At 42.8% G+C, this 72089-nt stretch overlaps 3 long non-coding RNA genes across 3 annotated transcripts; all 3 read left to right on the forward strand.

The window, feature by feature from the left end:
* The first annotated feature begins 41682 nt into the window (after positions 1-41682).
* LOC145430821 (uncharacterized) lies at positions 41683-42950 on the forward strand. The gene is made up of 2 exons (XR_013911147.1): positions 41683-42108; positions 42702-42950. It is a non-coding gene; the product is annotated as an uncharacterized LOC145430821 (long non-coding RNA).
* A 9457-nt stretch (positions 42951-52407) lies between these two features.
* On the forward strand, positions 52408-53118 carry LOC145420487 (uncharacterized). Its single transcript, XR_013901807.1, has 2 exons — positions 52408-52813; positions 52895-53118. It is a non-coding gene; the product is annotated as an uncharacterized LOC145420487 (long non-coding RNA).
* Positions 53119-57227: 4109 nt separating this feature from the next.
* LOC145430827 (uncharacterized) lies at positions 57228-57975 on the forward strand. The gene is made up of 2 exons (XR_013911153.1): positions 57228-57669; positions 57751-57975. It is a non-coding gene; the product is annotated as an uncharacterized LOC145430827 (long non-coding RNA).
* Positions 57976-72089: the final 14114 nt, after the last annotated feature.

Genomic DNA, 72089 nt, shown 5'->3' on the forward strand with positions numbered 1-72089 from the left:
GCAAACACGAGTTGGTGAATGATTGAAATTGGGTTTGATTCAAGTCTTCACTTTGTCTGCAAAGACGACTTTTCACCTTTCACTTCTCAACAAAAATATGTTTTTGAAGGGTTTGAATGATCATCATGGCTTATCCCACAAAACACCTGTGGATCCCTGACACCTGGGGGGGGGGGGGGGTTGTTATGTTTTCATATTATTGGTTTTCCTAATTAATTAGCTTCATAAATAAAAAGCATAAAAATAGGGTGCCCATGTTTTTCCATGCATCTTTTTTCTTCCTATCCTACGTTTTACATAAGAGAACAGCCAACTGATGGCAGTTTACCATTTCTTTGCCAACAGACAGTAATGACAAGCTATTAAATGCCCCAACAATAACTTGAGTGGGGGACTGTGTACAATAGGTTTGCTTTGCTGAGTATGTAGGCACAGCTATAATATTTAAAACTAAACTTCTTCTACTTTAAAGGCACTGTTGGTTTGACGTCTGCCATGTTCATGAGCGTCTATCTGGAGTAAACATTCATATCTATATTATATAAAAAGACATTAGGCAGAACAGAAAACAAGGCCACTTGGGAGTTCTAACCATACACGATTAAAAACCAAGACAGGAAGAGACTCCCACTGAGTGAATCATATCATTAGTTCAGGCAGTCAAGGCCACATGAATCTGGCACAACTGATGTCCATCTACACAGTCATTACACAAAGGAGGATGTTATTTCAGCTGTTTTAGTCAAGCTGCAACACGTTTTCTGCTAGCTGTGGAAAAAGCTTCCACATGTTGGCTTGGCGGGTCAACATATTGCCAAATGGGAATTAAATGGAAATGCATATGGAATAACTGCCTTATTTTGACCAAGTGTAGTTGGTATCCTGTGTTGGCCAGAGGGGCCAATGGCGCGATATGGCAGCCTCGCCTCTGTCAGTCTGCCCCAGGGCAGCTGTGGCTACAACCGTAGCTTGCCTCCACCAGTGTGTGTGAATGCGAGAGTGAATGAATAGTGGCATTGTAAAACGCTTTGGGTGCCTTGAAAAGCGCTATATAAATCCAATCCATTATTATTATTATTATAAGAACTAGAGAGATGGGTTCTCAGCCATTTATCCTCCAGTTAGTTTGTTTTTTCAACAGCCAACCAAAAATAAAAACCTCATGAAAAAAACACTCAAACTCGACACTTTCCAGCAACTCCACACAAGATACAGTTACAAACAAGGCCAAAGTTGATCAGCGAGATCTCAGTAGAGACAAGGATTTGGTGCCTCATGGATTTTTTTTTTTCAACATTCACAAGACTTCTTATGTAACTATATAAAAACTAAATAAACCAGAATTTTAATATCACATAAATTACATCTCAGTCTCTGAAAGTTCATTATCTGAGTATTGAGTCTGACCTGGTTTATGTGCATCATTTTGCTGGTAGTTTTTATTTGGCCCATTAAGTTTTAAAATCAGTCGGTTATTGTGCCGAGCTTTTATATATTCTCTTTTGCCCAACAAGCACTGGGGCTCTTGACAGCACACACACATTATGTGTGTTTCTGATGGCAGAGGCCATACTTTCCAGCTGTGCTTGGATGTAGTGGGCTTTGTGTGAAGTGGATTGGGGGCTGATGTGTCTACACCTGCAGGTGGGACCCTTCTAACTGCCAGCTGTAACAGCAGGGCCTCCCTAAAAGCTCTGTCTGTTTGGCTTTGGCCATGTAAGTGTGCAGAGTCTGAAGCTTTTACAGCACTGAAATAAAATGAGAAAAGAGAAAATGTTAATGACAGCTTAACAGAAATGTTTTACCATAAATAATCAGAGTAAAGCAAATGTGTCTATAAATACCTATGGCTTAACGGGATTAGAGAGCACCACGTGTTCATTCACTTCACAACCACCTTCTTCCTGATGCAACAAGAAGAACCTCTGGAAGTGTTTCTTGGGGCGATCGTGGCTCAAGAGTTGGGAGTTCGCCTTGTAATCGGAAGGTTGCCAGTTCGAGCCCCGGCTTGGTCAGTCTCGGTCGTTGTGTCCTTGGGCAAGACACTTTACCCGTTGCCTGCTGGTGGTGGTCAGAGGGCCCGGTGGCGCCAGTGTCCGGCAGCCTCGCCTCTGTCGGTGCGCCCCAGGGTGGCTGTGGCTGCAATGTAGCTTGCCATCACCAGTGTGTGAATGGGTGGATGACTGGATATGTAAAGCGCTTTGGGTCCTTAGGGACTAGTAAAGCGCTATATAAATACAGGCCATTTCTCTGCTTGATGCTGAGTGCTGCCTTTAAGAAACCAAAGCTGTTAGAGCGAAAGCTTCCAAACAGCTTTCTAGTTAGTCCCCACAAGCATTCGCTAGGACAAACAATTTATATCCTTACCCTTTATTAGCTTCTTAATGAGGTTTGCGAGAATCCATATCTAACTTTGGATGGTAATAGTTGTGCAATAAAATTAGACTTGTATTGGATTTGTACTGGCGATGATGAATATAGCATGCTTTCATTTCCTTCTCTGATGACATTATCAGCTCTCAGTAGATCCAGAGACTTCCTTCCTGACGTGATTTTGGTGGACAGTGCCAGGAAGTACAGTTCACATCTCTTCCAGTGCTCCAATAGTTTGCAATTACACTTTACCAAGGCCACACAAAACGCACTCTTCGCAACACAGCAAAACACATTTCATTGCAGAATGTAGCTAAAGACATGTGCTTCTTCAACATAGTGTACTCATGGCAGGTTATCTTGATACCTCTGCTGTTAATGATGGAGTAAACCAACCATATATGTAGATATTTACTCACCAATCAAATCTAAAAATACCTGATGTTGCTGTCATCATTATTCTATATCACAAATTCAATGAGAAACAGCAAATTTAATCCTCAGTGATGGCTATGCTGAAGTAAACAATCCAGCCTTACCCGCACTGAAAACTGAACCACACCTGTTTGGTATTTAAAGGCACTGTTGGTTTGACGTCTGCCATGTTCATGAGCGTCTATCTGGAGTAAACATTCATATCTATATTATATAAAAAGACATTAGGCAGAACAGAAAACAAGGCCACTTGGGAGTTCTAACCATACACGATTAAAAACCAAGACAGGAAGAGACTCCCACTGAGTGAATCATATCATTAGTTCAGGCAGTCAAGGCCACATGAATCTGGCACAACTGATGTCCATCTACACAGTCATCACACAAAGGAGGATGTTATTTCAGCTGTTTTAGTCAAGCTGCAACACGTTTTCTGCTAGCTGTGGAAAAAGCTTCCACATGTTGGCTTGGCGGGTCAACATATTGCCAAATGGGAATTAAATGGAAATGCATATGGAATAACTGCCTTATTTTGACCAAGTGTAGTTGGTATCCTGTGTTGGCCAGAGGGGCCAATGGCGCGATATGGCAGCCTCGCCTCTGTCAGTCTGCCCCAGGGCAGCTGTGGCTACAACCGTAGCTTGCCTCCACCAGTGTGTGTGAATGCGAGAGTGAATGAATAGTGGCATTGTAAAACGCTTTGGGTGCCTTGAAAAGCGCTATATAAATCCAATCCATTATTATTATTATTATAAGAACTAGAGAGATGGGTTCTCAGCCATTTATCCTCCAGTTAGTTTGTTTTTTCAACAGCCAACCAAAAATAAAAACCTCATGAAAAAAACACTCAAACTCGACACTTTCCAGCAACTCCACACAAGATACAGTTACAAACAAGGCCAAAGTTGATCAGCGAGATCTCAGTAGAGACAAGGATTTGGTGCCTCATGGATTTTTTTTTTTCAACATTCACAAGACTTCTTATGTAACTATATAAAAACTAAATAAACCAGAATTTTAATATCACATAAATTACATCTCAGTCTCTGAAAGTTCATTATCTGAGTATTGAGTCTGACCTGGTTTATGTGCATCATTTTGCTGGTAGTTTTTATTTGGCCCATTAAGTTTTAAAATCAGTCGGTTATTGTGCCGAGCTTTTATATATTCTCTTTTGCCCAACAAGCACTGGGGCTCTTGACAGCACACACACATTATGTGTGTTTCTGATGGCAGAGGCCATACTTTCCAGCTGTGCTTGGATGTAGTGGGCTTTGTGTGAAGTGGATTGGGGGCTGATGTGTCTACACCTGCAGGTGGGACCCTTCTAACTTGGTATGAACTGAACGGGCAAAAACCCAGGTTTGACTGTTTGTTCAAAACAACCCACACAGAATATGATTGTTTAATGTTTACATCTGCAACTAGACGAACCCAGAGAAGACTAATAGACTACCAGTCAAACGTTTTAGGATGTCTCTTGCACTCTGAAATGAAGGCACAGTACAAATAACCAGCTGGAGTTCAAAAATAAATCATGGAATCAGTTTATAGACCAAATGTGTTCTAAACTTTGACTCAGAGTCGCCTCCTTTGGCAGATATAACACATACATAACAGCTGAACACAGTTGTGGCTTCTTTCTCCAACAGAAATCAAATCTTCTCCCATATCTGTAGCAGAAGTTCCCATAAATGTGGACTTTGTAGGTTGCTTTGTTTTCACTCTTCAGTCCAGTTCATCCCAAACCAGCTTGATGGGGTTTAAGTCTGGAGACTGTGCTGGACACTCCATGTTTTCAAGCTCACCATCTTGTTCTTTTTCCTGAGGTAGTTGTGGCACAGCTTGGACAGTTTGGGGTCATTATCCTGCTGTAGGATGAAGCCCTGACCAACTAGCCTCATACCAGAGGGTCCTGCATGGAGCTGCAGAGTGCTGTGGTAGCTGTTCTGGTTCAGGGAGCCTCTCACTCTGTACAAGTCACCGACCCTGGATCCAGCAAACAGCCCCAGACCATCACACTTCCTCCTCCATGTTGATGCCACACACTGTGGAACCATCCTTTCACCTACTCCACAGCGTACAAAGATCCTGAGTGATGAAACGAAGAGACCAAATGTTGATCCATCAGTCAATGATACCTTCTTCCAGTCTTCAGCAGTGCAATGGTGGTGTTTCATGGCCCAGACAAGCCTCTTTGTCTTATTCTGACGTCTGGCTTTCTTGCTGCAACTCGTCCTGTCAAACCTGCAGCTCAAAGCCTTCTCTTTACACCTGAAACTGAGACTTTCTCACTACGACCACTATTAAGCTGCTTGAAGCTGTTGTCCTGTGAGTCGCCTATATCACAGCTGTTAACTCTCAGGAACGTGTCCTCTGATTCAGTCGTGTCTTTGGGTCTGCAGACCTCTTCCTGTCACAGTTTGTTTCTGAGCCTTTGGATGCTGAAGGAAACTGGACTCACTGACACTTTGACTTTCTTTGCAGTTTCTCTGTCGGACAGACCGACATTTATGTGTTATGATGGTCTGTGTCTCTTCCACTGTTATTCTCACCATGTTTGTATCAACACACTACAGTGCAGTACTGTTCAGCTGATGCCCATGAGGGTATGGTACCACAGTGTGCTCCAACACTGCTTCATGCAGACAGAGGGGGACGGAATCCAGACAAGTTGGAACACCTGTAGGAATTAGTAGCACCAACTTTCAAGGCTGATCAACCTCCAATACTGCAGAACAGCTTTGAATTGTTAACTCATGTTGTGTTCCCTGAAAAAGGCCTTTCTGTATAATTCTGATGTGTACTTTACTTTTCATCTTGGGTAACCTTACCTTTTTTTAACCTTTGGCAGTTTACCACTTACCTTTGTACCATTTCAACCCATTCACTGGACTTGAAACACATGAATTGTGATAAATAACTGGAAAAACTGGGGTGTTTTTGACCAGTATTGAAACTAAATGAATAAGTACAGGTTTTGCCACAAAAGGATGTCCTTTACAGACAATTAACATTTACTATGTATACATTATACATTACTTAATTTAAATAATTATGTTCAGAACAGCACATTTAAAGGGTCACAGTCTTTTGACCAAAATTGCCAAATAGGTGTTCAAATGTTTATCTCTCCTTTGAACAGTAGCTGAACTGCCATCCACATGGTTATCATCAAATTCAAGGTCTAAACTGCCCCCAAAGAATAATGAAGTTTTGGAAAGCTTTTTCTATGGATCTGTTACCATTAACCATTATTTAGAAATATAAAAAGACCCTGAAAGACTTAGAAGTGAAGTATTAAAATAAATAAACAGGTAGTAATTTATGATTTCAAGCTGTTTAACCACTGTCTTTTTGCTTTTTGCTTATGTACCTATTTTTACTTAGTTACATAGTTTGAGGTGTGTGCTCGTCTTGTTTGTGACAAGGATCAACTGGTGCTGCTGAAGCTGCACCTGGAAACAAAAAGCATCTGCATAAAAATCGAAGGCGAATACATTAAGACAGGAAAGGGACCGGTGAAAAGGATATAGCGCTGCGTCTCCCTCCTGTTGTCATTGGCAGTGTGAGATTGCTGGGCCATAAGATGGATGGGTTAGAAGTTCTTGTAAATAATGGAGCGTACTTTAAACAAGTGTCGTTTTATTGACTTCAGAAAGAAGTGGCTACAGCAGAAATATTCTTTTGTTAGACCGGACGGCTTTTAAATAGTTCAGTGAACAGAAATAAACATGAGAGCTGCACGAAGAAAAAACTCTAGTGCTTCCTACTTTGATATGGCACATATGGTAGTGACAGGATGTTTGACTCTCCTTTACTGGTGGCCTTGAAGGCTTTCTCTGACATCTAACTATATTATGTTATTATGTTATTATGTTTACTTCTGCAGCAGGTCAACAATCTGAGCTGTAGGGAAAACATTAGACACTTATTTTACGGAATGAACCAAATATTTTAAAATGGTAAATGGCCTATATTTATATAGCGCTTTACTAGTCTCTAAGGACCCCAAAGCGCTTTACATATCCAGTCATCCACCCATTCACACACACATTCACACACTGGTGATGGCAAGCTACATTGTAGCCACAGCCACCCTGGGGCGCACTGACAATGCTCCCAGTGGGTGGACAGCCTCAGAATTAAAAGGGATAACACAACCTGTAAAGATCTGCTTTACATCCAAGATCTGCACCTCGTCTCGGTAGGCTGTCTAATCCCTCTCAGTCATAAGGCCCATGAAAGTAGTACGGTTGGCATATTATAGAAGTTGGTGTAGTGACAGTGCTGTCATGAGTAGAAAACAAGTTCAGCACACAGCCGTGTGTACGGTAGCATCAGGGTGGAGGAGCTTGTGCTACCAGTTTTTACACTCTAGACGGTGTGAAGGGAAATCTTTTATCCAGGCAAAGACTCGTAACCGAGTCCAAGGAAGCCATTTCATTTACAGGGGTGTCCAGGATGATTGCACTGAAAGCAGAGCTGTAGTCCACGGAGAGCATTGTGACTCCAGTCTGTGGGAGCTCTAAGTGGCTTAGAGTGGTATGGAAGGCTATAGAAAGGCCATCATCAGTGGATCTGTTTGCTCTGTATGGAAACTGATGGGGATCCAAGTCAGGATGGAGGCAGACTTTGATGTGTTGTGTCCAAGCTTCTTGAAACACTTTGGCATTAGTACAATGAGCCTGTAGTCACTCAAATGGCTGTTGTGTAAGTTTTTGTGGCATGGGGATTAGACCAGGTACTTCACCTCACAACTTTTTACAGAGGCACCACTGAAAAAATCCTGACACAAAGTTTTACATCTTGGTTTGTCAGCTGCAAGTCCTGTGAGAACCTTCCACTCAATAGGATTGTTAAGACTGCCAGGAGTATTGCCAGGAGTTGCTGCCCCTCTCTCATCTCTGGAGGAGAACTACACACAGCGCTGCATACGCAGAGCTGTCTCCATCATCAGAGACCCCCACCACCCCTCTCACGGTCTGTTCTCTCTCCTGCCGTCTGGCAAGAGGTACAGGAGCATCAGCTGCAGAACCAGGATCAGAAACCAGGATGCTGGAAGGGTTCTTTGCACCATGAGAGTGATAAACGGACTGTGCCCCCTCCCCACCCACACAGCTATTCACACGGCTACACTAAGATCAACAAGCAGGTTGTGTTGCCCCATTTACACACACACTAAATATACTCCCCAGATACACACACTACCTAATTTAACCATCCCCTTCTTTGAAAGGATTGCTGCCATCTACCTGAATGAGCATGACTTGAGCTTGTTTTAGAACTTAGATTTTATGTTATTTATCCATACCTATTGTTGCAATTTATTACTGCCTTTATAAACTTATTCTTTTTAAACTGTTGTTTATTGCACTGTAGAGGCTGGTGAGAAACAGTATTTAGTTTCAGGCTGGGTAACACCATAAAGTTCTTGAGGTACGCCGGCGGGTTGATGGGGCTTTGTCTCATGATCTGAAGGCAGAGTTGTGGACTGTCAGATGTAAATTTCACCTGTCATTCATGGTTAACATGGATGTGCTCGTCAACTATGACGCTGTCATGACCTGACGTATGAAAGTGCAGCGTGATTGCTCTCCTGAGGGGGGAGTATAGGCTTGGATGAGCACAAGTAAAACCATCCAGTAAGCTTCAGGACGGAACAGACTGGCTCCAGTGTTTCACTTCCTCTGGTGGAAAGTTTGACGAGGACGGTTTTTAAGTCATCAGCAGTTATCAGAGCTGGGTTTGCTCTAGTTTTTGGACAGTGTCATGTTGGTGAGCAGGAACAACATTGACTATGATAATGTAGCATCTGTGATGATTTTAGCTCCATCTTTCACAGCATTTAAATCACACCAAGAGTGTTTCAGAAGTTGGCCTGCAGCAGCTCTTATATTCTGAAACATCGACAAGCTTCCCTGTGCTCTGTATCTGACCTCTTTCACTCCTTATCTGCTCTGTGCAGCTGTAGTTGATGCAACTTGCAGAAAAAAGTAAATAAATAAAATTGGTTTAATTTTAGTAACAGGATATGTATTGGACTTGCAAGCAGCTGTGTCAGATATGAAACACAATGAGATGAAACACAACATAGCTGCACCTGTTACCTGTGGAGCTGCGTCCACCCCAGGGAGTTCAATGACATCTTTTGTGCCGTTTAAATTCTTCTCTCTGCCATCAAGACAATGTCATGCAGATATTTACCATATATAATCAAGTCCTTCTCTGTCTGATGCATTAGCTATATACTCTTGCAGGTGACAAAGTTTTCAAGTGAAGTCATTTTTTCCATTCAAGAATAAAACCAGAATATTCAGTCACTCCATATTCAAGTTGGCCCAAGCAGCTCAATCACCTGCTTATGAGCTCCTGGAGCAAATCAATGTGCCAGGCTAGGGGAGAGTGGTTAAGGTGTTTTAATGTATGTAGGAGTGTTTGAAGTTTATATGTTATTGAGTTATTTATAGGACTTGTTACAAATCTGAATATGTCTATGATGTGTTTTATTGTGGTTGATGTTTTCATTTGGTTTGCTGACCCCCAGACTTGGGCTATTCCAGATGCTCACCTGAATCAGGCTGAGTATAAAAGGAAGCCTTTTGCTTTCACAGGGGTTGGATTCTTTGCTGTGTGTTGGTCTGGCAACATGTGTTCTCGTTAATAAAGTTTTCCATTTGATGGATACATTTTACCCCAGTCTTGTGCCATTTTTGTGGAAGTGACCCATGAGTGCTGGCCAAACTGATATACTCTGATGAGTACTGTGGGCAAAAAGACAGGCTGGTTGAAGGAAGACTTCATTGTACTCCCTGCACTCTTGTCCATCACAGACACTGACAAAGCTTTAGGGAATAAAACCAAGACAAATGTAAATGCATTCTAAGAAGGGCAGAGGCTGAACACTAACTCAAACTGTTTTGTGACTCCATAGAGAATTAATATCCACACAATAAAAAAGCTAATCATCTAATAAAGCAACAGACCAGCGTTTGATTTATTGGTTCAATAAAATGCTCAAACTGTGCAGTAAACAAAGTAAACACATTGTGTATAAATGGCTGTGAGCTCGTTGTACTGGTGATGTACTGTTTCTCTGTGTTGGATACATAAACCGTGATCAGTTTTTTTAAAATACAGACTGCAGCTTCTCTTCCAGCCATTACAGAGTGACCTTTTTAAAAAACAAATATGGTTGGATAATAACAGGTCAATGATGAGTTATCTCTTCAGTCACAACACTGCTCTTTTCATAACACAAATGAGTCAGCTACAATGGTGAAATGACTTAAAGATAAATGATTCATATTCTGATGATGTATGTTTGGGGGTGTTTGCAGACACAGTAGATGTGAAGTTATATCTATTAAGATTATGTGTTTTAATGAGCCCGGGTCCCTGGTTGACAAAGTCTATCTTTCATTTTGATGCCAGGGCTGGTTTCACTGAAGCTGGACTGCAAACAGACGGCAGCTCGATACAAGATTAAAGTGAATTCCCAAGTTATTATGGCAAAACTAGTTTCCAGCACTAATGGCTGCGTTCTGCCTCCAAAGTGCCCTTGAGTTCTTTGATCAATGGAAATCACAAACGCAGCTGATTAATGGTCTGAAATGACCATTTTCCCCAATAATATTCTCCCACAGCTTTTATCAAAGGAAAAAATAAGGATATGTTTATTTGCATGTAGTTAAATTATATGATGATAGGCTACGATGGATGCTTTGGGTCTCATGAGTTGTGGGCTGGGACCACCATAGACTAGTTGGGACTGGGTGAGTGTGGAAGCTGGGACAGAGTGCATTGTGCTGCTAAGTGGAACCCTCAGGGGATGCCTGATGGTTTGAGTGCAAAGTAATCAGCAAACGCTCGTAAGTTTGTTTAGCGATCTTCATTCATGACAGGACGATTGCAAAGCACAGGCAGAAATATTTGGTAATCAGTACTAATTCAATACATCAGTTGAATTTCACTCATGACAGCAGGAACCCAAACTTGTTGCAGTGTCTGTAACATACAGTAGGTGTGTCACACATGTCACCCCAAAAGCCACCAACAGCACAAACACACTGAAAAGCTCCAGTTCAGTGAGTCGAATTAGCCGAGGTGAGGGTGAGGTGCTGTGAACACAAGCAGTGATGCCACTGACTATGACAGGGGTGGGCAACTCCAGGCCTTGAGGGCTGGTGTCCTGCAGGTTTGAGATGATGATCCAACACAGCTGATTTAAATGGCTAAATCACCTCCTCAACATGTGTTGAAGTTCTCCAGAGGCCTGGTAATGAACTAATCATGTGATTCAGCTGTGCTGACCCAGGGTGAGATCTAAACCTGCAGGACACAGGTCCTCGAGGCCTGGAGTTCGACATCCCTGGACTATGAGATCTAAAGGAAAAATCACCCTCAGCATAGCATTAGGCTAACAGTCTTGATAACTGAAACCCCAAAACACGCCTGCCCTTACTGCAGCTGTGGCTCTCACTGACTCAATTTCAGGCCATTGCTGAAGCTGAAGCAAGCATGGTGGTCTTAGTTAATTAAGAGACTCTTGAGTTCAAGCTGTGGCTGTTGCAGCTTGGTTTGCATCCAGTAGTGTAACACTTACAGCAGACAGATTTTACTGCTATGCTGTATTTAAAATGAATTCCAAAGGTTTTCAATGATATCAAATATGGCATGGGAGCTAAGAGCAATATGTAGATAACAAATGACTGAAGGCATCTTAATCTGGCTGTGCCATGGCAAAACACTGCCTCAGGTCTGTGCATATCTCTCAGTGTGCACATGCCAAGGCACAAATGAAGCATTAGAATTCACAGACTGAAAATACACCCATGACAGTGACACTGATTGGGTTGTTTACTTCACTTTGAAGCCTTCTAATGGTAAAATCAAGTCCATCTCGATATGAAACTGTTCCAGTACAGGCTTGCTAAAATTCCGTTCACTTCACACACAAATGTGGGAAGCTTGTCACCACTTCCTGATACTCCACTCATTCTTAATAGTTTACATAACTGTCTGCAACTGGTGCAGTGCTCCTCCAGGGTTCACAAAATCCACCTTGCACCTCCTAGACACTCGAAACTTCCAGGAGGTTCTTTAAGTGGGCACTTTGTCAAACCTGCAGAAGTATTAAAAGGATTGTTGTGTGCTGTGAAATATGCAGCTCTGCAGATTCTCTCACACATACATTTTTGTCTGTACAAGTTTGTTAAAAAATACACATTTGTGTTCAACAGGTCATGGGCAAACAGGTGGATGTTTACAGGTTAACAAAGTCCTCGTCGTTGTTTTTGCAGCTTCAGTTTGAGATTTACTTTGAACATAAGTCATGTAAAAGTCATTACTGCTGCAGCTCTCAACTTCTTTTCAGTTGCATTAAATCTAAGAGCAGATCAGGTTGATGTCTGATGGATGAGGGACCCACTAGTATAACACAAAGTATATTCCCAGCTAGACACACACAGCTGGTGGCTATTTGCTTGTGTGCTCACATACACCAATAAACAAGTCCTCGAGGGGAGAGCATCTAAATTGCTTCGTAGAACAGATGGCATAGAAGCCTGAGATTGTTTTGCTACTTTTCAACATATCTGTCCTCTCGCCTCCATCTTTTACTTCTTTACTCTCTCAATCAACTTTAGGCTTTCATCTTTTCATTGCTTTCTCTTTCGCACACCGTTAGTTCCCTCCGTTCCCCAAGCAGCAAATGATCTGACATAATTATTGAAGGCATTTCCTTAAGAGAGAAGAGAACTGAGTGGAGCTTGGGGATATTTGTTTTCAAAAGGCATCACTTTCATACGACAGGGAAAATGAAGAGGAGGGAGAGAAGGATGAAGACAGAGATTGTGCAAGTGATAGAGGAAAGGTGCAAGTATATTAAAGTCAGGGAGACAAGGAGAACATGAAGATGGACATGATAATTAGCTAAAAGCAATGTCAGAGTCTCTGTAGAAGGAAGTGTGCACGCTGAGATGTTTGTTTTCTAAAGTTTACCTCTGAGCTTTAGGGAAGCAGGAGGGGAGGAGCAGTGAGGGGAAAAGTGAGGATGAGTTAACGAAGAGGACAGCCTGATGCATACTTCAAAGTCACTGCAGAAATGGTGTGGGGTCAAATTTATGAAGCGTTTCAGAGCCCTGCAGTGGAAGTTGATATAAGAGTAAATCTTAATAGCGCAGACTGACTTCAGACTTGCTTCTGAATGTTACTGTCGGTCAAAATTAACAGGACATATTGTGGTTTTCTGGGTGTTTGTGGCTTGAACCCAGTTCCAAAAACGTTGGGAAACTTGTACCATATGGATAAAAACAGAACACACTGATGTTCAAATCTCATAAACACACATTTTAGTCACAATGCAAAACAGAAAACATGTCAAAGGTTTAAAATTTGTTTGAAGCAACATCTGTCAAAAAAGATGCTGAAAAAGTAAGTGGGGCTAATAAGATAAGGAACAGGCTAATTGGGAACAGGCCAGTAACGTGACTGGGTGTAAAAAGCACATCTTTGAGAGGCAGAGGCAGAGTTTCTACGAGGGAACGATGAATCTGGAGACATATGTATCTGCAAGGGACCGTCCCAAAGTATTGGACCCCTTTGATAAGCAGACACTCAGGGAGCTCGACATAAAAACAAGGACGATTGTGTCATGGAAATCAGTGCATGGGCTCAGGAGCACAGCTCACACAGCTCACCATGCCATCTACAAATGCAGGTTAATGCAGGTTGATCCAGAAACACTGCTTGAGTTCATTTAAAATATCCAGAGAAGATAATAAAGTGTAAAACTGTTCTGTGGTATCACAAATCAAAATCTGAAATTCTTTTTGGAAAACATGGATCCTGGATCCTCTGGACTCCGGCCCACCCGGTTTGCTGACGTGTTAAGAGTTTCACTTGAACTTTATTACCTGAAAAACAACCCCACTCCACATCCCTTCATCCACCTAATTTAACACTTGGCACAGTGCAGTCACACAAGTACTGTTCTCCGAGCAACTTGCAAACCCAGACTTGACTACAAGGTTTAGCTGTCCCGTTTTAGTATTTCATGAAATTGATTATCGCTCCGTCATGGCACCTGTTAGTGGGTGGGATATATTAGGGAGCCAGTGAACGTTTTATCCTGATAGTTGTTAGAAAGAAGGGAAAATGGGCAAGTGTAAGGATTTGAGTGACTTTGACAGGGCAAGACTGTGATGGCTACATGATAGTGAACCTACATATTTACTCCCCAGTGAGGCTCAACAGAGAAAGACTTAAGACGGCCTAAAGACTTTGAGCTCTGTGTACTGATATTAAGAGGCTCTAAAGGGATTTCCAAGCATTCTGACATCATTTCCCAGAGAACCAAATGGTCAACAGGAGGTGGTTTTGTTTTCTAAAACTACCCTCGCAATATTCTCCAATAAGAAGTGACGCACTTTTGAAAACCAAGAGTTAACCCTGGAGTTGCCTTGCTAAGTGTCAGGTACAGGCCTTAGTACAGCAGATCGTAGGAGACAGGAAACAAGGAGAGAGTAATAAACCACTGAAGGACTATCTGATAAACTGAATAAGCACAAGATTGTTCTTTATCTGTTTCATTCTGAAGGCAACAAGAAGCTTCAGTGTATTTCAAAAACCTCGCTTATCCCCAAATTCAGTAACAGCTGCAAAACTGTAGGACATGAAGGAACAATCATGCTTTCTATGGATATTTTCTCAGGCAGATTCACAACAGCTCCAGGGGTTTGTCAATAAAAATCTGTCTTCCTGGCAGAAACTCCAAATAGGTTACAAAATCTCTGAATGTCGTGCAAATGACAGGATATCCTGGAGCAGAAAATATAAAGAATAAAATGCCTTCACCAGCTTAACATTTAGCCACAATTCTTACCAGTGTGAGCACATGTATATTCTAGCATATGTGTTCAAAGGTGTTCGTTTAAAACTGGCAAACCTGCACTGTCCTAAAACAACTCCTGAAAAATATTTTTCATGCTTGATTTCTTTCTTTCACTAAATCTGTTTATTTCCTCCACTCAACAGATGGAAAAGTACCTAAATTGCAGTTTACTTTGTGACATTTTAAATGTTTTCAATTTACATGAGCTGGGTTGGAAACTCGGCAACAATAGAGATCTGGGGAAAGACAGCGTGGGAGTGATGCTCAAACACACACATACACACAGGTTGGTGATGAGGCATTTTTACATGCTCATGTTCCCCGAAATAAGGATTTATAAGAGGGCAATATCCTCCTCTTTGCCCTGCCTTGTATTTCATCTCTCCTCAGCAAGCTGGATTTATAGCTCCAGCAAAAACTTGCAATAAAATAAATATTACACTCTATCTAATGAAAGTGGTGTGGGGGGCTGGGTGGGGTGGAGAGCTGTAGACTCCAGCTAGCGGCTGATTTACAGCTCCAATACAGCTGTAATGCGGTAAAATCTAGCGTCTGTCTGTGGAAGGCATCTCATTGATGGTTTAACTGATTCCACTGCAGACTGTGAAGAGAGACGGAGATAAAACTTCCAAAATAATTGTTTCTGAATAGCTCATTATCAACGCTGCTTCATACAATAGAAATCAGCGTATGGAGTAGAAACACTGAGGTGACACGTCTAATGGTATCTAACTCCTCTAGCACCTTTGCCTTCTCCACTCCTCATATGGTAAAGAAATACTAGTCATTCTGACTGTAATCAGCAAACGTTCTCAGATGTCTTTGGATGGATCGTGAGTGTTCAGATGAATTCAGCTCTACAGTCTCAAACCTTTTCTGCTCCACGGACAGTGTAATGTCAGACAATATTTACACGGGCCGGCCTTTAAGGTGTGGCAGATAAATACAACCAAATAAAATGATCCGACCGAGACACAAACTGTGGTATTTTGTAAATATAATAATAAACGTGATTTCACTGTGTAATTGTGTAACTTTATTAACAGCGTCCTCCTGAAATGCACCAACAACATTGAGAGTAACATCCTCCTCTCTGCCTCTTAATGCTCTCTGGTCGCTATGGTAACACATAAATATTTCTTTCACAATAAGACACACAACTACAACACGGGAAAAGACCCAGGGAAACCGAGTTAACGATCAAAACCCTGAAAACCATGAATTTCAGACCCGAGCCTCAACTCTTGCGGCCCGGTACCAAACTGGTCCATGACCCGGGGGTTCACGATACAAAGCCAAGTGCGCATTAATTATTACAGTCTTACACAGTTGGGTAAGACTGCCTTTATTCTGAACAAGTACTTGGAAATTGCACTTTCATATTGAGATGGTACAATTAAAGCTGTCAGACTGAGCCTCTTGGGCTTCTCTGATTAGAACCTGTCATTGGAAATGTTGAGCAGAACGCCTTCTAAACTAATAAAAGTAATTCTCTGACTTGTACAATAATCTTCCCATGACATAATAACCTTCCAGTACACATCCCTGCATCCTGATCAGTGACTTGACTTGAGAGTGCAGGCTGTCAGCAGCAGGAGGGCATGTCTTCCAGACAATGGGATGAAATTGGGCATTCTTGTCAGGAGAGGCTTCACTCTTTTGTCTGATGATCCCGTCACAAACAACGTGATGTGAAGCTGAATTAAATAACTTCAACATATTGACAAGGCCACCTTCTGTCTGCACTTGGGTTATAAAGCATGTACAGACAATACTGATCTGAGGGATTTTTAGATTAATTAATCATCAGTGACTTGATGTTTAGCATCCTCTGGATGCCAACTACAGCAAAACAAGCTCTAAGAACTGTGGCGTTGCTGAAGTCCGTTACTGCTGTCACATCTCTCTGAATGAAACTAAAGTTTATGCCCTGTGTGCAGTCAGGACCTGTCATCCATCACTGTGTTATACACAGTGATGGATGACAGTTCTTTCAACATTAAAACTTAAAAAGATACATGTTGTGCTTTTATATAATGTCAGTGGTATGTTGCACCATCAACATATTTAAAAAAGTCAAATTAAAGTGAGATTGTAGCTCTACCTTCACAAAACTTCGTCTTCTTTTGGCTGCTCCCTTTAGGGGTCAAACATCTGTCTTCATCACACTCTAGCTCGAGCATCCTCTTCTGTCACACCGACCCTTAATGTTCTCCTTCACTACATCCACGACTCTTCTCTGTCTGCCACTTGTCCTTCTGCTTAGCAGCTGCATATACAGCATCATATAGTTTCAGACGTATCTATCTGAAATGAAGACTAGACTAAGGCTGTAATTGGAGATCTTTTTGTTGTGATTAGATGGTAAGCAACAGTTAATGTCTTCTTTATGGTTTTTACTGCAGTGTGTTTTTGTATAAAATCTCATAGCGGCGATGTTCATACAAATATTAAATTAAATGTTTTTTTTTAATTGTGTTGTTTCTTTATGATACGGCAGCAAACTGGACTTTTAAAGAACTAACACATATAATTATTCATTTACCTTTAATTGCAACCATTTAAACCCAGTAATACAAAATAGACCAAGAAGGTTTTGACAATTAAAACTTAAAGCCTAATGAAAAAAGACAAGGTTAACTCTGCTAACTGTAACATCAAGTTAAAAATGCTCCATTACTGACAAAGAATAAGCTCTTTAAGAAGCCTCACAGTCTACTGAATAATCACTCAGGCTGAAACACACTTAATCAGGACTGTCTCAGTCTCTGCTCTCACACAAATCAGGCCTCGTTCCAGAAAGCAGCCTTTAACAAACTGTGACCCTGCCCATTTCAAACTACAGCAATGCTGATAATGTTCAACTGATGAAAATAAACAATAAAAAGCAACAATATCCTGACAGTTTTTCTATTTAGCTGAGTGAAATGCAGAGTAGCGTGTCTTTACAGTGAAAAAGTATTTGTCCCTATCACTACACTACATAAAGGCTCATTTAAACCATGGAGGCCGTGCTCTCAAAAACTGTAACAGATCGAACTTCGTCTGTGCAGCTGGATTTAAGAAATAAGTGCTTAGAGTTAAATGGTGCCATCTTCTGTCAGTACAGAACGATACGTCACCGGGTTATGGTCGATAGATTTACATTAGACTTTGTTAGCTAACTAGTAACAGAACCAATAATTCAGTGGAAAGTAAGTACACTAAAATAAAACTCAGTCCAAGGGGATCACTTTGGTACTGCCCCTGGCTGTAACACTGAGTTTCATGTCACCATGGACATGCTGTCCACTTTTACTCTCAGTCTTAAGCAGTAAGAGGTCCTTGTTGTTTGGCTAGCAGCACAATCAGCTGATGCTATCAGCGACAGCAGTGGTTCTGTGCAGTAACATAATCTTTTTCAAAGCACATCTAAACAGTCTTACTACATGCAGTAACACCACAAACATACGTGTTTGACCAAAGCACGATCGGGAGGAAAAAAAGGCGGATAAGTATGATGGCAGAAAAAAAGCCTGCAGGCTCCAGAGAGAGGCCACACTCACAGGTCCAATTACTTCATTTTAGAAGTGAGAAAAAGCAAAACGCCTAAATATAAGTGAAGTCTAATGAGCTTGTCGGTTGGGTGACTCTCCTCTACAGAGTCCATTTTTTAAAGTGCTTTGCAATCCCAAACATTATGGCTAACAGATCGATTTTCCCATTACATTGCTGCTAGCCAAACAATGAGGAGCCACTTACTGTAAAAGTATACAGGCAGTGAAAGTAGACAGTATATTCTTGGTATCTTAACATCTTTTTCATTGTTGCAGCACAACTGTGATCCTAATGTGAACTAATGTAGGTCTATTAACCCAACCAACATACCAACCCGACGACGTGACATTTGTGCTGACAGAAGATAAGATAGAACTTTATTAATCCCTCGGGTGGGTTCCTCTGGGAAATTTGGTTTCCAAAAGCACAGCACTGACAGAAGTTACAGTTACAGAATGTTATATATATATATATATACATACACACACACACACACACACACACACACACACACACACACACACATATATATAAATACAGAGACAAATAAAAATAAAAATAAAATATACGAAGGGGATAAATAGAATAAATAGGAATAAAAAATAAAAATACAAGTGAATTGCACATTTCAAGTATTGAGGTCTATTTGCACCATTGACTATTTACAAAAGTATTGCACAAAGGTATTGCACAGTGAGGTGAAGAGGCACTACAGCTTAGTTGTTCCCCCCTCCTTTGTCCTCCTGTTTCCCCTCCCTCTCCCCTCCAGAGAGGAGTTAAACAGTCTGATGGCGTGTGGGACAAAGGAGTTTTTAAGTCTGTTAGTTCTTGACTTGGGGAGAAGCAACCTGTCACTGAACAGACTCTTCTGGTTGTTAATGGCCGTGTGCAGAGGATGCCCAGCATTGTTCATAATGTCCCTCAGTTTCTTTAGTGTCCTTTTCTCTGCCACTGTCACCAGAGTGTCCAGCTTCATGCCGACCACAGAGCTAGCCTTCCTGATCAGTTTCTCCAGCCTGCATGAGTCCTTCTTTGCTGTGCTGCTCGCCCAGCACACCACAGCATAGAAAAGTACTCCAGCAACCACTGACTGGTAAAACATCCTCAGGTAAAACATGATTATGATAAACATGATTAAAAACTTTAAGCACGTGTTTCTGAAATCCAGCTTCACAGACAGAGTTACATCCATGTCGGTTTTCGAGACCAGGGCTCAATGGTGTTAATTTCTGTTTATACATGCAGTGTTTCATGTCCCCTTTAAGCCTTCCAGTTTATGGTTTAAGGCATCCAGAACAGTATGGAGGACAGCTAGAAGTGCCACTGGTAAACTGCAGGTTTGGCTGTCAGTCCTGCTGCCAAACAGGACAAATCTGAGAACTCAAAATGAAACAGCAGCAGCGAACGACAGAGCGTTGCACCAAACCACAGCACATGTTAACTTGTCATTCAGGTGACTACATCTGAAAACCAACTGTGCAGCCACTGTAGCAGAACAGTCTGGCCCACTGCACACTCTTGTTACAGCTCCCTCCAATGTTCCCACCCAACCGCTCCTATTAGTCTCACAGACTTTTTAATAATGTCACAAAAACATTAATAACAACATGAATTCTAGGTGCTTTTAAAAGGCTACAGTTTGACAGACTTTTAAAATTGCAGATTCTTTAAATATGAGAAAAATTTTTTTGATGTGCAGGAGAATTTGCAATAATGTCAGTGACCAGAAAATGACACGAAGACATAGAAGCCAAGCGGCTCTTTTTTTTGCCATCAAATGGTGCAGTCAGGTCCAAGTACACTGGTGTCCACAATGACCTCCTCACCCTAAACCAGTTGATCTTGGTGACTAAACCAGCATCCAAACCACAGTCTCCTGGATTGTAAAGCAGTGACTTATGAAATCAGCTAATGAAAATATGTTTAAGTGTAAAATATGTGGTTATATGTTCAGCTCTGCTGCTAAGGACTTTGTTATTGCTGATTTTAAAGTGCTACACAAATAGAAATATTTAGTGTCAACGGCCTGTCATAGTGGTGCTCAGACAGCTGTTAGGATCTCTACAATCAGAGATAATGACAAACCCTGAGCTTACGGAGGCTTTAACATCATTGCTGAATTAGACCCCAGAGAAGGAACCGAGTACACTTAACACACCCCCATATGCCCTCGTCTACCATGACACCTATTCTTTTCCTGTTGCAGCGCTAATATATGACACCTGGCTCATTTATATGCAAAACAGTCATCATATTCCTCCCTGCTACCTTCCAGCCATGTCTCACTCCTACCTTTTTAACTCTGCTCCCATCATTCATTTAACCCCTGTCCTTCTATTTAGTATCTCCAACACCCACTCCCCCTCTTTCTGTCCCTCTTTTTTCTGTCTCTTGATTCATTTTCACCCATCAGCTTTGATCATTTATCTCCATTTGAAATGGCAGGAAGTTTAGCCCCACCCCACCACCCCGCCACCAAAGAAGGAGAAAAATGTAATCGACTCCGTGTGCATCCCTTTCTTCTTCTAGTCAGTCCCTCAGCATTTTTCACCTGTCTTCCCATCAGTGCTATCACTCAGTCTGTTTCCTCCATTTATGCTTCTCTTACTCCTCCACTGTGTCCCGTGTGCTGCCGCAGTACACCCAAGAGGCAAAGCTTAGCAAATAAATCAACTTGCTAATACAGAATCCAGAAATTAATGGGTTGAAGTATGAACTGTTTGTGGGGGATGCAGAGAATGTGGGACTGGAAAGATGTCATTCTCCAATAAAGCCATTTCTGATTCAGCACCAACGTGAACTCAGTTGTTATATTTAACAAACAAAACAAGTTTAAATAAAAAAAGCGAAAAACAAAACTCTATTTATGTGTTGAATAGATGCATGGGGGGGGGGGGGGGGGGGGGGGTTAGCATGTTTCACTAATTTCCAACAACCTTACAAATCCACCATGTCAGAAGCTGCAGCGTCATATCAGGACATCATTGCAGAGCTCTTTGGCTTTCTGCATGCATGGCTTCATAATTTAGACAACACAGTTTGCAGATGAGAAGTCATGAATAAGTGATGTGATGCTGTGGAGTACAGATGTTGGTTTATAGACATATAATGAGCATGCTTGAGCCAAGTGTTCTTGGCAAACCAAAGAGTTTTACACATCTAACCATTTTCAACAAAAGGCAAAAAGTATTGTATTAATGGATGAATTAAACATATGATGCTGATAGGTAGTGCCTAATAAGTATCCCACCCAGCTGCAGGACTCATTCATGGTTGATGGTACTGTTCCAAAAGGATGATTACCGATCAGGATCATTTAGAGAAAAACAAAGTCATTCTGAAATGCTTACGGCTAAGAAGCCCATATTAGTCAGAATAGATGTTCTCAGGAAACTAAACCACTTCCTCAGTTTAAGAATCCTGGCAGGATATTTGATATGATGGCAAATTAGATCCTAATTCACTGAGAAATTTAATGTTCCCAATCATAAGCCCATGTTTTATTCACAATAGAATACATAAAAACATGTTGAATGTTTAAACTGAGACATCATTACCTCGTTTTGAATGTGACGGCAGCGAATGTCTCAAAAAGTTGGGATGGAGTCAACAAAGGTCTAAAAGGGTAAGTGGTACTAATTAATAAACTGATGCAGCATTAATAACATAATTTCAGGTTAACGAGTCAGTACAACGGCTGGGTTGAAAAGCATCTCAGTTTTTTGCAGGTTGGTGCAGCTCTCACTTTCTTTACTCCTGTCAAGCTCAGAATAGTGTTCCACAGTATGAGATTGTGAAGACTTTATAATCTATAATACATGGAAACATGGAAAAAATCTGAAGAAATCTCTTCGTGCAAAATGGTCCTCAGCAAAGTGGAAAACTGTTCTGTGTTGAGACAGATTTGGGAAACACGGATGCTTGATTCTCCAGACAAAAGAGCAGAGGGGCCATCCAGTTTGTTTCCAGTGCTCAGGTCATTAATGATACAAGGTGCATTAGTGCATATGGAACTGGCAGCTTCCACATTTGGAAAAGCATCATCAATGCTTAGAAGTACAGAGGTTTTAGAGCAGCATATGCTCCCATCCAAGGAAAGTCTAGAATATTTCAGACACTGCTAAACTCAATCCAGACCTTTCATCAAGTGAAAACACTGAAAAATATGACAAACATGACCTTTGGTCAGAATCCTGTTTCAGACAAGAAGTGAATAACGTTATTCCCCAAAACTCCAGCTATTGTTCTCATTTCCACGACCTTCAGAAGAAGTAAACTTTCAGAGATGTGTTTTCTTTGAGATGTTTTAATTTCTTCTGATTTCTCCATTTAACCATTTGATATATTTCTACGTCCTACTCTGAGTAAAATATGGTTTTATAGGATTTGAAATGGTAAATTATGACACTGGCTTTTAGTCATTTTTAAGGTTTTGATTCATATTAATACAGTCTTTAGATCACAACTGATAATCAACACAATTTCAGCGGTATTCCATATGACTGTCAATTTTACTTGGCTTAACATTGAATTCTGACATTGCTGGACTGACAGTCATTAGTAGAAGAACACTGACACCACTACAACCAACAGTTGTATTTTAACTGATATCAAACACATCAAAATATTGATATTGCAGGTTTAAAACTGTGATAGTTTTACAGTGTTTATATGGAAGAATGTAGTTTCATATTTGAGCTGCAAAGCTGCTGTTGTTATTAGCTTAGTCACAAAAGCAATCCCCATCTATGTGTGTTACATATGTTTGTAAGGTCTCTAAATGCAGCATAAAAAAGAAAAAAACTTTTAAAAATTCATACAATTTTGAATTAATACAACAAACTTGAAAAGGTATAAAGTGCCATGAAGATACTTTGACACTATACAGGGAGTGCAGAATTATTAGGCAAATGAGTATTTTGTCCACATCAACCTCTTCATGCATGTTGTCTTACTCCAAGCTGTATAGGCTCGAAAGCCTACTACCAATTAAGCATATTAGGTGATGTGTATCTCTGTAATGAGAAGGGGTGTGGTCTAATGACATCAACACCCTATATCAGGTGTGCATAATTATTAGGCAACTTCCTTTCCTTTGGCAAAATGGGTCAAAAGAAGGACTTGACAGGCTCAGAAAAGTCAAAAATAGTGAGATATCTTGCAGAGGGATGCAGCAGTCTCAAAATTGCAAAGCTTCTGAAGCGTGATCATCGAACAATCAAGCGGTTCATTCAAAATAGTCAACAGGGTTGCAAGAAGCGTGTGGAAAAACCAAGGCGCAAAATAACTGCCCATGAACTGAGAAAAGTCAAGTGTGCAGCTGCCAAGATGCCACTTGCCACCAGTTTGGCCATATTTCAGAGCTGCAACATCACTGGAGTGCCCAAAAGCACAAGGTGGAGGTGGAGTACTGGTTTGGGCTGGTATCATCAAAGATGAGCTTGTGGGGCCTTTTCGGGTCGAGGATGGAGTCAAGCTCAACTCCCAGTCCTACTGCCAGTTTCTGGAAGACACCTTCTTCAAGCAGTGGTACAGGAAGAAGTCTGCATCCTTCAAGAAAAACATGATTTTCATGCAGGACAATGCTCCATCACAGGCGTCCAAGTACTCCACAGCATGGCTGGCAAGAAAGGGTATAAAAGAGGAAAAACTAATGACATGGCCTCCTTGTTCACCTGATCTGAACCCCATTGAGAACCTGTGGTCCATCATCAAATGTGAGATTTACAAGGAGGGAAAACAGTACACCTCTCTGAACAGTGTCTGGGAGGCTGTGGTTGCTGCTGCACGCAATGTTGATGGTGAACAGATCAAAACACTGACAGAATCCATGGATGGCAGTCTTTTGAGTGTCCTTGCAAAGAAAGGTGGCTATATTGGTCACTGATTTGTTTTTGTTTTGTTTTTGAATGTCATAAATGTATATTTGTGAATGTGGAGATGTTATATTGGTGTCACTGGTAAAAATAAATAATTGAAATGGGTATATATTTGTTTTTTGTTAAGTTGCCTAATAATTATGCACAGTAATAGTCACCTGCACACACAGATATCCCCCTAAAATAGCTAAAACTAAAAACAAACTAAAAACTACTTCCAAAAACATTCAGCTTTGATATTAATGAGTTTTTTGGGTTCATTGAGAACATGGTTGTTGTTCAATAATAAAATTATCCCCCAAAAATACAACTTGCCTAATAATTCTGCACTCCCTATATGAAGATGGAAAAACTGGTGACTGAGCCACTGTCACACCTCTGTACTGACTCTAGCTTTTCTAGTAAAATGAGCTGGTGTTGCAGTTAATGTAGAAAACGAAAACAAACGTGAAACAAGTATAACAAAAGCTTTATAATTAATACCTCCCGTTATTTTTACAATTCACTGTTTTATTTGTTGATATCATCAAATCGGGAGGGAGAAGTGATGTTTACACTAGTAAAAAACAAAAAAAAAACTCTTGAACAGCCTGAATAAAAACTGTTTAACATTGTAAAAATGTAATGAGTTGGAGGCTGTAGTTTTTTTGATTTGTTGTATTATAAATGTGTCTGAACTAAACAGACTTGAGGAAAGATGTGATATTTTCAGGAGCCTTTACAATCCTTAAAACGAAGCCATTCTGGACACTCAGCCTGCTCATTATCAGCAATATTCCGATTGACTGTAACTTCTTTTGATTTAGTATTGTCATTTTTTAAAATGTGTCAAACTGATTGACAAAGCTTTTCATCAGCAGACTTGTGGATGTATGACAGTTACACAGCTGCGTACAATTACAACCTATTAAGACACATTCCTGTGCAGCTCAAGGAATCTATCAGTGGTTTTGACGTGCAGTTTGAATCACATTAGATCAAATTTACTGAGGGTTTGGCTGTCAGAGGGGCACTCTGACAGCCAAACCCATCTGTTCTCTGATTGGATAGTTAAATTTGTGATTGACATGACATTGGCCAATCAGATGAAAGGAAGAAGGTCAAAATTCGTACTTGTAACTTGAAACTTGAAACTTGAGTGCAGAGTTTCCCACGTATTTTTTTGCTAAGTCCACACACAAATCTTTTTTACACATACAAATCCTGATTTACAAGTACAAAATATTTATGACCACAATTTGAGCCCATACACGTGCCCAGGGTTGTCGACCCCTGTTCTATACTAACCTACTGTACACAGTGTTGGGGAGTAATGAAATACATGTGTACACTGTGTTCGTGTTTTGCTCTGAAACAATAAGTTCAGTTGGAGCAGCCTTTAAACGCCTCTCTCTGTAACGTAACAGAATACGTTACAAAATACATTTTGGGGCATGTAATCTGTAATCTGTAGTGGAATACATTTTAAAAGTAACCTTCCCAACACTGACTGTACACTGGTTAAAAAAAATAAAGGAACATTTTGAAAACACAGGAGTTCTTAATGGGGAAAAAATAACAATAATGCCAGATATACTGACATGGACTGGGAAATGTATGAGGAACAAAACGATACCACATCGTTTGATGGAAATGACAATCACCCTACAGAGGGCTGACTTCAATGACATGCCAAAAATCAAAGTAAAAAAAAGATGCAAGTACATTTTGCCAAAATTTCATCACAGCAACTCAGAATGGTACTCAGTAGGTTACATGGTTCCCACATGCTTGTATGAATGCCTGACAACACTGGGGAATCAGATAGATGGTGACCTGATGGATTTGCTGCCAGATCAGGACCACAGCATCACCGAGTTCCTGTACGGTCTGAGGTGCAACATGGTACCATCGACAGCTCTACTCTGAGCCCCTCCAGATGGCCAGACCCCTCAGCCTATGTCTAAGGGAGAGGCCAGCCATCCTTCGAAGAAAGCTCGTTTCTGCCGCTTGTATCCGCCATCTCGTTCTTCTGGAACAGCAGCGGATGCTGTACCAGCTCATCATGGTGAAGACAGAGCTGAGCATAAAAGCGACACTCTTGATTTACTGGTCGGAGCGGGTGTGCTGTCACAGGGAGCCTGGAGATTGGGCCAGATAAGGAAAGAGCAGGAGAAAGAAAACTAGAACTAGGCTGCTGGCCTCACAAAGTCACAGTCAAGCAAGGGATATTTGTCGGGTGCATGTGCGCATGGATGGTGGTGGTGGAGGGGCTAAACTGTTAATGTCCTCTCTGTGTGATTCACAAAGAAAACTGCAGCAAAGCAACTCTTGTGGATACAGAAACAGAAGTTATGTAAAGTAATAAATGTATTAGTAATGAAAAGTGAGTGATGAGTCACTGTAGCTGCTATTCTACAACGTTTTAGCATAAGGCTGCACAGCTTGTAGAGGCCATAAGGGCTTTCTTGTCATGGTCCCTGTGTCTGCCCGGTCGACCCATTCAGGCCACACGTGCTTTTGTTTTGCTCTCCCTCTCTTGCTCGCTCTGTCTGGGCGGAGCTCACTGTGGACTCCCGCCTTCAGCCCACACACCTGTGACTAATCACTCACCTGTGGCTCATCATCCTGTTGTCCAGTCACTACTTAAGGCAGTGGCGCAGAGCTTCTCATCGCTGGGCTATTGAGTAAAAGTGTAAATCCCAGCTCCGTGATCTTCTGAGTTTCTTCGTGGTTTCCTGGTTGTGAATTTTTCCTTTCCTCGTTTATAGATTCCCCAGACTCGTCCTGTAACACCTGTGTGGTGGGGCGTGGTCTGCGGGGCCGTGCGGACGCACCTGCACGGCATCCGCAATCACGCCCGCCGTGTTAAAACACGGGGACTCAGGGGTTGGTGGTGGTGTGTGGTGTGACGTGAATCAAATAAAGTTGGCTCTGAACGTCGCTCTGTGGTCCCGCCGTGCCTTATTCATGCCACATTGGTGCCGAAACCCAGGAGGCGGCATGGCGGGTACCTACCAGAGCCAGGAAAGGAAAGAGCTGGCCGAGAGGGTGGCCGAAATAGCGGCCACCCAGCGGAAGCAGGCGGCGGAGGTGCGTCGCCAACAGGAAGAGCTGCGGAAGGAGAGCGAACGCCACCTGGGGAAGATGGCAGAGCTGGCAGCGCTGCTCTGGGCCTGGGCGCCACCCCCACAAGTGTGTCCCGAGGACAGTGAGGCGGTGGAGGAGCCGTGTGGGTCACCTCGGCAGCCGGAGATGGTGGACGAGCCACGCGGGGGTCCGAGCCTGCCGGAGGAGGAGGAGGAGCAGCCGGGTGAAGGGCTGCTCCTGCCGGGAGCGGTGGAGGAGCCGCTCCAATCGGAGGCCGAGGACGAGGCGGGCGAGGGTCTACACCTGCCGGAGGCAGAGGAGTCGCTCCACCCAGAGGTGGGCGAGGGGCTGTGCCTGCTGGGGGCGGAGGCGCAGTGCGGGGAGCCGCTCCAAACGGGAGTGGCGGAGGCGGTGGCGGAGCAGCTGTGCGGGGAGACGGAGGTCCCTGCTCCAGGGCAGCCTGTGCAGCCGGAGTTGGAGGCAGAGGAGCGGGACAGCCCCGCTAGGCCGGGGATCGGCGGGCTGGCTAGTCCAGCCTCGCTGCCACCAGTCAATTCTGCGCGCCTGACGTCTGCCCAGCCGCCTGTGTGCAGGAGCTCACGGCCATGCCTGTGGGGCCGTGTCCGCTTGCTACGCGGCCGACCTCCGGACCAGCTTCGCCGTTGCCGCTGGATGCGCGGGCGGCCACCAGAACGGACGCTTCCCCGTCGCTTGGTCAGGGGCTGGGGCGCCGATGTTTAGGGGCCGAGTCTCGCCCCAGTTCGCGGGGGGGGGGGGAGTAGGTTCGGCCAGATTGCTCCCCGGCCTCAATCGGGCGATGGGGGTATGTGGTGGGGCGTGGTCTGCGGGGCCGTGCGGACGCACCTGCACGGCATCCGCAATCACGCCCGCCGTGTTAAAACACGGGGACTCAGGGGTTGGTGGTGGTGTGTGGTGTGACGTGAATCAAATAAAGTTGGCTCTGAATGTCGCTCCGTGGTCCCGCCGTGCCTTATTCATGCCACAACCTGTATCTTGGATTTCTGAGCATGAGTGTCTGGCAGTTTGGCTTGGCGTGTGTGGGCAGCAGTGTTGGTCAAGTTACTTGAAAAAATTAATCAGTAACTAATTACTGATTACTCCCCCCAAAAAGTAATCCCGTTACTTTACTGATTACTTATTTTCAAAAGTAATTAATTACTTAGTTACTTAGTTACTTAGTTACTTTTTAAAAACACGATTTACAACCTGAAAAGGTGATAAAGTGATAGATCTTTCAGCCCAATTCTACTTTTTCTACATAATCCATCATACAAAATGTAATCAAATGGAAAAGTCTCTTTTTTTAACTTGTTTTATCAGTTTTAATCTTTTAACTTTATGCATCAAGCAAAACATTTAATTATATGCAACATTCTCTGACTTGAATAAATTAGTTTAACATTTAAACCTATTTTCTACACATTCCAGCACATAAAATAAAATATTTTTTGTGTTTTCACTCACTCTTTCAAACAGATGCAAGTAAAACACAGCAGAAAATAAATAAAGTCAAAGACTCAGCGGTCCTTTTGCTCTATTTTCACCTGTAAAGCAGGAGCAGGGTAGGCGGAGGGTTACCCTGGTGTAGGTGTGCTGCGGTCAGTTGAAGAATCCGCGCGAGTGTCTCTGTGAGTTTCCCATCACGTCGCAGCTACTCGGTGCTTGCTCGGAAGTTTAGGGGTTTTTTTCGCTGTAAAAAGAAGTTTTCTTCCCACGCACGATGGACGCTAATGTTTTTGTCACTTTTTATGGAATCAAACTCAAAGTAAGGTCAGTACTTCCACACTTTAAACGCTGCACGCTCATACTCTCTCCCGCACTCGATATATTATCCATTGTTGATCTGCACACAGCTGCTGTCACCAACGTCGCACTTGCTTACGTCACTGTCATGAGACATTCTCGCAAAAAAAATCACGGTTTTAGTAACGCAGTAACGCAGCGTTCCTACGGGAAAGTAACGGTAATCTAATTACCGATTTTGCAAAAGTAATCCCTTACTTTACTCGTTACTTGAAAAAAGTAATCAGATTACAGTAACGTTACTGCCCATCTCTGGTGGGCAGTGAGGAATGGACTTTCCCTGCTGAACCTTCCCGTGGATCCCTGGAACCCCTGAACCCCCCCCCCCCCCCCCCCCCCCCCGGTGTCTGTAAATAAAGAACCGTTTAATTATAATTCACAGTCTGTGCTTGAGTCCGAGCTGCCTGCGTTGGCATTTCTAGTTCCTCATCCTTCTGAAATCATCTTACCACAGACTTTATGAAAAGACCAATAATTATGGAGTCACCAGGGATCAATGGCACTACCATTTCTGACCAGTCCTGGTTTGGATCGCTTGGACACGGGTTCAGCCTGGAACATCCCCTTGGAAGCATGTAACCACGTTTGGCATTCTCTATTGAACTGGTGCACAAAGAATGTCAAGTTGATCAGCCTGTCTAAGAACAGATGGGGCATAAATTTGAAAGCCTCAGGAACTGAACCATAGCACTTGCCAAGAACTCTGTAAATAGGTGACGCACACTGATGTGATTGCTTTTAAGTTATTTCTTCCCCAAGGGACCAGTGTTTTAAATGTTTTAGAATAAATCTGGGGAAGTCAGGTGAAATTAGTTCCAGTCTATTTATAGTGATCGTGATCTGCTCATCCATTTAGGAGAGATATAAACAAGAGAGAAAATAGACGGGAATATTCTCTGGCTGATTAAAAGGGTCTGTTTGACACAGCCAGGAACTCTGTCAGCCTTACGCTAGCACTGGTGGCTTGGTGCCAACATGTGTTAATATTAAAACAAACTCAGGTCAGACGTTCTTTACCAGGGGTAGAAAAACTACGCATACACTAGCATTAGGTGGTTGTTATAAGTTATCAGTGCCATACATGTTGTTTATCAGCAGCCTTTTCTGCTTAACTAGATGTGGTTATTATTCCCTTTGACTGTGGTATCCTGGCTTTAGACACTGTGTTTATCATTTAAAGAAATGTTTACATTAGGGAGGTATTATAAAAAGAATGTGGGCTCTTTAACTGAATGGAGTCATTCACCATGTTGTTGTGTACTTTGACATCTATGCACACACATGTACAAAAAAAGGACACCTCCATATCTACACTGGAGCTGGGGATTGAATCACTCATCAAACTGTTTTGAGCATCAGAACAAAATGTTTGAGCCAATGACTGAGAATGAAGCAGGCCTATCAGGTGGCTTTAATGGACAGAAAACTTAAAAAAAAAAGACATTTTCAAACATACGACAGTCACGATCCATCCTGGAGTCTTATAACCTTCAGCTAACTACCCAAAGCTTTAATCAAAACATTGATCAGCTGAAGATTTCCCCCATTTCTGTTTTCATTGATACATTTCAATCATTTGACTGCGTTTACATTCAACTCTCAATTTTGACATAAATTTTCTAATTAAAATGAAATATATGAAAAATGGTGAAATCTACTTGGGTAGATCATTTGATCACTCAGCTGTTTTCTTAATCTGGCTCTTAGTTGTCATTTAGCTTTAATTGAACTGAGAATCCTGTAGGCGTGCTATGTGTCAGTTCTCTAACCTTCAAACTGATTTTAAAAAGACGTAGAAAAGAAGGTGACGTGAAGGTTAAACACAAAACAAATGGAAAATGTCACGACTAAATGTTAAAACAAATTAATACTGTGTAAAAGAATGGAAATCCACTTGGTTGGATGGACGGCAGTCATAATGCATGCTGCAAAGCCTTTAGTCTATTTGCCTTTCAAATGTAAGAAAAAATATACACTGAGCTCTGTCTGAGAGCAGAAGCAACACAAGCCAAAGAAATCCGTCCTTCGGTTCAGATACAGTCCAGTTACACAACATCAACATCATTAAACTGCTTCAGTTTGGCTGCCATCTATGGAGCTGAGAATTTTAAAGCTTCGTTTCACATTTTATAATGTGATTTTAAATATTTGAAAAGCCTCAAACTTTCTGTTTGTCTGACACATTCAGAGAACAGCTTTCGGCCAATCATTTGGCATGACTCTAAAAACAAGAAGCATAGCTGCAAAGTGTAGGCTCCTGAAATGTTGATCACTGAGGATTAATTTCTCATTCACAGTTGCAGATTGGACATCCTTTCATAAGAAATTATCTTTGAAGGAGTGAAAACAGCAGCTTGCAGAAAGTGCACGAACATGACAAGAGATCAGTTTCATTTTAACTCCATCATCTAGTTAATCACGGATTAGTGACAGCTAATATGATTACCTCAAAATGAGAAGCCAGTACCTGAATTCTTCTTTGCTACTCTTTAGGTGGTTGAGGCACAGCTTAGGGATGTGTTGCCATCCATTACGTCAGAATTTGAAATCACTTTCACCAGCGCACCTCCAACACAGGCTAATTTTCTCTCACATACATAAGCACAACACGTTGTAAGGTGTGACAGATTTATTAAGATATAAACCAGATTAGTTCAGGGTTAAGGTTGAAAGTGACAAATACAGTCATTTAGCACTCGTGCAAAAAAGGCCCCAGTGTTGCTGCTACACTTACTTAACATCATGCCAGTTTTATTGTCTCCTTTTGGAGATTCATGTGCCTCTAGCATGCAGCAGACATCAGTATAATTATAGAAGTGCACTGAAGTGTTGCCATCATATTTATTTGTATTTGTGTGCTAGGTATGAATGGCTGGTTATGAAACAAAGTGGTGGGGAATTGCTTCCCCAAGTTGCCCCATAAGGCACCACTTCTCTTTAGACCTGTGCAGGTTTTCCAGGGCACTCATGTGTGCAATGGCCTAAAAGCTGAGTCAGCATACAGGAGAAGAAAATACCAATGATGATGAAAAGGCCAGAGTGCCATTGACCGATGTGCACTGATGCATGTGTGTGGACACTATTAGGAGGAAATGGTAAAATCCCAAGAGTTATGTATCAGACCAAAAGATATTGTAATCACATAAAAAGGATGCACTTACTGGTTCAAATAGATGTGGCTCAACTGACTTTAAACTGTATTATATCTCTTTATCAAGGAAGTAAACCTACAGGGATTTAAATAAACTTCCCATGTATTTTATTTCAGTAAACTCTAAGACTTCACAGTACTCATCAATCATCTCTGTCAGAATCAGGTTGTTCCTGTTGTTAAGACTCTACATGTGTTCCTGCACTGAGGCAGCAGGTGCTGTAAATGTGCGACTTAACAGTGGCATCATTGTCAGTGTAAGAGATACCAGGATACGGCCACAGGTGACCGAGCAGATAATCCATGCATTAGATGAGCTCATTTAATTGGTCCACAGGGTCAGATACTGCAGTGTATCCTGGCTCTGCTGATCCTGCATAGGTCTTTAACATATATGTTCCAAAGGCCACACACACACACACTGAGGCTTAAGTGTACTGCAAACTGATACTCACATGGTCGCTTTCATTTTCCCTCAGCCACCCTCCTCCTATGTGTGTGCTGGTGTGTGTGCTGGTGTGTGTGCGTGCCGGTGTGTGTGTGCCTGTGCTTGTGTGTCGCTCTCATTTTTCTATGATCTTTGCAGCATGATTATTGATGTCATTGACCCAGCTTGGCAGAGATCACATAGCACATGTGCCACATAAAGACACCCCCTCCACCCACAGTCCTGTGTAACAAGAGCTGAGCCACCTTTGCTTCAGATGAGCAATCACAAAAAGCCATTGTGCGCTGCAGAATTATGCTTTTGTCACGCTTGAATTGGTACATTGACAGTTTGGGAAATTGGCTTAGATCTTATTTTGACTGTTGTGGCACAAACCCTATTGAAGTTATTATTACCTCCACTGTGCTGATATCACAAAGAAAGAGTCAGGCCGGTGTGTGAAAGTCAGGCCCAGCAGTTGACACTTTTGTGCCTCCAGTAGCTTGATCTAGGACAAAATACACACTCGCTTTAAATTAGCTCTCTGTGAAGCATCTATGTTTGTTGCCTTCAGAGGCGATCTATTCTACTAACTAAAGCAGCTTTGCATCACTCAAAATAAAAAATCCTAATTTTTCTTATAGGTTTGGCACCTCCCCTTAGTTCCTCTGTCTGAAGCAAGGTCTTCTTCCTTTAAGCCAACTTTCTTCAAACGTAGAGGAGATCTTTCACAATCAAAAGACCCAAACAGCAGGAGGCTTGAGCTCTTTATGCTCAGAGCCAGAGCTGCATGCATGAAATGACCCTCTCTGCTCTGAACAGAGGGCACACAGTAGTGATGTGCGAAACCACTGATTTCCTTTCTGATCCAATACCAAGTAAAATTCAGGGCGGTATCGACGATACTGATCCAATAACGATACTCTGTACAAAAACTTAATGTTCCATTGTATTTCATAATACAATATATAATTGCATTATGTAATTGTAATAATAATATAATAATATAGCTTCACAATGATTAAAGGACATCAGACTACTTCTTGTTATTGTTTAATAATGCAGAATAATCATGTAGAAATAAAAACCTGAAGTTGTGAAGTTTGAACATGTTGCCTGCCTGCAGCACTAAAGGACTCTGCAAGAGACGTCTGTCTCCCCCCAGCCGCACCTGTCCCTCTTCAGCTCACCTCAACATAAGCTTGTCATATTCTGTGATATGATTTACTCTGAGGTGCTTGACAAGGTTAGTGGTGTTGTGGCCATTTTTGCTGAATGTTTATAAAATGCAATTTGTATTCATTTTTGTTTTTTCTTTAAAGGTGTAAGAATATACTGACCTAGTTTTGTTATGTAAATTTGTATTTGATTTTATTGGAGAAGCTTTTGGAAAGTGATTGGTTTATTAGCTTATGGACCCTCCCATTAATCAAGAGATTAAGAGCACCCTGGATGGGTGTGGTAAAGAGGTTTTTTGTTTGCCAAATGTCAGATGGGAAGACGGGAGGGTTAGAAAATGATTTTTTGACCACTTTTGAAGTTGTTAAATCTAATTAAGTTAACTTTCGTTTAATTTTTTTTTTTTTTTGTGTCCTGTTTGGATCTTTAGCCATCAGAATTGTTGTCTTAAGGCCAAGAAAGATGCCACGCGGATTTATTTTACCAAGTGGATCATCATGGCCTTGCCATATTGGTCCATTTGATTGACCTTTATTATAATTATGAATTTATTTTATTTTCAGTTGCTACAAATGGGACAGACATGACTGGGGGATAGGACAGGGAGAAAGAATGAAAGAAAGAGAGGGAGAGAAAGAAAACCAAAGGGGAGAATAGACGGTAAGAAGGGGGGGAAGAAAGAAAAAAAGAAAAAAACAAACACACACCTGGGTCACCTGTATGGAGAAAAAAACCCAAAAAGAAAGCAAACAACAAAGTGCAACATAATAAAAAAAACAGCACCATCACAATAAACTAGCTAGCAGTAGATACTAAATAATAAACGATATTGTGCAGCAAGCAAGATAGACAGCGCACAATGTGCTTTGAGGCAGCAGCCAAGAAAGGTGTAGTCCGCGTCTGTGAATACCCGTGTGTACACCTGTGTGCATACCTGTGTGGATCAGCATGCTTGTATTCCAAAGGTTTCTCCATGTAACGATCTGCTAGGGAGTGTGGGGAGCCACAGCCCCGTCCCCAGGGCATGAAGCAGGTATGGAGGGGATCAAAACTCCAGACATCCAGAGGCCCCCAGAACACAAGAGACCAAGGAAGACCCACAGAGGGGCAGCCGCGCCACTGTCCCAGAAAGAGCTGAGGAGAGTCCCAGATGAGGGCTCACTCAGCAGCCACCGAGCAGAAGCCAGGGGGAGTTGCAGTGACGCGCCCGTGAGCTCCGCCGGCAGTCAGCTGTGCCTGAGTGACCGAGCCCCAGGCCGAGAGGCCGGGGGCACCCCACCTCCGAAGTGGCCTGAGCGAGCCCCAGGCTCCAGGCCCTGATAAGCGGCCGCCAAGGAGTGAGCCGGTGTGTACCCGGACGCCCATCCCCAGACACAAAGAACCACCAACGCACCGATACCTGAGGGAGTCCGCCACTGGCAGGGGAAGTGGTGGTAGGGGAAGATAGGCCTCCAAACCTTGGAGGGCCTGAGATGTCTCCAGAGAGGTGGCGTCTGATACCCAACCTGACATATAGACACAGACATACAGGCACACACAGACACAAACATCCATTCCCACCCTCATGCTCTCATATGCACTTACTCCACACTCAACCAACGTGGAGACAGACATAAAGAGACGCTGTACACACGATCACACTCCCCAAGCGTACTCTACAAACTGGGTCTAGGTACCCTTGCCCCTGGAGGGGGGAACTGCACCCAGACCCAGGTGGTGTTACCCTTTTCCCTGCGGTGGGGGGAGGCAGACCGCCCCGAATCCGCAGCAGCAGGGAGGCCCCACACTCCAGACCGCAGTCAGACGGCCAACTCCTCCTAGCCCCCCCGCTCCAGCAGGCCGCAGAGAACGGGGGTGAGAGAATAAGAAGTTATTTGGCTGATTTCTGTTTATAATTTTCCACGAAATAAACAGCATATGATTTTTAAACAATGGAGTCTGAAGTGCGTTCTAAAACAAACCTCCCGTTACCACCCACGGCCTTTTCTTGGACTTTTTTGGTGTTTGGAACGTAAAAGGCCGCGACAAGTGGTGTTGCCACAACACCTCACTGTCTTGCCACATGTATCACAAACCACGTCTCGGCTGTTTGTGGCACACATAACACAGTTTACGGTCAGCCATTGTTGTGAGTGTGCACGCCAAGGGGCTGCGACACAGTTATGCAGCCGTATTTCTATGAACGTATATAACTATGAAAGGCGAAAGAGGAAGTAGTTCCTTCTAGTTTAGACGATCAGAATGATATCGTTTCTTTCCACTGTGTTTCTGTTAATGATAAACTACAAATTTACTCCAACTTACTAAAATACTGATATTTTAAAATGAGAATCAATTGTAGAACATAAATTACTGGTATCGTACGAGTCAATATTTCAGTATCAATCCGCACATCACTAGTACACAGTTATACATGTAAGGAAGTACGAGTGGACAGAAAAGGCCTTAACACTTCTTTTGCTTTACACAGACTACAAATCGTCTGTGACATATTTCCTTCAGGTCATGTTGTGTCATGTCTACCATTATAGTAAAGCAGATTTCTCATATTTTACTAGATAAAGAAACAATTTTGATTATTAGCTAAAGAAACATAATATTTGATCTCAAAGTTGTGATATCTTGCACTTTGAGAAGACAGTCCATGGGCTCTGCTAACCAACAACTGTGCCTTCAACAAAGCCTTCAAATGGTTTTATTAGATGTCTCTTGTGTGGATAACACACAACCATTAGACTGGTGCCAGTATAGTTGGCTCAGCCTCAGATAGAGATCTGTTTTCCCAGAATGTAAAAACTTTAGTGCTGCGATGGTCACATCTTAGAAGTTGCAGAGTCATTGTGTCTGTGTGAAACATTTAGTGCTTTACTGTTGGTAGCTGTTGATTCCAGTTAATGAGAGACCATTTAGTTAATCACAGTGTTGAAGCTTTAGCAGAACTAGACCTTAGGCTTAGTGATGCGCTTTCATTTGATAACAAAGACCACCGATATCGTCCCAGATCTAAACTGGCCTGAATCGCTTGTTAAATTGTGTATTTTTTTTAGTCCGGAAATTTTCAAAAATGAGAGAAGAGCTACGACAATTCTTACTACCAGATGGCAGAGAAACTGTTGTTTAATATTGCAATGTATCATAAAGCTAATAATCATGTGGTATCGTGTTTTTTACTGATAATAACTAAGCTATCGGCGTGTTCTGCGGAATGCTAAAAACTATTTCAAACCCGTTTCTGATTATTGTTTCTTGGTAACTTTGTCTTTATTTTGATTTTGCATCTTTTGGATAACACAATGACTGTGATGCAGCTCCTTGCAAGACAGGACTGTTTGCAAATGCATCGCTGTCTGTATAAGAATTTATGTTTCAGATGTGTGAAGTTCTTAATTTAAATTTGTCTATTTCTGCAACACATTTGCAAGTTTCACTAGTTTATCACCGTTACTTCCCATATGATCATATTGTGTGTAATTGACATTCAATTTTGCTTGTTGCTTTGTAGTCATCAACTAACTGCAAGTGGACACAGAGCTGTCTTTGAAGCAACTATTTCACAGGCAACAAGATGGTAAATTCACTGCACATGCTCAGTCATTGTCATTGTGTTGCAGCCTCCAACCACTATTTTCACCAGTCTCACTGTAATATAAGTCAGACTGGCAAAAACAACCCAAGCAATGATATAAATTTAAAGAAGTGTTAAGTGTAATGGTGTTATTACCCAAGCAAATCTGTGAGAAGTAAAGATTATCCAATATTAGAGAGAACAATCCATTAATCCACTCTGATAGAAAAGAGCAGCGTGAGCAGAACAACGAACAACAAGCAGGCCAAAACTAACTTTTTGTCTCCTCTATCTCTCACAGTTTATGTCATTCAGTAGTGACAAACATACAGGGGAGTGAAGCAGAAATGCTCAGTGGATGATGGGAAGTGCCCCAGTGCCGAGCCTACAGCAGCATAACTAAAGGATGGTTCAGGGTCACCTGATCCAGCCCTGACTATAAGCTGTATCAAAAAGGAAAGTTAATGTTGAAAGCAGAGCAGGGGTCTGTCTCCTTGACTCTGAGCTGGCTCTGCAGGACAAGGCTTGATAGCTGAGGGCCCTTCCTCCCATTCTAGAAAACACAAGTCAGCCTGCAATCTGAGAGCAAACTGCTTTATTGGGATACTGTGAAAGTATGAATGCTTTAAGAACCGATGGGGCCTGATCGTTCAGTCCTTTATTTCACAGGGACTCAACTAAGACAGGCCAACATGAAAGAAATATCAGTCTCTAAATGAGAGCTTTTCAGAGAGCTTTAGGAGAAGCCAGCAATAAGAGGACACACTCCTGCTGCAGTGCACACAGACAAGCAAATTAATACTTTGCTTCATACATCAACATACTTGCCTCAGTCAGACACCTTTGGTGACAAGGCATTAATACAGCCTGCCAGTCGCAGGCACTTTCCACGTCTGGGGAAGATGAAGAACATGTTGTAGCATCAGGGGAGAAACGCTCACAGCCCCCAGGTTCTTTCCACCACTTGCTGAATATTTGATATTCCAGTGATATGCAGTCTTTTCCTGAATAGTTCAGTTGGTAAAAGCTCAGCTATTAGTTCCTATGTAATTACCAATTTAAACATGAATCTGCAGCCTTTCAGTTTTATTTACATTTGACACAGTACCCGAACCTTTTTGGCGATGAGCCTGGAGAGCTTTTGTTTTTTTAATACAAAGCTTTCCATTTAATACGAATAGTTATTTTCTACTGTTACCACTCTTAAAAACATTATGTTTTTGCATTTCTTATTATTTAATTATTATTTCCTTTGGGATTAATAAAGTATTCTGATTCTGAATATTTAATCTTCTGAAATATTTTTAAAAATTCATCTTGAATTTTCATTGTGGCCCTGTGTTTCCATGTGCTTGTGCATATTTGCATGCTAGCTGTGTGCACCTGTATCATTTCAAATGCCAGAGGTCACCAGAGCCCCTCTGCCCCATTATCTAAATTAATAAGTTATGCAGATAAGCAGAACAACCAAACTGACTTTGTAATTTGCAGTGAAAAGTGTCAAACGGAGACAATTTGCAGGAAGGTGTGGCTGTTTAAAAATGCATAAGAATTAAAAATGTAACACACTAATAAGCAAAGGGAAGAGGAACTGTCACTGAAGAAAGTAGGACAAGGGCACTGGTAATGAGGACGCGTAATCACAGTTCTCAGTCTACTGACTCAGACCAGCACAGCTATTGTAATAATATTATTTCACTAGAAACTCTAATTACGTCTGACAGAATGGTAAAAATCTTAACTCCAAGAGAGGGGGTCGTCATCCAGAAGTAGGTAGAGCAAACAAACCAGAAGAGTAGAAGACAAACACAATCTGAGTACTCCTTTCAAAGCACAAGACAACAAACCAACTGGGAGGTCAACAACTCGTGGTGCTAAGGCCAGGTATGTCCAGGTAACTTATAGTTAACCCTGGGTTTGAAGTACTACAAATGTGGTGTTGTGAAGGTGCAAGGAACAACTCTTTACATTATGCATGCTTCCCTTAGACAACATAACTGGAATGCATAGCATTTCACAGCTATGCAGATGACATCCAGCTTTGTGTATCCACGAAGCCAGATGATACACACCAATGAGTTAGACTGCAGGAATGTCTTAAGGACCTCAATGGTCTTTAATTTCTTGCTTCTGAATTCACATATTGTGCTTGGCCCCCAAAATCTTGGAAGCAGATGGAAGTCTAACCAGATGTTAGTTCTGGGTTGCATACCTGCCACTACCTTGCTATCTCTATAAGTAGAAAAATCCTGTTTCAGACTGATGCTGAAAAACTAGTTCATGCATTTATTATTTCTAGGCTGGATTATTGTAATGCCTTCTTATGGAGTTTTTCAGTTGATCGCTCGAGAGGACATAGTTCTGTATTAGCTTGGCTTTGTTGGCTACCTGTTAAATCTAGAATTTAACTTTTGCATACGAGGTCTTGAATAATCAGGTCCCAACAAACATTAAAGACCTCAGTGGAGCACAGCAGTCTGCTGGCATACCTGTAGTTTACAGCGCAGAATGGGAGGCCTTCAGTTTTCACCCCAGTTCTGTGGAACCAGCTCACAGGTTGGATTTGAGAGACAGACACCATGTCTACTTTTAAGATTTGGCTTTCCTCTTTAAAAAAATATTTGGTTAGGGCCAGATCATGTGACCCCGAACCATCCCGTCCCATCCCTGGAATAGGCCTAGGCTGCTGCGGATTTACCATATATGTACTGCATGCCTTCATTGCTCTCACTATTATTGTAAGGTGTTTACCTTACAATACAAAGTACCTTTTTGAGAATGCTGTTATGATTTTGTGCTATATACTGTAAATAAAACTGAATGAACTCCCTTGTGTCTTTTGTCCATTTTTTAATTAGCTCTCGGTCAGGCAGATGACCGCCACTCGCCTGGCTTCAGGTTTCTTCCTGTTAAAAAGTGAGTTTTTCATTCAAGCTGTCAGCAAGTGCTTGCTCCTGGGGAGAGGAGGGCATTTCCTGTTTAGCTCAAACAACATCTTGTTTTGGCTGACCTCTTCGGGTAATTTGGCATCCACAGTTTTCTTAAGAAGGTTTTAATGTAAAATAAAAAATAAATAATGTCCCATTTTTGCTGTTCAGTACTCTTGGCTCTGTTTTGGTTTAAATGACCGAACAGCTCTCCACTTTGCCTCAGTCCATTTTCAATGAGCTTGGCCCAGAGATGATGGTGGTGATTCTGAATCATGTTCACATATGATTTCTTCTATGCACCATAGAGCTTTGTCCTGCATGGATGGCACAGTGACAGAATCACGCCTGTTTATATTATAGTTATTACATCCAAAGCTATATTTGAGGGTCCACTTGTTCATCCAACAAGCACCCGTGGAATACCTGCATATCACAGCAGGCAGGTATTCCACAATTTAGGATTCTTAAACAGCATATGCACCCTAAAACAATAAGCAAATATAAATCAGTGGAGATGGAAGTCTGTTTCAGACACTGCTTCACATTTACCCATTTGCATTTGGTTGCAATTTGCTGCCTCACTATGCTGACAGTAATGTACGGCAGCAGTAATTTCAGGGGTATTGTTTCAACACCATAAACAATCACAGAATATGGTTTAAACTATTACATTACCTCCAAAATAATTTACATATTTCACAGTGCAGTGAAAGCAATTGCATTTTTACATAAGTCTCCAGAGACAGATTAAAAAAACATCAGCATGCTCCTTCTCTTTCTGTCTCTCTTTATTGCACACACACACACACACACACACACACACACACACACACACACACACACACACACACACACACACACACACACACACACACACACACTAATCAGTAATCCCCTCCTTCTCCCAGCACGGTCACTCTGCTTACCGCTGTCTGTCTCCGGGATGCAGAGATTACAGCAGCTCCAATTGTCCTCTCTGCTTAATGTCCTTGCACTTGGACACTTCCTGGTTGTACCTTGAATGAACCATATGTAGACAAAATGAGATTCTGCTGTAGCTCGACCGTGGATTATTGAAAAATCAGTTTAGGAGCCCAGAAAATATATCTGCCTTTGGAAAAGGACTGTGGTGAATGTCGGAAATGTTGTGTATAAAACTTTATTAAACAGCTGATTAAACGTCTCAGGGATGGAGCAAAAACACAACACTAACGAGACAAACTGATGCCACCCAGGAGCAAAAACCTTATGAGAGAATTAAACCACATTCATACTAATTAGCCACATATATGAAAACATTGATAATGAACAAGCTAGTTCATTCAACAGCCATGTTTTCTGTACACAGCAAAATCTCCAGTTTAAAATTAACACTAGAGAGTGTTTATATGGGTCCACACCTCTGAGTGTTAAATACAACACTGTTGAGTGTTAAATTAACACTTTTGACAGTGTTATATGTTTAAAAGTAACCTAGTCAGTTTTGAAGATTAACAAAGACTACACAGAAAATTCAAAAGTGTTAAATGTTTTGGTGTTAATAGTCTTCTTGCAAAAGTAGAGTTAATTTTACTCTAAGCAGAGTCACATTCTTTTAATGTAACTCTGAGGTGTAAAATGATAGTAGTTAAAATCGAGTGTTAAAAATGAGTGTTTCTCTGTCAAATCTGGAGTTGTTACAATGGAAACATTAACTCTTGACCTCTTAACTCTGAACTCCTACAGGGGCTATGACACCAATAGAGTGAATTCACAGACTCCGCCCCCAGCACGGCTCCAATCGAAGCTGAAGTGAAGCCGTTTCAGAACATTTTGCTCTACATATTTGAGTTGTTTGCCATGCTTGGTAAGTCACTTTTTCAAAGATTGCTTCAATTATTATTATGAGCTTTTACTTCTGTGGCTCTTTGGAGTTGAGACAAAGCTGTGTGAAAGGCATTAGCCATGTTGCTCGGTGATAGCATAATATTCTGTTTTAGCTAGCTGAAAGGTATTGTTTGCGGGCAAATACCACAGCCATGAAAAAAAGCTTGCATGTGAATTTTCAGTCAAACGTTTGGTCAAATACACCTAAAACAATGTCTAGAATGTGAAATGTTGGTATAATGGTGCTACTTGAAGCCTGAAAACGATCGCCCATAAAAAAAAAAAAAAAAACGAGCAAACAGCAGTAGCAGATGTCCTGACTGGATTCTACGTTAGCATAGATCCCTCCAGAGTTTTGTGCACACGGTTTAGGTAAAAATGAAAAAGGTTGAGGTTTTACATTTAGTTCAGTATTACCTGTTGTCTATGTCTTTGTCTTTTGGGAAAATACTTTACACAAGTAATGGCTCAAAGAGGATTCCATTTTTTTTTTTTTTACTGTGCTGCAATTGTTTACTGGATTATTTGTGCCATTAATTAGTGTCAACTAATTTTTATTCAATCTCCGCACAGGATATGCTTGTGAAGATGGAATATGGGGGAGAGCAGAAGTGCGTTGAAGTTCCACAAAGGAATGAATTAAGGACATGCATATTGTATTGAAGAAATAAGTGATGAGAATGCTGTTATTTGCATTTACCATGTCAGACCTTTTGATAAACAAAATTCTAATGAAAGTGAGAACATGTATACTGTTACATCTTTCAGAAAATGTTTTGAAATTGTGGTGCACAGTTCAGAATAAATGTTTTTCAAAAACCATTGCATCTTTTTAGTAAATGTTTATTTCCAAAAGAAATTTCTAGAAGTTCAGAACAGTAAAATTCCCGCTTTTTAGAATGAATTAGAAGATAACTCTTACGTAGTTGAACTAAAATACTCTTTGAGAGTTAATATATAAACTCTTAACACCAAGTGTTAAATTATCAACTCCAGACAGATTTGGTGTTTAACACTAAATCAGAGTTAACGTACCAACTCTCCAAAAAGAGTTAAATTAACACTCTCTGGTGTGGACCCATATAGACACTTTAATAGTGTTGAAATCAAATCCGACAGTGTTAATTTGGACATGCTGGATTTGCTGTGTAACACTGAGCAGTGTTGATTTTCTAACACTGGAAAATAACTCAAAATGTTAGAAATATTCCAGTGTTAGAAAATCAGCACCGCTCAGTGTTAGTCTTTGTTAATCTTCAAAACTGACTAGGTTACATTTTAGACATAACACTGTCAAAAGTGTTAATTTAACACTCAACAGTGTTGTATCTAACACTCAGAGGAGTGGACCCATATAGACACTCTCTAGTGTTAATTTAACACTGGAGATTTTGCTGTGATACGGACACCGACAAAGATACAAAGTGTTCTACTTGACTGAGATCTGCAGAGGCCACTGCAGTACGGTGAACTGAACACTAGAGTCATAAAGGGATTGGTGTCAACAATAATAATTAAGTGGGCTGTGGTGTATAAAAAGGCTCATTTGGTACTCAAAGGGGGCTCAAAGTGTGCCAAAGAAATAGCCTACACACTATTACACCACTGCCAGGCAGGTTAGACCCACGCGTGCATGTTTACATCACATTCCGATCCTGCCATCTAAATGTTCTTAGTTATCCTGTAGTCTTGAATCTAAGTGGCGGGCGGTGTGCACCGAGGAGTTTGGGGCGCACTTTCAGCCACTGAGATCTGAATCCACCTCTGATTCTGCAGAAGAGGACTCCTCAATAACTCACCTGCCCAGCCTCTCTCCACTGCTACTCCTCTTGGCATCTCATAAATCTGCCTGCTCTCTTCTAGCCCCTCCAAAGCCTCTGTCCTGGAGTCCTCCAAGTACCAGCACAATTCAAAGATCCATTCATACTTATCTTGGATCTCAGTTCATTCTCCTCTCCCATCGTGTTCCTGCTGTGTTTCTGCAGTCAGACCTAGATTACAAGTTTAACATTTGCTGTAAATTATCTGTTTTTCAATAAATGCAGAATATATATGTAACATTGTTGTGTGCTAAGTACTACACTACTTTTGCAGAACAATGACACTGGGTTTTTATTGTTGTAACCCATCTGGCTCATGCTCAGAGTTTTGCGGTTAGATATACTCTTCTGTTTGTAATGTGTGGTTATTTGCGTTACTGTTGCCTTCCTATTGGCTCAATAGGATCAATCCAATTCTGGCCATCCTCCTCTGGCTTGAAGAAGACATTTTGGCCAGAGATCTGCTGCTCATTCACTGTGAACCCTCGAGGTGTTTATGTGGAGAAAATCCTAGTAGATCAACACTTCCTAAAATACTCTCAGGCACCAATACTATCTGGCACCAGTAGCTGTGCCACGTTCAAAGTCATTTAAAATTATTATTATTTTTATTCTGATGATTATTTTGAACTTCAGCAGGTTGTCTTGACCATCTTTAAATGCACTGTGCTCACTGAGCTGCTGCCAGTTTGGTTGACACACTCTTTCCAGTATCGAGCAGCTGATGTAATATAGTGGTAGCAGCTACCTGTGCAATTAGCCATTCATTGCAAAGGCCAGCATGTTAAAACCAAAGAGATATCTCATTTAGTTTTATGTGGCTGAAGGATTTTTGGGGTGTTTTAACCTTCTGGGGTTTTAGGATGTTTGATACCATGTAACATGTATACAAAACGCACACATTGACTTTTTGCAGAAAACTGCACTGTGAAAAAAATGCAAAGTTTTAATAAACAATCCTGAGCTGTTCCTAATGTTTCTAAGCAACAACAGTAAGATAATGAGCTTATGACTCCATCCAAATCTCAGGAGAAGGGAGCAGCAGGGAGAGTGCATGGTTTGATCCAGGAGTTGAAGCTGTATCACGACTGCTTTTGTACATCTGTCAGAAGGTCAGTGGGCAGTTTGAGTTTGAGTTGGGACACATCTGAGGAGGCAGAAACCCTTTCAGAGAGCTGATTGACCCAGAGCGGTGTCTAGCTGTGTGTCTGAGGTAAAATAGTATTATTTTACCATTTCCATCTCATCGTGTTAAAGTACTGTGTGTGAAATTAGTTTTGAGCACAGTTGTTGCCAAACGCAGTGGCCTGATTGGTCAGATATGTTTATCCACATATGAAAAATCAAGTTTGGTTCGATAAAATAAATGCAGCAAAGTTCCAGTAAAGTTATGCGGTCAGGGTGAACAGCTGCATTAAGAATAGGTGAGTCTGGAGTTTGGAGTCTTCTCTCACCCCCATTCTCTGCGACCTGCTGGAGCGGGGGGGCTAGGAGGAGGAGTTGGCCGTCCGACTGCGGTCTGGAGTGTGGGGCCTCCCTGCTGCTGCGGAGTCGGGGCGGTCTGCCTCCCCCCACCGCAGGGAAAAGGGTAACACCACCTGGGTCTGGGTGCAGTTCCCCCCCCTCCAGGGGCAAGGGTACCTAGACCCGGGGCTTAGAGTACGCTTGGGGAGTGTGATCGTGTGTACAGCGTCTCTTTATGTCTGTCTCCACGTTGGTTGAGTGTGGAGTAAGTGTATATGAGAGCATGAGGGTGGGAATGGATGTTTGTATATGTGTGTGCCTGTATTTCTGTGTCTATATGTCAGGTTGGGTGTCAGGCGCCACCTCTCTGGGGACATCTTAGGCCCTCCAAGGTATGGAGGCCTATCTCCCCCTACCACCACTTCCCCTGCCAGTGGCGGACTCCCTCAGACATCGGTGCATTGGTGGATCTTTGTGTCCGGGGATGGGCGTCCAGGTACACACCGGCTCACTCCTTGGCGGCCGCTTATCGGGGCCTGGAGCCTGGGGCTTGCTCAGGCCACTTCGGAGGTGGGGTGCCCCCGGCCTCTTGGCCTGGGGCTCGGTCACTCAGGCACGGCTGGCTGCCGGCGGAGCTCACGGGCGCGTCACTGCAACTCCCCCTGGCTTCTGCTCCGCGGCTGCTGAGTGAGCCCTCATCTGGGACTCTCCTCAGCTCTTTCTGGGACAGTGGCACGGCTGCCCCTCTGTTGGTCTTCCTTGGTCTCTTGTGTTCTGGGGGCCTCTGGATGTCTGGAGTTTTGATCTCCTCCATACCTGCTTCATGCCCTGGAGGACGGGGCTGTGGCCCCCCCACACCCTCTAGCAGATCATTACATGAAGGAACCTTTTAAAAAACAAAAAACAAACGCGTCCATGCTCACAGGTGTACACACGGGTAATCACACCCACAAACTACACCCTTTTTGGCTCCTACCTCAAAGCACACTGTGTTCTGTTGATCTTATGTGCTGCACAATAATGTTTAACATTTAGTATTTACTGTCATATTCCCATATATCATTGTGATGTTGTTTATTCTATTACTCTTGTTCTCTTCTGCTTGTTTTCTTTTTTCTTTCTCAGCAGGTGACCCAGGTGATTGATATATGCATTTTTTTTCTTTTTTTCTTCTTTTTTTTCTTTTTCTGCTCATTCTGTTGGTTTTTGGTTTTTGCCCTTCTCCCCGTCCCTCTTCTCAGCTGTTTCTCTTTCCCTCTTTCTTTCTCCCCTTCTTTCCCCCAGTCAAGTCTGTCCCATATTCAGTAAGTGAAAATAAAATAAACAATAAAAGGTGAATCAAATGGACCATTATGGCAAGGCTGGGATGGTCAATTTGGTAAAGTAAATCCGTTGGGCATCTTTCTTTGCCTTTAGACAACAATTCTGATGGCAAATGAGCCAAACGGGACAGGAAAAAAAAAAAAAAAAAAAAAAAAAAAAAGAATAGGTGAGTCTGAAAATTATTTTTAATGCACAAAACATTGGCATGAATTTTATACATCCGTGTTTAAAGGATTAGGATCAGGTTATGTGTTAAATTCTTTTTATTCAATATGTGCGGTGTGAGAAATGCATGAAAAATGTTAAACACTTAACTTTTGCTGCAGGAAACTTTAAGTGTATTTAAATGTGTCCAGCCAACTCCATCAAACTGATTTTATTTCCCGTCACGTTGTGTACCTGTCACGAACAGAAGTAGAATGCTTTACTGCTGCTCAGTGTATACAGAAGTCTGATCGTGTAATCCAGTAAACATGGTGACCCCTGATACTTATACGTTATATAAGTGTATATGTTATAACTTAGATATACATAATTTACTATGCACTCTTTGCTTTTTAAACACAAACAGCCTCCATCAGTTGAGAGGATATTTATCTTTAACCTGACCTTTAAGCAAAGTCCTAAAACTAAAATCCTTTAAAATTATTATTCTTTGCTGACAATAGTTGAGGCTAGAGGCAGGGTACGCCTTTGGATACATGGGCAACACAGAAAACCACTCACACTCGCATTGTTGCCTGCGCTCAGTTTAGAATCACAACTTAACTTAGTACGGATGTGTGGACTGTGGAAGGAAACCAGCAAATATGAAGAAAAGAGCAAGTCCAATGGTTCAAACTCAGAACCAAATGGGTTTCCTATGGACACATATCTGTAAGACCATACACAGATATCCTCATTTAAAAGCAGGTAACAGACAGGTAACATGTTGCATTGTTTGCAGAGTTGATGATGCCTTTCCGAGGCAATACTGAGATTAACACACATAACAGGCACTCATCAGAAGAGCCATTTCATCACTGTCAAAATGGGCAGTAGAGCCAGTGATTGGAAGAGGTCCTCTACTGTTTATCAATTATGTAAATTGACATACAGTTTGAAAGCCCTGGGAAATCCTTCTGCCAAGTCTTAGCAGACCAGTAGTCAGCTAAGTAAATAAATAAAAAGACAAGTATCATAGATCAATTGTTTTTTAAATGTTTCCACAAATCCCTTTTCTAAAGCGTGAGGACTCAGAAGTAGTGTTGGGTATTTAGACCTCAGTGTGAATGTTTTTATCTCAGAACATTGTTACATAAACACTTACCACACATGCAGTTTAAGCCATATATTACCGACATACATTTCATATTTATAGTGAGCACAGTGATCACTAATTAGAGTCAAATGCTAATTATTATTGTTATGTAGATAATGTGTGTAAAAAGTTTGCATGTTCTCTCTGTGTTTGCGTGGGTTCTCCCCGGGTGCTCCGGCTTCCTCCCACAGTCCGAAGACATGCAGTTAGTGGGGTTAGGTTCATTGGAAACACTAAATTGCCCATAGGTACGAATGCAGGACTGAATGTGAGTGCGACTGGTTGTCTCTGTCTATGTGTTAGCCCTGTGACAGACTGGCGACCTGTCCGAGGTGCACCTTGCCTCTCGCCCTAAGACAGCAGGGATAAGCTGAGAACTTGAGAACAAAGTGACCATAGGTGTACTGTATCTGCTAGGAGGATGAGGGGTCAAGGTCAAGTTTATTTATAAAGCACATTTCCAGATAGACGATGCTGCATAAAGTGCTTAACAATATAAAAGTGCCATTAAAAAGAAACAATATAAAACAATAATAACAACATAAAACAGTGATAGGATAATAAGAGAATTAAAACAATAGCTAAGACTATTAAATAAGACCAAAATGCTTGGGTCATAGTGTGTTAAAAGCCAGGGAATAAAAATATGTCTTTAGTAGTGATTTAAAGTGATCAAGTGTTTGTGCAGATCTAATATTTAGGGGGAGACTACTCCAAAGTCTGGGACATGCCACAGAGAAGGATCTATCACCACGAGATTTGAGATTAGTCCGTGGGATGGACGGCATTCAATTTGAGCTAGACCTCGTGGTTTTTCATAAACAGAAAGGAGCTCAGACAGGTAAGAAGAGCTCGGGCGTTAAGAGACTTAAAAACAAAAAATAAAAGTTTAAATTGGATCCTGTAGGAGACAGGAAGTCAGTGTAGAGAATTGGGGTTATATTCTCTCGCTGTTTGGGGTAGCACTGGTTGTCACCAGTATTTTTTTGGTGACTGGACATTATAGCTAAACACATACAATGTAGCAGTTTAGCTTATTAATTAACAATCGCAGTGATTGTAAATATAATAGTGGTGCAGTAGTGTAGACTTAGCCAAAGCTTATTTAACCATCAACAACAAAAAAAGATTAGAAGAAGTAAAATATCATTTTCACTTATAGTATTTGTGTCGATCAATGAGTCAACTTTAGGGTCTGAGAACGTACAAGAGCCCGTTGGATCGGTATTTGTCATTACATTATATTACATGTACATACACAAGTTAAAAGATTGTTGGTCAGCAGTGAGAGCTTACATGTTCATAAACATTGGTTGCCTCTCTGGCAGGTGCAAGGCTATACTGAAGTATCTTGTGATGTAGCGTGTCCTCATTGCCTCTTTCACAGGTTTTTGAACACAACAAAGAGGTCCACCACCACTGTACAAAAGGCAGGACTTTTCAGAAGCTTTAATACTCCCAAAAACAACAAAACCGCAAAATCCAACAACATGGAAGGCTTGGGAAGAAGGATAAAGTCTAAGGGGACAGAGAGATTGAATGAAAACCAGATTAGTAAGGAAAAGAAGAATCCAATTAGACATTAAAAACGGGACAAAAGAATTAAAAAATAATATCCAAAATTCAAAATAAAGCCAAAATAAACTGAAAGAGACTCAACTCGGACAACAGGAATTTTCAGACAGAGGAAACAAATGCTGCCTTTCTCATTTCCCAAAGTACACATCGTTGATTCCTCTCATCATGTCTTAGCCCCTCTCACGAGAGATGCAAGCAGAGGAGTTGAGGCAACAGGCGTTTTAACAAAATGAGACATCCTTGCTTTGTGGAAGTGATATTGATCAGACATTTGACACATCTACCACCAAGCCTCCTCTCTTCTGTCTTCTCCATCCTCTAGATGCATTTTAGGAATTGAGACATCCTTTGTATTGACATAGATATCTGGGTCATAGGCAGGAGAAAGGAAAACAACCATAAATAAGGATCACAACAAAGGCCTCGATCCTGACTTGAGTCTTTAATAAAAGGTATCAGGGTGGAAAGTACATTAGCAACCCGGCCACTACGAGGATTCATTAGTGAGGAGTGTCACAATGTAGTGGTTGTGCTACGAGCTATCAAACCATCCTTAATCGCGAGGGGGGGGATACCAGCGTATCCAGAACCCGTGCTGTCAGTAGATCACCACATGGCTAATAGTAGAATCATTTAAATTTCATAAATAAAAACAATTCTTGCAGATTGGTGGTGTCAGCTGGAAAGTCAGTTTCCTTTCCCCTAAACAGCCAGTGAGCTAGAGCCGTCCTTTGATGCTTCTCATATTGTTTCCATCTTGTAGAACAGGCACAGTAAAACATGGATGGTGCTTTGGTTGAGAGGCTGACTAACAGACTTTTCCACTGTGCTAAGGCTTCTTATCAAACTTTCAGGACTCTGGCAAAGAGCAATTAATTTCCCACAAGCCACTGTAAGCACTTTTGTTGCTTTCAAAGAGCCCTGACCACTGACTGTTCCACTGCTTATATGCTTTTGACTACCTGTTATGATGGGGGATTACGATGCAAAGTGTTGCATTAATCACTGGAGTAAAATAAGCTTCTTGGTGTGGAGCTAAGTAAGCGTACACTTCATTCTACTGAAGCGGAAGCACAGTCGTCAATATGCAAAGCTTGGTCAAAACCCAAAGTGACATTCATATGTAATATATGTGTAATCCTGAACTTTCAGAATGTGTCTTCACATTTTAAGTAGAGTACACCACGGGAGCACAGTAAGCCTTACACACTCAGTAATCTGGCTCTGCTGTTTAATCTGCATGCATGCTGACTTACCAAATCATGACTGATGTCTCCATTGCTGTTTTTCCATTTCAATCACAGACACACACATTGACATTTATCTGCATATAGTTTGAATGAAAGCTGCAGAGCTGATGTCTTCATAAGTCGTGTGTCTTCTGTGCCAAGTCAGCTCCACAGAAGAGTCGGTGAATGTAAATCCATCCTATAGATTATCCATTCTCTCTGCACTAAAACTGCCTGCCTCAATCTCCCATTCACCCTCTTTATAGTCTTTCGCTCCGTATGGATTCCAGCACTCCAATCGTATTGTGTGGAAACGCCACGGTGGCTCACTGGGTAAGACTCTGCACTGTGGTACTTGCAATTTTGTGGGTTAAAAAGAATTGATCGCTGCATTTGTGTGCCCTTTTCATAAGTAATTTCCACCCCACATCACAGTATAGAAATGGTTTCAAATCTCTACACTGAATTTCAATCAAGTCCTTGAAATGTCTGTTCTTTTTGCTCAAATCTCACTGTAGTCGAGGCATTTAGCAAAATCTATCTGCTAAAGGATTTGTTTTACTGTGAGAAGTTGCATTGTACAGATGAAGGTTCAAATGCAGGTTAAGATGTAAAGTGTTTTCTCATACACGGCAGCAATAATAGAAAAGGAGGATGGAAATTAAATGATAGACTATTTAGTTTTACTCATAATTTGGCACAACCTCTGAAACACAGCTGTGGGTTCTGATGAGTTTAAAGTTGATTGTATCTGTTTTTTTATTTTATTAGAATCATTACAAGAAAACAAAACACACATGAGAGAGCTATGCCTAATGCTTGTTTGATATAAGGTACATTTTAAGCAATAACAAATGTAAAATTTGGATCATTTTATTGGACTTTTCACATTCACATTGAGTCCACAGTGCTTAAGGGGGAGCTGTTGTGTCCTATTTCATAATTATATTGTTGGATACTCTTTGTATGATACACAGTTCAAAGTGATCCTCGGGCTCACACTGGGCTAAAAGCCACCCTGTGGCCCATGTTCCCACACCCTTTGTGTTGGCTACTCCACACAAATAAAAGATGTTTCAACATTGTGTAGATGGTGTTCGTGTGCCCTGCCTACTATGTTAGCAATGTCCTCTCTTTTGACATATAGAGCCAATCCCTTTCTTCGTATTCCCTCTGATACTTCGTGCAGGTTCACTATTGTCATGGCTCCCGGGTCACTGAGCCAGTGTTTCATGTTTTGTTGGTTCATAATTTTTTCTAGATTCTTGAGTTATAGTTTTGTTTACTTTAATACTTCTAGTAATACTGTAACAGTCCTGGGTTTGTGTCCTGTTTTAAACCAGTGTTAATGTTTTTGGGTTTTCTTCAAAAGTATTGAAAGTATTAGTACGATAAGTGTACCGCTGCGGTGGCCCACCAGAGGCTGGCCCGGCCCCCTTGCCGCCGCCGCCAATCTACAGCCAGACTGTTGGATTCTACCCCTTCCTCAGAGACCCACGGTGATCAAGGAAGCTATGGCGGGTTCGGTCCGAGCTAGTGGGCCCACAGCCAGTTCTCTACCTCCCTGGTTCAGCCGTTCTGGCCGTTTGCTTAAGCCCCGAGCTTTGGACTAGTGTGGACGGTTCTACTGGGTGTTCGGGTGGGGCATGTGTGGTGGCCCACCAGAGGGCTCCACTCACAATGTGTCCAGTTGTACTTTGGAGATGAATAAAGTCGGAATGGAAAGTTACAGCTCTGTGTTGTCTGTACCATATCTGTCATGGTCGCTGTGCCTCACCAGCTGATTCTGTATTAGGCAACATGTTTTCTCTCTCTCTCTCTCTCTCTCTCTCTCTCTCTCTCCTGCCGGGGCGATGCTCATTATGGGCTCCCGCCCCTGGCCCACGCACCTGCTGCCGATCGGGATAATCACAAGGCCGATTTAAGACAGCAGCACTGTGTCACTCGTCGCTGGATCGTTGAGTTATCAGCGTCAGTCGCTCAGTAGATTGTAAATAAGGATCTGTGAGTTCGTTCCGTCTGTTCGCCTCTAACTATAATCTCTGTGTACAGATCTATCCCGGACCTTTCCCTGCCTGCCTGTCATCCCGTGGACGAGTGAGTGGATGGTGTTTCCCCAGTGTGGGGAGTGAAGAGAGAGAGCCTTTGGAGGACGTCAGATTCCCGTCTTTTCCCTCACATACCCCGGAACCCTTGACCCCCCTCCCCTCCCTCCAGCACTTTGTAAATAGCATCACCTGGTGTCGTTGTGTAAATAAAATCTGTAAATCCTGTAAGGAGTCCCGGTCTGCGCCTGAGTCCGTTAACTGAAACCTGACAGAACGACACTCATCGCTCAGGGAGCTGCTCTGGCTCGACATGAGCAAATGCTCGAGCGGCTCCACCACGAAATGGCGGCGCTTACGCAGGCGGTCGCTCGCTTAACACCTCTGGAGAGTGATCCCCGGCCGGCGGTCCCGCCCCCCAGGAGCCTGCGCCTGCCGCTGCGAGCACACCTCCGGCACCTCTGCCACCCTCGGACGGACCCCTGCCCACGCCGGAACCTTTTACGGGTGAGTCGGACAAGTGTGCTGGTTTTCTGGCTCAATGTACTCTTGTGTTCCGTGAGCAGCGGCGCTTCCATAACAACGACGGTGCCAAAATAACCTTTTTTGTCCAGTTGCTGCGGGACCGGGCTTTAAAGTGGGCTCAGGTCGTGCTTAGCTCGGATCCCGGGATTGCCTATGCTGATTTCCTGTCTAAATTCCAGACTGTGTTCAATAAAGGCTCAGGCGCTGAAGTCGCCGCGCTTCGTCTGCTGAACTACAAACAAGGGAAGCGGAGCATGTCTGACTATTCTATTGATTTTTGGATTTTGGCTGAAGAGACAGGCTGGGGCCCGGAGGCCTTACGGAGTGCACTGCTCAATAATGTTCGTGAAGAGGTGAAAGATGAACTCATTATGCGAGATCTCCCCGACTCTCTTACCGAGTTAATGGCTTTATGTATCAAGGTGGATGACCGGCTGCGAGCTCGTCGTCTGCCGCGGCACTACAATTCCCAGGAGGCCACGGGGCAGTGGAGGGCTGGCTCCACCTCGGAGCCCAGCTCTTCCCGGCAGGCAGAGAGCGCAGACGGAGGAGAGCAACGCATGCAGATTGGAGGCTCGCATCTCTCCGCCGCGGAACGCCAGCGCCGTATCTCTGCCGGTGAGTGCCTCTATTGCGGCCACAAGGGACATGTGGTCGCCTCTTGCCCATCTCGAGCAAAAGGTCGCGCCCACCAGTGACGGTAGGAGTGCTGGTGGGCGGTCTCAGCCAAGACAAATCTCCTCCACGGTTAATGCTGTCTGCCCAGCTCATGGTCAACACCAAAGGTCATGTTCTCTCCGTTTTGATAGATTCAGGGGCGGAACAGAATTTTATTGACTCTGAGTTAGCAGACCGCCTTCAGCTAGGGCAGGAACCTCTTCCCCACACTTTGCATGTCACTGCTTTGTCCGGCCAGCGCCTACCTGACATTACTCACGTCACTGAGCCCGTTATTCTTACTCTGTCTGGCAACCATACTGAGGAAATATGTTTTTTTGTGTTTAAGGCCACTCGGACGCCGCTCGTTCTCGGGCACCCCTGGCTTCGTCAACACAACTCGTGCATTAATTGGCTTACGGGACGCATTACGGGGTGGGGAGAGGAATGCCATATGACCAGCCTTAAATCCGCCTCACCGCCTCACACACCAGCCTCCCTCGCCAAGTCGACCGCGCCCTCCGATTTGTCCGGAGTGCCCCCTGTTTATCATGATCTCGCCGAAGTGTTTCGCAAGGACCGGGCCCAGTCGTTGCCTCCTCACCGACCGTACGATTGCGCTATCGACTTACTCCCTGGCGCGCCATTGCCTACTAGCCGTCTCTACAGCATCTCTCTACCGGAGCGAGAGGCTATGGAGTCATACATCTCAGAGTCCCTCGCCGCCGGCTCGATCCGCGCATCCTCATCGCCCGTAGCAGCAGGGTTTTTCTTCGTCGAGAAAAAAGACAAGTCTCTCCGCCCGTGCATCGACTACCGTGGATTAAATAACATAATCATCAAAAACAAATATCCACTCCCACTTCTGACCTCTGCTTTTGAGCTGCTCCAGGGGGCGACAGTTTTCAGCAAATTGGACTTGAGGAGCGCATATCACTTAGTTCGGATCCGAGAGGGCGACGAGTGGAAGACCGCCTTCAATACTCACCTTGGACACTTTGAATACTTGGTTATGCCGTTCGGCCTCTCTAATGCTCCTGCAGTTTTTCAAGCACTCGTTAATGATGTTTTGAGGGATTTCATCAACAGGTTCGTCTTCGTCTACCTCGACGACATCCTGATCTTCTCCAAATCACTGTCAGAGCATGAGACCCACATCAGACAGGTCCTGCAACGCCTGCTGGAAAATCGGTTGTTTGTAAAAGGTGAGAAATGTGTCTTCCACGTGTCCACAGTTGCCTTCTTAGGCTACGTCATCGAGCAGGGAGACCTACGTCCTGACCCAGCTAAGGTGAAAGCCGTGGTGGAGTGGCCTGAACCCCCCAACCGACGGCAGCTGCAGCGGTTCCTCGGCTTCGCTAACTTCTATAGGAGGTTCATCCGGGACTATAGCAAGGTAGCTCTGCCTTTAACACAATTGACCTCTCCCAGGGTTCCTTTTCAGTGGAACGATGCTGCCCAATCAGCCTTCCTGGAGCTGAAAGAGCGATTCGCCTCAGCACCCATTCTGGTCCAGCCCGACCTAACCCTGCAGTTTGTGGTGGAGGTGGACGCATCCGACACGGGAGTAGGAGCGGTCCTCTCGCAACAGAGGGATGGTAAGCTCCACCCGTGTGCCTTTTTCTCCCGTCGTCTCACCCCCGCAGAGCGCAACTACGACATTGGCGATCGGGAACTTCTTGCCATCAAGCTCGCCTTGGAGGAGTGGAGGCACTGGCTGGAGGGCACTGCCCAACCGTTCATCGTTTGGACAGACCATAGGAATCTGGCATATCTGCAAACCGCAAAGAGGCTTAACGCCAGACAAGCAAGGTGGGCTCTGTTTTTTACGCGGTTCCACTTTTCAATCACTTACAGGCCAGGATCCCGCAACGTCAAGCCGGACGCCCTGTCTCGACAGTTCTCCACCTCCGAAGACCCGGCGGACCCTGCTCCCATCCTCCCGGCCACCTGTGTGGTGGGGGCTGTCTCCTGGGAAATCGAGTCGGCCATTCGCGAGGCTCAGAGAGCCGAACCGGATCCAGGAGGCGGCCCTGCGGGGCGCCTGTTCGTTCCCCAACCTGTCAGGTCTCAGGTATTACAGTGGGCACACACAGCCCGTTTCTCCTGTCACCCAGGAATACACCGCACAATTACTTTCCTGCAGCGCTACTTTTGGTGGCCCACCCTGAGCCGGGACACCAAAGAATACGTCTCCGCGTGTACAAACTGCGCTCGAAACAAGACCCCAAACCAGCCACCCTCGGGTCCGCTTCATCCCTTACCCACGCCTACCAGACCATGGTCCCATGTTTCTCTGGATTTTGTGACCGGCCTCCCGCCATCTGCAGGTAATACGGTCATACTCACGATCATTGACCGCTTTTCTAAGGCGGCTCACTTTGTTGCTCTGCCCAAGCTGCCTACAGCATTGGAGACTGCTCGCCTGCTCACCACCCATGTCTTTCGCCTGCACGGCATTCCAGATGACATCGTGTCTGACCGGGGTCCTCAATTCACGTCCCGTGTGTGGAGGGAGTTCTGCACCTCATTGGGATCTAAGGTCAGTCTCTCCTCTGGTTATCATCCGCAGAGCAATGGCCAGTCCGAACGGGCGAACCAGGAGTTGGAGGCGGCCCTGCGCTGCGTCATCTCTTCCAACCAGGCCGTCTGGAGCGAGGAACTGCCCTGGATCGAGTACGCCCACAACAGCATGACCTCCTCCGCCACGGGCCGGTCCCCTTTCGAAGCTTCTCTGGGGTTCCAGCCACCTCTTTTTCCCTCCATCGAAGGCGAACACTCTGTGCCATCTGTCCGGGCGCATCTGCGTAGGTGTCGTCGGGTGTGGAAGGCCACCCGGGCTGCGTTGTTACGCACCAAGGACCGCAACAAACGCTTCGCTGACCGCCGCCGGTCCTCCGCTCCCGCCTATACTGTTGGGCAGAAGGTATGGCTTTCCACACGCTTCGTTCCCATCCGGGCAGAATCCAGGAAGCTCTCTCCTGCCTATATCGGCCCGTTCGAGATCTCGGCTTTGGTTAACCCTGTGTCTGTTAAGCTCAAGCTGCCTCGCAAAATGAAGATACACGATGTTTTCCATGTGTCTCAGGTTAAACCTCTCCGGTCCAGTCCTCTGTGCCCGCCTTCCAGGCCCCCTCCTCCCCCCCGGCTCGTGGACAGTCTGCCGGCTTACTCGATCACCCGTATCATGGATTCTCGGCGGCGGGGGTGTGGCTTCCAGTACCTGGTGGATTGGGAGGGCTATGGCTTGGAGGAGCGGTCCTGGGTCCCTCGGGCGGCCATCCTGGACCGGCGCATGCTGCAGGCGTTCCATCGTCTGCATCCGGATAAGCCTGGTGGGTCGCCGGGGGGCTCCCGTTGAGGGGGGGGTACTGTCATGGTCCCTGTGCCTCACCAGCTGATTCTGTATTAGGCAACATGCTTTCTCTCTCTCTCTCTCTCTCTCTCTCTCTCTCTCTCTCTCTCTCTCTCCTGCCGGGGCGATGCTCATTATGGGCTCCCGCCCCTGGCCCACGCACCTGCTGCCGATCGGGATAATCACAAGGCCGATTTAAGACAGCAGCACTGTGTCACTCGTCGCTGGATCGTTGAGTTATCAGCGTCAGTCGCTCAGTAGATTGTAAATAAGGATCTGTGAGTTCGTTCCGTCTGTTCGCCTCTAACTATAATCTCTGTGTACAGATCTATCCCGGACCTTTCCCTGCCTGCCTGTCATCCCGTGGACGAGTGAGTGGATGGTGTTTCCCCAGTGTGGGGAGTGAAGAGAGAGAGCCTTTGGAGGACGTCAGATTCCCGTCTTTTCCCTCACATACCCCGGAACCCTGGACCCCCCTCCCCTCCCTCCAGCACTTTGTAAATAGCATCACCTGGTGTCGTTGTGTAAATAAAATCTGTAAATCCTGTAAGGAGTCCCGGTCTGCGCCTGAGTCCGTTAACTGAAACCTGACAATATCTCCACTCCGCTTGTTTTGATCATTGTTCTACAGAATTTCGTCCAAAGTGACAGTAACCAAAGTGGCCAAATCCAATCTTATCTGAAACCATGAAGCAAATTAGGGAACAAATTTAGGAATAACGAACTGACAGTCCATACAAGCTTCAGTCTTTTTCACACTGAAGCTATAGAGATAGTGGAAACATCTGTGGAACTACACACAAAAGAAAGCCATCGAGATGACGAGCCACGTGAAGTAAAACTAAAGGAAATGCACAAGAGCCAAAACACTCAAGAATCAAAACAAAATAGGAAGTAATTACATGGGAAATCACATGACAGAGAATCAAAACAAAATAGGAAGTAATTACATGGGAAATCACATGACAAAGAACAAAGAACTGAGGGAAGTCGGAAAAAGCTGAACACAAGAAATCTAAGTTCCATCCATCCTCTTCCGCTTATCCAACTCAGAGCTGGAGCCTATCCCAGCTGCCATAGCGCACATGGCAGGGTACACCTTGGACAGGTCCCCAGTTGGTCACAGGGCTAACAGAGAGAGACAGATGACCATTCACACCCACATTCACACCTACAGACAATTTAAAATCAACACATAACTGAATCCCACTAACTGCATGCATTTGGACTGTGGGAGGAAATCACAGTAGATGGATGTAACCCACATAGAAACACTCCACACAGAAAGGTCCAGTCGGTGTCTGGCCAAGTCAAAGCCATTTGGATCCTGCTCCTCATAGGGTTAATAAACGAAAACACCAAAGGTTCCAGCAGTGAGCTTCATTTTAACTGGCAGCCTACCATTAATTCACTCCAAAGACCATTGTCAGACACATATAAAAGACCCCAAGGTAATGTGACCATGCCAGAGATTATATAAGGATTCAGACAAACATGACCTACAATAAATGTTATTTGTATCACATGAGAGATGACTCTAACAGCCTGTCTAAAGATTTTATCCTCATTCTCCTCAATGCGAAAGCCAAATTTTCATACCAGCTAAATACTACGGTCAAATCCACTATTGGTGGCAGTCTGGGAGATGGGTGGTGGTGGTGGTGGTGGTGGTGGTGGTGGTGTGTGTGTGTGTGTGTGTGTGTGTGTGTGTGTGTGTGTGTGTGTGTGTGTGCGGTTTGGGGGATACTTCTAGTTGACAAGCCACACATTTTCTTTTCAATCTCCTGTCTCTACCAAGCGCAGTCCTGTCATTCATTTCTATCATAATCCACTGGTTTCTATGTTTTCTGTCAAGACTGTGACAGATGCTAAATACAGAAGACAAACATGAATCTCATCCTATTTATTTATTTTATTTTTGCTAACGGTCCTCTCTGAGCTACAAACAGTAGCCTTAAAGAAGGCAGTCTTGTCCTGAATCTAAATTTTAAACATGTCCTTGAAATAGCCTCTCATGTCTGCAGGCTACAAAGATCTGCTCCAAGAAATCTCTGGATTTCTTAGAAAGGTAAAAATGTTTCCATTTGTCTTCTTAGATTCTACTAAACTTAGACTACATGACTATAATTAACTGAAAATAAACCAAAGCAAACGCTGCATAAGGGGGGGGGGGGGGGGGGGGCTGGAAAAGAGAGCACAGAGAGGAAATAAATGGTGAACTTCAAGCTTGGGTTCCCTACCCATTCCAAGCTGCTATATACAGTACATGTATATATAAATATTTTTTATATTTTTAATCTTCTTTATAAACTTCACAACATTGCACACTTTTACACTGAGAGGAGAGGGACTGTGCTTTATTCATTAAAACAAAGCGAATTCAAGTTAACTGAACTTCTGACCTATAATCATCCATTGCTGTTGTGTTTTCATTACTTATTAATTTGTGTTGAGTCTCCACTACACATCCCAAGAAATTAATAATTCAGAGTACGTGTGTAAGAAGTTTCAATTTCTTAAATATTGAGAAAGTGGACCTTGGAATCATTTTGTCTCTCCTGAAAAGACTAGATCAGTACCAAAAGTCCCTATCAGGAACATTTCATTAAACAGAACAAATCTATATTGGTTCTTATAGACATAACTCTTGCTGCCATGGTAGCACAGGCTTTGGACTTAACAGACAGACCTAATCTAGAGATGTCAGCTTTAAAAACTTTATTAAACAAGTGACAAAAGTCTTCTAGGTGGTGGGGAGTAGCTTGGAAGTGGAAACTGGTTATCAGTACACAAGTGGAGATTCTGCAGAGGAGCAAAAGTTTCTCAGACTTTAAGTGAAGGACTGGAAATGTCTTCTTCAGGATTATTGACAGGACTCCTTGAGGTGGTTGTAGAATGGCAGACATTTACCCAGGGGACATCTCTCCACATGTCCACAAAGTGAAAAGAACTAAAATAAATGGAATAAGAGTGGAAAGAAATAAAACAAAAACCCTGATCCTGCCAGCACCCCTAACCATCCCCACTTGCCTCCAGGCGGCCTTCTTAACTGGATGCACCCTTTAGAAATCTGCAATCAACAAGAATACCGGACTTGGGAATCCATGACCCATCTTCCACATCCTATCCTTCCCAGTCCAGCAGGTGAATCTGGTGGCTCCTGCCACCATCTACCATCAGCAAACAGGTTCCCCATCAAACATCCAAGTGACAGGACAGAAGAGAGATATTTTAACTAAGAAAATGAAAAGTGGGATGAATCTTCATGGAAGAATGGAGCTTGAGATGGACAGCAGATTTTCCCACTTTAAAATACATTTCCAAAAAAGTGGCTCTTGATTATTTGAAAAACACATCTTTAAAAGAAACTCAAAACGTCTGACCAGGACTGTTGTGCACCACCAGGATCATGCTCCAATCTTGGTCAGCAGTCTGAAGTAGCACAGCTTGTATTTGTCTCCAGAGGCATCTGCAACAACACAAATTGTGCTAAACTGAAGATTCACTGAACCGAAGGCTTCAAAGGGGGGCAGACATGTAGCAGAGGATTAACGTATTGTGGGCACACTGCTTTAGAAAATATGTCTTATATGGTTATTATGATGCTGTATCCTTGTGATGTAGGCAGTCCCGGGACAAAATCTAAAGGAATATGTGACCAGGGACATCTAGGAGTGGAAAGTGGCCTTTGTTCTGGCACAGCATGTGCATGCAGGAATATATTCACGCGTATCTTTTTCTAGTAGTCTAACAGAAAACGTCTTTCAAAAGTAGGATGATGGTGGCAGGCAAACCTGGGGATGCGCAAGACCTGTGAGCAAATAAAGCAGCCACAAAATAACAGTTGGGAGGCCTGAACCTGGGTCTAGCTTAGTCTTCTGAGCCAGTCTAATGGGGTCCCCTAGTTCCCAAGTGATTCATGAGGAGAGTAATGAAGATGACTTTTTGTTTTCATTTTCCAATAGTCTTTGCAAAAGCGTCCTCTCTTGCTCCTTCTGCTGCTTAAAGTTATTAGAAAAGCCAGGAATGTCATCTAAATATACAAATATGTTCAAAAGGTCTTTCAGTAAATTGCCTGTATTTGTATAGCGCTTTACTAGTCCCTAAGGACCCCAAAGCGCTTTACACATCCAGTCATGCACACATTCACACACTGGTGATGGCAGCTACATTGTAGCAACAGCCACCCTGGGGCGCACTGACAGAGGCGAGGCTGCCGGATACTGGTGCCACCGGGCCCTCTGACCACCACCAGTAGGCAACAGGTGAAGAGTCTTGCCCAAGGACACAACGAACGAGACTGTTCAAGCCGGGGCTCAAACCGGCAACCTTCCGATTACAAGGCGAACTCCCAACTCTTGAGCCACGATCGCCCTCCTTAATGTGACCAAGGTTGTATGCATTTCTCAAGAGTAAAATAGTAAGGGCAGTACAGAGGCTCAAAAGCTGAGAAGATTAGAGGGAATGGATACTTGTTTTTCATAGTTATCTGGCTTAATCCTCTATACAAAGTCTAAGAGTTTGATCTTTCCTTTCTCTAAAACACAAAACAAAAACCTTGGATAGATGACTGATTCCAACAGCCAAGGACTCAGATCTATTTCTCCACAGATTTTTGTTCTGGTTGAGAAAAGTTGTGCTGCCACATGTAGGGTGTAGAGGCAGGAGATCAGTCGCACAGTCCTAGGGCCTGCTAGGAGGCAGATACGTCTTTTTTACTGAAGACAGGAGGCAAGTCATGGTATTCTTCTTTGGTCTGGTGGCGGTGCATTAGTACCTTCTGGAGAAGGACGGGATAGGGGAATAGCAGATTGTAGAAAATGAGAATGAATCCAACTCACAGTCCTCTTTTCTTGCTAGTTAATATGTCGGTTATGTTTTCTTTTGTCCCATGGTAGAGGATTAGGTAGAGGATCATTAGGGGGTCCTTTGTCCCTCTTGGGGGGGCACTCCCACAGGGCTTAAATCTGGGACTGTCCACCTTTTGACCCTAGAACTGAAGAAGCTTCTGAGATGAGAGGTGAAACGTCTTCAAGCAACTTAAAGAAGTCCAGACGCTTTTCTTCCTAAGCTCCTTAGACTACGATGACCTGGATGACTGAGAACCTTCACAGACATGTGGGTTATGTCTTTGCAGCCATGGATAACTGATGATGGGTGTACGTAGACCTGAAAAAATTTCCATGTACGCAGTTGAATTGGCTCCACCAATAGAAGGCGAGGTGGAGCATGGTGAGATGTTCTCTACAAGCTGAGGCTGGCTGGGTCTTGCATTCATTTTTCTGAGTGCTCTCTCTGAGGTATCTATCTATCACAGAGCTGAGAGCCAAAATATTTAGTGACTCTAATTCATCCTTTAAGTGGTCACTCAAAGCATGATTGAAGGTATCTTTCAAAGCCTTGTGACCGCAACCCACCTCTGCAGCCTCTTGCTGCAGATTAAAAACAATGAGTGGGGAGCTATCTGGAGGTTGGATCAGAGGTGCAATCGTTTTTCCAGAACCGGTGACTTTAGGCAGTTTGCATCTATAGTCTGAATAGCAGCACTTTGTCTGTGTGCTGAGTCTGTTGCTTGAGTCCAACCCCTCATGACAAAACAAACCAGATGGCCAAACTCCAGACTTCTCAGACTCAACCCACAGATGGCAGTTTATTAAAAAAGGTACTGAAGTGTTCTGGAGGCTGGCTTGGAAGAGAGAACTGAATATGAGTACACAAGTGGAGATCCTGCAGAAAAGGAAAGTGGGAGTTATTCCTGGCCATTGTGATCTCCAGGGGCGGAGCGGGGGGGTGGCTTACGGGGCTTAAGCCCGGGTTGTTTTGTCAGAAGCCCGGGGTATTTTGGAGTGTAATTTTTTCATAGTTAGATGCCTGGCTGACAACTGTATAAAACAAAAAGTACGCACAATATTCGAAGCACATAGTGCACACTGTGGGAATTTACGACTGTGCGTGAATCCCCCCCTGATATTGGTATGATCCAAGCTCAGGCACTAAGCGACTGAGCGAGGGGGCGGGGCAGCTGCTGCCCGTCAGTGCGCTGTTGGAGAGACGGAGCCAGCCATACTAAGGAGAGCTTAAGTTTGACCAGGTACCAAAGCAAATCATTCGTACCGTACAAATAATGTAAATATGACGGTGCATCACGAAAGATTGATATGAAACTGATCACTTGACCAATATTACGTTACTTGCTCTTCAAGTGAATCAACAAATGGCGAAATGAAAAGCCGAACAAATGCTATTTTTTTTTAGAGTCTTAGCTTACGTGTGTTTATTTCATATTCTCAGTTCTTACCCTCCCCGACTAAATCGGTTTCAGTTATGTACTGAAACATAAGAATGGACATTCGAGGCTTCTTTCAAAGAAAAAACTCACGTAAATGTTATTTTATATATTATGCTTTGTATGTTGTTCAGTATATTTCTATGCAAAACAAGAGGGATTTCAGTACACAGCAGGATATTCACATTTGTAACCAGATATTTACATACACTTTAGGGAGAAAACATAAAACATTTTTACTGTACAAGATCAATTTAGAGTAAACTTTTGTTTTAGATAAATATTGAAATATATTTTGAATTAGTTAAATTTCAGAATAAAGAGAGACAGAGCTATTTTTATCACTTTCATCAAATGTAGGAGCACATGTACACTAAATTTATTGTTAATTAATAAGAAAACTCCAGACGATTCCATTCTGAGCTGAAGAAGCTTCTGATAGGTTAGTAGAGTCCATGTGAGTAAACTGGTGGCACAGCTGTGGATGCATATAAGGCAAAACACAGAGCCTGTTTCTTTGACATCGGAAAATCAAGAGATATCAACCAAAACACCAGGAAAAGAACTGTGGAGCTCCATAAATGTGGCTCAAGTTTGAATACAATTTGTGCCATTTGCAATTAAGAAATACAGATAGTTTCTCTCTTTACTCTTAAAGTTAACAAATATGTTTTTATATTTATCAATCTAAAGAAATAAACATTTAGTCTGATTTGATGTTACAATTAAAAAAGTGTTTTTATCTGAAGAGTAAATATCTGGTTTCAACTGTATATTTGATGATTGTCAGCACAAAGAGGGAGAGAGAGGAGAACGAGGACAGAACAGATGAACAAGAGCAGGTGAGACACACATGTTAGTCAAATGGTTGTTTACCAAAAGTATCAGCGTATCACAGGTCCTCATGTATCTCGTACCTAGTGTTTCTTTTTAGGTTTGTTATTTTTCAAATTCTGTATTTATTAAGTTCTGCAGGCTTGTTTGCACAACAAGGCTAAATAATTATATAAACTTTTCTCAATCTAAATAGTGGACTTTGGTAGAATTAAAAAATAAGTGTAGTGCAGGTCTATGATGATTTTTAGTGCTATCATCTAGTTCTGATTCTGGTTCTGTCTTGGTTAAGTCCTCAGTAGTCCTGATTTTGAACTGTTGTAGTCCTGTTTTAATTCTGGATCAGTTCTGGGCCTGGTTGAATTGGGGTTTAGTCCTCGTGTCTTGATGCAGCCCTGACCTTGTTCTGCCTTGCTGCTTAATTAAAAAACTAGTTTAAGGCGTCCTGCACATGTGATATATATTTTTCCCTATATGAAGTCATTCTTTTTTTGAACAGAGCCTATTAATCTTTCAGTCATTTCTACACCCCCCCCCCCCCCCCCCCCCAAAAAAAAAAAAAAAAAAATCCCACATGCATACTACTCTTTGGGCTAAGCCCCGGGTGTTTCAAATGTCTGGCTCCGCCTCTGGTGATCTCTGATGTTTCCTCTACTTTGAGTGAAGAAATGGAAGAGCCGTACTTACTAGGGGTGCAACAATACTCGTATCGATATTGAACCGTTCGATACAGTGCTTTCGGTTCGGTACGCATATGTATTGAACAATACAACATTTTTTATTTATTTTATCAACTTTTCTTCTGACGATGCTGTCTGTGTTGAGCACTCAGTGGATCTGCGCTCGACAGTGCAGCCTAGGCGGAGTAGTCGAACGCAGATTCACTGAGCGCAGCGCAAGCTAGCAAGACAGAAGTTAAGCTCTCCTTGCAACATGGCAAATTGAGCCTCCCCCACCCTAATTCAGATCTGGCGTTTGGAACTATTTTGGTTTTCATGTGAGGTATGATCCTGATGGTAAGCGCGTCATGGACAAAAGTAAAACAGTATGTTGGATGTGCCACGCAATGCTCAATTACATTGGTGGGAACTCGTGCGTTAGCGCAGTTAGCTCGTTAACGTGTTGGCCATCCAACCCCACGCACGGGGCGATCCGCGGTAGCTCGTTAACGGAGATTTGCCGTGTTGTGGCGATAATGTCATTTCAACGAGGTTAACGCTGACAGCACTAGTGGGAACACAACAAATATGACTGCAAATTTACGCCGACATCATCCTCGTGCAAAGACAAGTCGAAGCAGACAAAAACAACAAGCACGCATGCTACAAACTTTACCCGAGTCATTTAGACAGCCGTTAGCACATGATTCTCCTTATGGGGACCTGATATGTTTAATATGCTGCTGAGAATGTAGCCCAGAAGAAGCGTATAGTATAGCTTTTATTTTGGAAAGAGCCATTTCTCTGTAATAAACTCTCTTTTCCAAAGATGAGTGATTTCTCGATCAGATATATTTATTTTTTATTACTTTGTTGTTTCAGCAACATTAAATTTAAAAACTGTACTTTTGAGTTAAAATACATATTTATACTTTTAATAAATGACAAATTAAAAAGGCATGAACATGTTTTTTTGTATCGAAAAAATATCGAACCGTGACACCAAAGTATCGAAACGAAACGAACCGTGAATTTTGGGTATCGTTGCACCCCTAGTACTTACATATGATTTCTGGAGGTAGTTGCAGGACAACATGTATCCAATGAGGCAAGCGTTGGTGAAGAGTGGGCAGTCACATAAGTGTGGCTGAAGGTTTGAGCAGAGCTCTTTGGGAATGCAGATAAGTTAGAAATCAGGATCACTATGTGAGCTAAGAGTGGTACTGTTAACACGAGGAGCCCAATTATCAACATGGGAGGTGTAACTTCTGACAGAGATCTGCAGTCTTTCCAAACACTAAATGCCTCTGATGATGAGGAGATACCTAACAGGTGCAGAGGGCCAGGAACATCTGCCCACAACATCACCTGCACAGATGAAAACAACTGAGTGAAAGTAAAAAGAAACAAATCAGAATACTTTGATAATCCATAAGGAAATGATGCACTATTGACACTGATGAACACTCTAAATACTAGTAAAGGACAAAGATGATGCATAATAAATACATGATATATAAATATATATATAAAATACATGTTACACATGTCCAGTGTAACATGTAACAAGCAGTGAGACAAATCAAAAATAAAGCAGGTTATATAATTTAATATATATAGCATGTGTGTTCTTTGCTGAATAGACTCGTTGCCGGTAGAAAGTCTCCACCATCTGTTGCATAATTTCTGAGGGCAACCAGGAGAACAGACTGTTGTGGATCTGTTTGGTCCCTTTTGACTCTCGTGTGCACTCCAAGGCACTGCTGGGTTTACAGCTCTTCCAGGCTGGGCAGCTTACAAACCAGTGCTGCACTGCACATACCCTCTAGGGCCTCGCTAGTGTGGTGGCCATACCAGGTGGTAAATCAATCTGTTAGAAAATGGTCTCCTACCCATTCAGGCCAAAAATATCATTATTTTGGTCAATATTTTAAACTTTGTTTTAAATGTAATTGTTCCATTACTAATTTATAACACTAGAGAAGACAATTTGTAGAAAAACTGGATACACGATTACTTTGTTTTCTGGGACTTGTGAAAATAAAGAACTGAAACTGACATAAGACCTCTGGTCCCTAAGAACCTCTGGGGTCTGGGTGATTCCTTTCAATTTCAAAATACGAAATGAAATGGTATTTATTAATATTCTTATTCTTCTCATTAGTATCAAAGCTCTTTTATGTTACAAGCTGCGTTACCCGGTCCATACAGTGTTTTATTCTAAGCATGTTTTTCTTTCACTTTTTTTCCTCTTTCTTTTCAATATGGACACGTACAAGTGAAAGTGTGATGTTCACAAAAACTGGAGTAATTATTGATGACAGCTACTGAAGAACACACATTTGGTCACAAATGCTCTAAAAAATAATAATGTTGTCCCAGCAGCTGATATCGGAGGATTCAACTGTCACGATCCTGGGTCTTTTGAGTTTTAGTTCATGTTTATGGTTTATGTTTAAGCCCTTTAGGTTTTCTAAGTTCATTTTTTATCATGCCTAGGTTGTTATAGTTCTTTGTTATTAGATTCCCCTTGTGTCTTCCACCCCTGTTAAGTCTCCCTTGCCCTTCATGTGTTTCATGTCTGTCTTACGTTGTCAAGTTCAGGTTGTCATGTCTGCGTCTTATGTTTCCTGTTTTATTTTGAAGAGGTCTTGTGTTCCTGTATTCATCATGTTTAGTTTTACTCTTCCACTGTGAGTCGTTATGTTCATGTGTGTCAATTGTTCCCCATGTGTTTCCAGTTCTCTCATTAGCCTCCTGTGTGTATTTAGTCAGTGCCTTCTCATTGAGTCTTTGTCGGATCGTCTGTGTTGTTCCCATGCCATGACCTGTGTCCAGGTTTTCATCTATCCTCATCATCATTGCCATGTTTAGAGTTTGTTTTTCTGTTTGCCAGGGTTTTTCATAGTTCATGTTTCCTTTCTAGTTTACCCAGTTTAGGTTATTGCTTAGTTTGCATTGTTTTCGCCCTGTTATTTTGTACTGTTCTGTCTGCCTTAATAAACGGCTCATCATCAGTTAAGTTTGAGTCTGCTCCCGGGTCCACTCTTCACACTCCACGCAGTTTGCCTCAGCAGACTGTGACATCAACAAGTTATACTGGGGATTATTGTGGTTACTGAAAAGTTTTTCCACTTTTATCCTGCCTCACAGTAGGACAAAACAGCTGGCATTAGCACCATGTTAGAAATACTGTTTTCCTAATTTAACCTAAATGACAATTACATTATTTGTTTTGTTGGTCTGTGGTGCTAAACTGTGAAACAACATGTCTGCCACCCCTTTACTCCACAGACACATTTGCACCATGTTTAGGTTTATGTTGATAACAGTCCTGAAACTGACTCTGGTCTTGTACATCTGGGCCGAGAGATATAATCTCTCCAGTGTGTCCTGGGTCTGCCCCGGGGCCTCCTCCCGGTGGGACATGCCTGGAACACCTCACCCAGGAGGCATCCTTGTCAGATGCCCGAACCACCTCAGCTGGCTCCTTTCGATGTGGAGGAGCAGCGGCTCTACTCTGAGCTGCTCCCGGATGGCTGAACTTCTCACCCTATCTCTAAGGGAGAGGCCAGCCACCCTTCGGAGGAAGCTCATTTCCGCCGCTTGTATTCACAATCTCGTTCTTTCGGTCACTGCCCACAGCTCATGGCCATAGGTGAGGGTAGGGACGTAGATCGACCGGTAAATTGAGAGCTTTGCTTTTACACTCAGCTCCCTCTTCACCACGACGGACCAGTGCAGCGTCTCCATCACTGCGGCCGCAGCGCCAATCCGTCTGTCGATCTCCCGCTCCCTCCTCCCATCACTCGCGAACAAGACCCCGAGATACTTGAACTCCTCCACTTGGAGCAGGAACTCATCTCTGACCCGCAGTGGGCACTCCACCCTTTTCCGGCTGAGGACCATGACCTCAGATTTGGAGGCCATTTATTTATGAAAAAACTTAAAACATTCGTGTTTCATTTACCTTCATTCTAAATGTGACAGATAAACCAAAGACTGAAGAATAAAAGCCAGACTGGCCTCTCAAAAAACTTTGAAAGAAGTGTCAAGTTCAGGAGATTTTATGTATCCTCAGTAAAGCATTACAGCCAGCAGGGCTGTTTCAGCTTTAAAGGCACGTTTGTGCTTTTCTCTTTGTCAAGGCTAAGACACAGTTTAGTTTCTTGTTTGCACAAACTTTATTTGAAGACAAATCATCTGGGAACGTTTAATGCTGAGAACAATGGTTGAAAATCTTCAAGAATTTTTCCAATGGAATACATCATCAGTCCATCTTTTGATTTCTCCCAGAGTAGCTTTGGCCTTATTCACCATTCAGAAATATTTGTTTTGTACTAAACATTTTATCTATGATAAGCTCTCTTTTAGCCACTTTGACTCAAAAATGATGCTTTTATTTACTTCTTCAAATTTCATTAAATTTTCAATTTATTTTGTCCAGATTTCATTAACTTTAATGTTTTACATTGTATGTGCAGCATGTAACCACATTAAATTGGAAATGTACATGTAATGAAGTGAACATAATTACATTATGCTCACAGATGAGCATAAAAGTATATTATTAAACATTAAACTCATTAAAAAAATAAACTCTTAAATTTAACTTTTTTTGGCTTTAATACAGTGTTTAATACAAGCATCCACTTATCATTGGTATGTGTGTGAAGGCAGATGTGCAAATACCTTCTGCAGTACAGTGTAGGTCCCCTTTAATACAGCTGTGCATGAAGCATCGTACTGTGGTCGTTTCTCCGTGTTAATAATCAAACTACGACTGTAACGCATTAATGCCGATGAGTGTATGTCTTTTTATAGATGAATGAAGAAAGAAAGAAACGGTGATGAACCGTGTGTGTGCAAACTTTTTATTCCTCTTCTCTGAATGTACATGCAGTGCATGTAATGGTGCACTTGCGTCCATGCTCTGCTTTGCAGGTGTGCATGATCCATGTTAGCTGTCCTCCCCGGCTATAATGGGCTAAGTCGGCAACCTGCTGGCAGCCTGACGTTTGACAGAAAACATGCATATTCATCTTGCTCCCTTGCACGCACACACTTGGCGGCTCCCTGCAGCGCTGCTGCCACCGAGCCGTATGGACGATTAGTCGAGGCCGCAGCCTTCACCTTTAAAGTCTTCTGTCTTTTCTTTGCCCTCCTTTCAAAGTTACCTCCTCTCTCTCCCTCTTGCATCTTATCCTCTGTTTCCTCTCTACCTTAATTTCCCCATCATGGACTAATCTGCACCGTCTTTCTGTCAACATTTCATATTATCAGTGTGTGCTTCTCCTGCCTTTGATTTTCTCTCTCCTCTGTGTCCTCCTGGTGGGTTTTTTCTCCTCTTTTGTTCCTTGGGTTTGTCTTGTCTCCTTTTGAAGGAGATTGCTTTTTTGGGACAATACATATGAAGTAATTGCTTAAATTTGTGAAGTCCTCTGTAAGTACTGTTTTCCTTTTACAGAAGATTTGAAAACGGAAGCTAGAACTGTTCCTGGTGCAGCGTCAGAGTCATCAGATGGCAGATATTAATATTTCACACTTTGGCAATGATTATTGAGTTCATTTTTGAAATCTAATTTGACTTTGTATGAAAATTCCCGCTTCCCTGCTCTGTTTGACTCCCATCTGTCTTCTAAACTTGCCTCCCTCTGTGACAGACATGTTTAGATAAAGTTTCTTCTATTTGCTGGTAATGTCCCAAAGGGTCATGCCTAAGGACTCTGGCCTCAGTGTCTGGAGTCTAACTCAGTGGCCTCAGAGTCTTTCTTCTGCATTTGTCCTTATTGTGTTTACTTGTGTCTGAAATCAAATGAAGGCTAGACAGCTGAGCTGTAAGCAAAAACAGACAGACAGCACCTTATGCGAATGAAGGGATGGAGAAAGTATTTATCTGCCTTGAATTCCTGTAATAATGCAGCCGGAGTGTGTGTGAGGTTCTCGCTGGTACACAGTAAACCACCATGACTGATTTTACAGCTTATATCTGAGTCTGCTGCATTCAGGAAACCTGATCTCATCAAGTTTGCATCATACATCTCCACATTAAAATGATTTGACAACTGATTAGCTGACTTGAAACTATTCTACCAGCGGCTGTGAAAATAACCCAGGCCTGCTTCCAATCCTTTATATGCAAATGATGCTCTATCACAACTCCATAAAGCTTCAACAGCACTGCAAGAAAAGTTTCGGCGCTTGCTTGAGGTGCAAACAAATTTAATTATTAGCTTTAGAGACACCTTTGACATTCTCCTCCCTGCACCTAAACTCAAGAGTGGATTAGATCCCGTCTGCCTCCTCCTGTGATTCTGAAGAAGGGCCCTGCATTTTTAGAACACAGAATAAGAAGGTTATATAGCGCCAAATCACACCCACGGGCTCTGCAGGTGCTCGTATTGTAAGGTAAACACCCTGCAGATGACACACTGTCACCATGAGCAACCACTTGGCAACAGTGGGAAGGAAAAACTCCACTTTAGCAGGAAGACTTGAAAGAGGTATAAAAGAGGCCATCATCTTTGAACAGAGGCTTATGACACCAACTGTCAGCCACCCACAACTCAACTCTCCACCATTTGGTTTTAGAACTGAAGAAGCCCATTGGATGAAAAGTGAAATGACTTCATGTCTGTGAAGGTTCTCAGTCATCCAGGTCATTAGAGATCCTTCCCAGACGCCTTAACGCCCACTCACATCCTGGGCCATCTGACCTCAGGAAATCACATGATAGGGAGGGGTAGGTTACACAATGAGCTCACCCGAAACCCTGGCTGATTGTTATAATCTGAATACTGGGGGCTGTTTTTTTGTTCTGTCTGTGCCTTTAACAGTCTCTGCAGGTTCTTCCTGATTGGAGAGCTGGCGGCTGCTGATTGGCTCC

Source organism: Astatotilapia calliptera, chromosome 2 (assembly GCF_964374335.1).
Source record: "Astatotilapia calliptera chromosome 2, fAstCal68.1, whole genome shotgun sequence".
NCBI classification, from domain to species: domain Eukaryota; kingdom Metazoa; phylum Chordata; class Actinopteri; order Cichliformes; family Cichlidae; genus Astatotilapia; species Astatotilapia calliptera.